At 33.5% G+C, this 72,089-nt stretch overlaps 1 protein-coding gene across 1 annotated transcript; it reads left to right on the top strand.

Moving 5' to 3' along the window:
* The first annotated feature begins 21,685 nt into the window (after positions 1 to 21,685).
* Positions 21,686 to 67,905, top strand: LOC111927280 (uncharacterized). The gene is made up of 3 exons (XM_086876640.1): positions 21,686 to 22,429; positions 27,520 to 27,583; positions 64,544 to 67,905. Exons 1-3 carry the CDS (start codon positions 22,055 to 22,057, stop codon positions 64,579 to 64,581), a joined length of 477 nt encoding a protein of 158 aa, XP_086732766.1. The 5' UTR covers positions 21,686 to 22,054; the 3' UTR covers positions 64,582 to 67,905.
* Positions 67,906 to 72,089: the final 4,184 nt, after the last annotated feature.

Below are 72,089 nucleotides of genomic sequence, written 5' to 3'. Positions count from 1 at the left end.
CTGAGGATAAGATTTCTCAGTTTCAGAAATGTTAACGGGAATAACTTTGTCACTGACAAATGTAAAAAGTTTAAGTTAGTTTTGGAATGCAGTCCCACTTCTTTGTATTTTCATGTTGTTCACCTTATTTATGAGACAAAATTTGTAGTCCAGTGATGCCAAATTTCTGTATGTATGAAATCTAATAGGAAAGCCATTTTAAATTGAAAAAAAAAATTTAAAAGTGAAACGAGATATTTTAAAATGCACTTAAATTCAGTTGCATACCTTTATTTCACATGTTTAGTCACTGAAACATATCATTTTATTTATAAAAATGCAATATGTCTCATGCACAGAATGCTTTTTTATAAATGTCTAAAATGTTGGGCCCTGCTTCTTCTTTTTCTGGAAGATATAAACTTATATAATCAGACGAGCTTTTAAATAAACAAACCTAGACCTAGTCTGTTATTTCCACCTCTACTTGTTTGCCTAAAATAAAATCAGGAATATTAACTAGCTAAAACAACTTAATTTTACTTATTATATGACTACCAACTCCTGGCTGTTTACTCATACTTGTAGTAACCATTACTAAAACATATTTGGCAAATATTGAAGCCATTTTGAAAAAGGAAAAGAAAGACAAATCAGGGATTTACAATCCAGTCTGCTTCACTTCAATCCCTGGGAAACATGGCACAAACCTTTTTCCGAACCGTTTCTGGGCCTGTGAAAAAGAAGAAATTGACTGGGAGGAGTCAGCTTGGATTTACTAAGGGTAAGAACAGCAAATATCGTCTGCCTTGACTACAGCAGAACTTTTGTTACAGTCTCCCACAGCATCCTTGTATCTCACTTTTGACATTACTATCAAGATGACATGAGATGGAAAAGTAGTAGATGGACTACTAAGTGGAACAAAACTGGATCAGAAAATAGTGGTTAATTTTTCATATTCCACGTGAAATTTGTTTCTAAGCACAGTTCCTATATCCTGTAGGGTAGACGAGGTCTATACTGTAACCTATCCTTTCTATCAGGGACCTGGAGGAGGAGATAGAACATGCCCTCATCAAGGTTACAGATGATGTCAGACTGGGCAAGGAATGGGCATGTTGGACATGTTGGGGGGCAGAGGGCATTTCAAAGGCTCCTAAACATGGTACAAAAGTGATCCAACAGAATCCTAATGTAATTCAAAAGGTGAAAATGATACTAGCATGAGGAACAGACTACCTGCTCTCTGCATGAGCATTGTCTAGGGACGGACAGAAGCACTGCCGTGCTTAATCTTAATAGATTAAGAGAATCTATCAGTCCCCTTGTTAGATGATATCTGGAATACTGTGACCAGCTCTGTGCTGCTCAGTTCCAGAAAGATGCTGATAAAAATGAGTGAGTTTAGATGAGGACCACCAAGCTAGTCAGAGGATAGAGAACACAGTCTGTATGAAGAGAGACTGAGGGAACCATATTAGTAGTGTAGAGACAAGAAATACCTGTGAAGAAGACTTAGTAGCTACATTTCAGCACCTTGGGGGAGGCTGCCACAAGAACACATAGCCAGACCTTTTACAGAAGCTGTACAGCATGCAAATAAGATGTGATAATTGATGCACCATGAATTGAAATGGGAGTTTCCAACTGGCTATAAGAGATAAGTAAAAAAAAACAAAAAAAAAAACAAAAGAAAACAACAATCAGATGACATTTTTAAGGGATAATTAAACATTGACCCAGGATATTCAGCTAAGCTGTAGAATCATCTTGCTGGGCGGTTTTGAATGCACAGTTAGCCAAAAGCCTATCTGATCTGAGTTCAATTTAAACTGTGCTTTGAGAATTTGACTAGATGTCAAGGTGCCTCTTCCAACCTGAATAATTGTGTGGAAATATTGCTATTTAATGAACAATAATAAATTGGAAGCTTAGCATATAAAGGAAACATATATTCTATCCCTATAGCTCATTTATGTTTATTATCTGTTTTGAAATGTGAAATGTGAAGTCAATTATATTCCTGTAGGCATCAAAAACTCTTAGCAAAATCTTTAACATTTCTCCACTTATTATATTATCTTCCTCTTTGTCATCTGTAATATCTTCATTGTTGCCACCAAATCTATTTGAAATGCCGCAGCTGGGTTCATTTTTCAAACTATCAAACATTCACATCTGTGAATTCTGCCACTGCTCCTCTTCCATTTTATACTGTTCATGTTTGTTTCAGATACTTTCAGAATCAAATACATCTGTTAACAGAAAGTAAAATGGTCAGATAACTAGAGAAATGAAATTACAATCTATACCTTCTTGTAATACTGAGAAGAAAAATCCCAAATCACAACAAATCACCATATACCTTGTAAGAATATGCCAATCTCAATTTAGAATAAAACGCAAGAGAGAAAGAGCAGAGAGGGCAGGAGAGCTTTGCCCTTACAGAAGAACTACCTAATGGCTTTGTAAATGAGATAACTGAGAGAAAAATTTGGAAGGTCTTTGTGGCCTTATAAAACTACAAATAGCATTTTCCAGATGGCTTTACAACACACTTTAATAAAAATGTATATAAATTACTCTGGCAACTCCTAACTGACATATAAAAGGTCTCTGTACAATAAGCTTCCTCCTCATTACACTTTAATCTGTCCCAGAATTGACTAATAAGTACTGCAGAAACTAAATCCACAAAAAATGTTCTTAAAAAGGTGAATTGTTATGCTTAATGATGACCTTTATAAGTAGTGAAAATAAGTTCATTTATTCAGTTCTCATTAGTCCTTTTAAAATTTATTTCCACTCCTTTAATCCTGTCTTTATCTCCCAAAGGATCAGAATCCTATCCCAACTGTTTCTTGAGGTTCAAGCCAACTATTTTTGAATTAATGGAATACATAACTGTATTTGTTGTACTTTCTGTTACTAAACACCAATAAATTTCTGCCACCAGAACTGCAATGTTTAAGAAATAAATATCAGAATAGAATAAAAAAAAATGCAGCACATAATCAAAGAAAAAAAAGGTGTATTCATATTGATCTGATTTGTTCCCCAGCAATATTTCTACTCTCTGTTGAATGAAGCATTCACACATACGATCAAGGTAAAAGACACTTGAGAGTGAAAAACATAAATCTGATCAGACATACCCCAGAAAAAAATCTTGTAATTTTATTTCCTAAATTAAGAAGAACAAGCAGAAAATAAATAGAAAAATCAAGAAAGAACATCAACATTCCAAACAAAAAAACCCACTCAATTCCAGTGGAATTGCACTCTTTATAATAATTTTGAAAATATTTATTTCTGAAGAAAATAAAAACTTTTATCCATTGCTAGCCATCTATGCCATCAAATGCCATGCCATGCAGTTCAAGAACAACCAAAAGTGTATACCAAACAATAATTTCTCTAACATAATGAAAAATTAAAATAATTCTAAGGGAAAAAAAGAAACAAAACACAAGTACACAAAAAACCAAACCAAATCAACAACAACAAAATAAAAACAACTCCTCACATGTCACAGGACAAAACCAGTATGTTACGCCATATGAATTTAGATCATTAGGCATTTTTTTCATTTTTAGTGCTCAGTATAATTCAGCAACTTTTATTCTGTCTAAGTATCATGAAGATAATACAATTTCCTTCTGAGTAATGTCAAGGTGGCTTTCATAATATAAACCACCCTCTAAAATGTTAGTTCAATCCCTGATATTTGGTGTGCTTACATTCCCAAACAGAATTCTTCAAAATATTACTTTGTGGACTTTCTTTTATGCTTATTTTTAAAATTGTTTAATATCAGCTTTATCATCTGTAAGGAGAAGAAAAACAAGCAAAAAAAAATATAGCCACTTCATGACATGTACACTCTGGCTTTACTCTAAGAACCCTAAATTGCACAAATGTTCTAAAGGGTTTTACTAAACACAGCCTGCACTCTGTGTTAATGTCCTTGTGTTAAAGATCTTGATGATATGCATAACATAAGTAAGCACCACAAAATAAATTAATCTGATGTGAAAATTAAACACAAATATTTACATTGTTGTGTGGATATCTCTATTAAGACACACAAAAACTTGGCCATTCACCTGAGTTTTTCTGTGCTTCCCAGTCAATCCTTGTCTGAATGCATGGCTTACACAAGAACTTTAAACATTGTTAATAATTATCCATGTAAATAACCACTTGAAATTAACAATATTATTTCCAATCTTATTCATACAATGAGAAGTTCTATTTTGAAGGTAGTAACACAGAACTTTTAACTAAGATACATATGCTCACAGAAGCTACAATTGATTAGGTACTCTGAATGCAGAAAAAGTACCACAAAAATAGCATATTTGCTATGCTGATATGTTTTAAGATAGATCGGAATCTTACTACAACAGAGTATTTTAAGGAAAATAAGGAAGACATTTGGGACAGCAAGGGCTGACATTCACAATTTCTTAGTAGTAAATAAGGAACAGTCAAAGGCAATAACTCAGAAATGGTTTTAGAAAAGAGTGAGAAAAAATAGCTCCTAGTAGAGCACAATTCTGAATAAATGCAGTGCAATTCTTATGTGTGTGTATGCATAATGCGCTCACATACATCCATAATACACAACAACCCACAATTTGGTACAGGATATCTGTCTGAATGCTATCTAGTCTAGGATAGGCTTCAACATTGGGTCTGATACCTCTTTTAAGCAAGACAAGGAAGACAGGTATTAAGTTGGAATTGGTTATGAGACCAATCCTGCTGTGAGGGCATCTTACAGAGAGTGAATTTGCTCTTTCATAGAGACATAAATATGAAAGCAAAAAACATAATTATAATACATGCAGAGGAAGAGCTATCAATTTTTTTTAAAGGAAGGCACCATAATAGGAATAAAAAAGAGAAATGGAAGACGAACAAATGGAAGTAGAAGCCAAAGCAAAATAAAAGAGACAGATATGTATGGAGACAGATTTTTTTCCTGTGGAAAATAAACTTGTCTTTTAAAGTTAATTTGCTTCTACTTCAAGCTCTCAGTGAAGTTACTTAGGTCAGATCCCAGTCACTAATCTCTAGGAAAAACTTTATCCTTTTTTATCACAGATGAGACGCTGTGCAACCAAGGCTTTGCCTGTGGTTAACCCTACCTTACCAACACAGCAAAGACTTGTCAGAAAGGCAACGTAGGCGACTACTTGTCAAAGTCTGTAATGGCATTGTTTCCCTGAAATGAGTCACAGTATGGTTCTAAAACAGTTAAAAAAAAAAAAATTCTAAAAGCCTCAATATCTGCTTTCAGATGGTACTTCTAACACATCCTTCTAACCCAATATAATTACTGTAAGTCTTGGTCCTAATTTGTCACTGCCTTTGTTTTGTTTTTCCTCTTCTTCCTGAATGTGCTGTGGCTTTCCCTTGCTTTTTTTCTTGGTGTATTTCAAAGTTTTTTTTGTCACTATGAGTAGGAAAAAATGTGTAGGAAGACAAAAGAGTGCAAATATTTCCACTAAATTCAAATACAGAAGCATCTCACCAAGTAGTCCAGTAGAGGACAAAGTTGGTACAAGGAAGAAGATAATATTGATAAGAGACACAGATTCTAATTTACGATGAACAAGAATAGTTTGAAATTCCTCAAAGCACAAATAAGGTGCAGAATTTATTGTAATATTTCTAATGGGTAAATATTCTATAATACTTTATAAAAACTATTTTAAATAATGTTTTTGCAGGGAATGTACACTTTCGTTCTTCAGTATGCATCTCAGCTTCTAATAGATTTGGGCTTGGAAGGTCATCTTATTTCCTAATTTCTGATCACAGGAGTGCTCATCATTGTTTAATTGCTATTTTTATGCTCCTTCCAAAGCAATGAGCAATGATCTTTGACAGAGTATTCATCTAATGGGACTTGCTATATGATCCATTACAACTACCTCTGCTTCCCTGTCCTTTTTTCCCAAATCCCAAAGCAGGTTTCCTAGATATTGAAAAAAATAAAAATAAAATACAATCATTGAGATATTTAAAGGCAGATATAAGTTATTTATCTTTCCCTTTTTTTCTCACATTGATCACATGAGTGAGCATGAAATAAAAATATTCACTTTACCTTTCTGAACACTTTTGATTTGCAGCTTCTACAATATTTTCATAAATTGCAGTCGATCATTTTTGTTTCAGTCAAAATTTATACTGAACTCAGAACAGAAGAAGATAGCTTTTATATATGGAATATATTATAAGGGATTTATTAGTTTCTAAATATAGTACTTGAAGTGCATAACCTATTTCAGCAAGTTAGCCCTTAGTATTATGCATTGAATTAAATTGAAGGAAAATAGTCAGTTAAATGGTGTTCTGGAGTTCTTCAGGTAGCACTTGCCACAGAAAAAAAACTAAACAGTTATGTTGCATTGTTTAATTTGATGAATACATTCAGTAGTAGATTAATCTATCATGAAGTCAGAACTGTTTCCAAAGACCATGTACTCTGATTTTGTGTTTTCGTGACTTGAATGAGTTTTGCTTTATGACACAACAGTAGTTTTCTACATTTTAAGACATCAACATATAAAATATTCCCATTTCCATGAGTTGCCTTTAGAAATATTACAGTAGCAAATTATTGTTTAACATTTATAAACTTAATCATATCATATCACTTTTTTCACCCCCAGAAAAGTTTTACCAAATTCCCAGACTTTCAATGGTCTGCTGACCCTAGTTCCAATGGTTACAATATATAATACTCTATATTGATCAACATTGTTTGTTTTATTGAGCAATTAGAATAAAATTAATTTTGAAATAAAAATGCTAGTAAAAATCAATCAGATGTCTTAATGTGATTGAAAGTCTGGATGAAGTAAATAATAATTCAATTTTAGTGGAACTGACAAAATCTTATATCTTTCCTAATAATGCAATGTGTTATACACTTATTCATATATGCCCACAGATCCACTGTGCCACATCTAAATTGCTTTTCACTTCTGAAACACAACCAATACAACCAAAACACAACTAATATCTTAGAGTAAGCACTTAAGAAAATGTTGGTTAACAAAAGACACAGCTCTTAGTCAGCAGGTTGTTTGATTTATTTTTTAATTTTTAATTTTCTATAAATTATTTAATTTCTGGTTGCGATTCATATCTGTTGACAGATATTACAAATAAATAAGATGTGCAAGACATTCAACCCCACACCCTGAAAATATATCACACCCAGCACACTTTATCTTCCATAATGTTTACTTTACTTTAGAATTTACAGGCTGCAGCACATATCAGTGAAAATTTAATTTTTTGTTGTTCATTTGTTTAGTTCTTTCTTTTGTTTGTTTTTTTTTTTAAGTAAGCAAAAACCTAAAGCAACCAGACATTAAATCAGAGAGAAAGACTTTTTGTACGTAAGTAGGATGATAAAACCCTGTAAATACCAGTGAAAAACATAAAAGATACCAGTCCAGTGAGTAAAATGATGTGATACATGAGAAAATGCATCAGGAGAATATAAGATTAAGCATATTTCTCTTGAACCATGGAACAGTAAAAAGGAGGAGAGAAATTAAAGGAAAAGATATACACAGAAACCTAACACAAATACTTGGAGCTGTGAAATTAACAGAAGGAGGGGAAATGGCAAGAAGACATATTTAAAAGGAATTGTTTATAACTGATATATAATGGATATGTCTATGTGTATATACATATAGTATATGAAGTATAGACTTCAGCAACAACAGAAGTCTAATTAATAGAATTTATTCGGCAATTCTAGTGTGTTATGAAATTTCAAGTAAGGTGGAATATATATTTTTTAAAAAAAAACAAAATAAAATAAAACCCCTACAGCAATGACACTGAGTATTGTCTTCCAAAGAAAGACACATCTTTGTTTATGATTGTTTTTCCTTAAAATGTGGTTTGTATGCCTGTAGTTCTCAGAGAAGTTCTGAATTTTTTATTCTGAGTATGATTTTTTTTTTTTTCTGTAGGAAGAGTGGAGAAAACAAGACTGAATAATATCACTGATTATTATTTAGGATACATTAACACAAATTCTGTCTTAAAACTTTATCAAAAGAGACTGAAATATCAGCCTATACTTCTAATACATATACCAGGAAGGAACAGCAAAAACGATGTTCTTTTGGAGACATGTCAGTTTACCAAGCTCTTTAAATGTATACTTAGTCATATTTTAGTCAGTCAGAATACTTAAACATCTAATATTGAAATGAATTAAAATTAAACAAGTGCTTAAGTGCATTGGTTAATTGAGGCTATAGGACTAAATTAATTCCCTGGGAATCCCTATTCAGGGAATTTATTTGATAAAATATTACTAATTGCTTTGAACTTATGTAACCTGATGGATTAATGAGGTACATTGTTATCTTCATTAGATAGATGAGAAAATGTCTTTTACCCGAGTAAACACCAACTGCTTGATTGACCAAGATCACATCATGAATTTGTAAAAATAACCTCAAAACGTATGTAATCCCTTTTCCGGATGTTAAACTTTGCATCTACTGCTTATTTGTTCTCATGTGGAGTTATAAACTCTGTCTTGTGAGTTTTGCTCTTTTAAATGAGAACATGACAATCATCACACAGTGATATATGATCAGATACAATGTATTAACCTTGATGTTTATTTTTGTTGAACATGATTTGTATGTACAAAGTTGGTTGGAAAATTTTGTTTGCCCCAGTGTAGAGGCTGGTTTCTTCATACATGTACCCATCTTACATTATCTGCAGGAACAGAGCTTTACTTATTACATACTGTGGCTACCTCAGCCAGTGGACAGACATCCACCCAGCCTTCCGCTCACACCCCTGTCCCATGGGATGAGGAGAAAAATGGAAGGCAAAAAGGCTCATGGATAGAGGTAATGGCAATTTAATAAGGAAAGAAAAGTCTGCATGTATAAACCAAGCAAAAAGAAAAATTCATTCATTACTTCCTATTAGCAGAGCAGATGCTTCTGACTTCAGGAAAGCAGGGCCTCAGTAAGGATAGCAATTGCTTGGAATGGCAAACACCATAACTACAACCATTCCACTCTTCTAGAAGACAACTCCACAACCTCTCTGGGCAATCTGCTTTAGTCCTCTTTCAATTTCAAAGCAAAAAAATCTTTTCCCCATTTAGATGGAATTTTCTGTGTTTTGTGTCCATTTCGTCTTTCCCTGGTACTGGGTATCACTGGCCCCCATTTTCTTTACACTTGCCCTTATGATACTTGCATGCAGTGATAAGATCCCTTCTCATTCTTCTCATCTAATCAGGGCCACCTCCCTCAGCTAATTCTCATAAGAGAGAAGCTCCAGTCCTTTGATCATCTTTGCAGTCCTTGGACCCACTCTGATAGTTGCCTTTTTTGAACTGGGGGTCACAGAAGCTGACACAGCGCTTCTCATACAGCCACACCAGGGCTGAGCAGAGGCTCTGGCAATGACCTGCTGGCATTGCTCTGCCCAACGCACCCCAGGATATAATCGGCTTCTTTAGGTTACAAACCTACTTTTTAAATTTTTAATTTTTATCAAATGCACTTTTGTTAAGAAACAGAGAGAGGGGAAAAAAGTATTTTAGGATTATAGAAGTTACCTTGACAACTAAAAACAGAGGGTCAATGTTTCTTCAAAAAATTTGCACTGTCTTGAGCATATATAGTTAGCAATAGTAATGAGTCTTTTCACTTCTCAGTAGACTACTCTAATCATTTTTTCTCCACTGTCAAATCATAGTCTAATAAATGTCTTCTGTAAAATATATTAATCATAGATGGCATTAACATATTTTTTTAGAATTTTTTTTAGAATTTTTTACAAGTAAGCTATTTAAAAACTATCTCAGTCTATTGAAAATAAAGCTATTGTGTGAAATATATATATATATAGACAAAACTTATGTAGGGGTTTGGTTTTTTTGTTCATTGGATTTTATATGTTTTTTACTATTTTAACGCTAGAAGCTGGGGCAGACTAGAGGCAGAGAGAAACAAAGAAAGAGCTTAATGATCCAGAAAATGTGTATGAGTGAAGCTTTGAGATTTTGAATCAAATAGGGTAGGGTATAAGTGATGTGCATAGACTCCTGAATTATTTGAAATAAAAAAATCCAACAAAATCAAACCACCTCTATGACTGAACCCCATCCCTCCCTCCCCAAAAAAAATTTGAAATCATGTTTCCTTTTTTTTAGCCAATAAAGCATCATCATTTTCAATACAAAACATCAAAACTGATTTTTAATTAACTGCAATAAACCTCATAGCTGAAGCAGTTAACCTCTTGAGTGTCACAGATCATTCTTTCTCATGCTGGTCACCTGGCTGAGTTGACGAGATCAGAGGTGACAGACCTGTTTATTTTGATATTTGTGAATACTCAGTGATTATGATCTACCTTACTGTTTGACATTAATGAATGGTTAATATCATTCTGTTTGCTCAGAGTTTAATGCATGCATCAGTTGTGTACACAACTCTGCAACTTCTGTGCTTTAGATCAGGAAGGCCAAATAAAACAGGTTTGAATTGAATATGAGAAACTTTCTCTCCACATGGAGCTCTATATACCATACCAGCAAGGGAATGGTAGTTGAGATATGAAGCAAACATGATAAAAATATTTCAGTAGTGTAATTAGGCAAAATTTGTTGTATGAAATAAAAAACACGAATTCTTCTACCTAATGAAAACAGGGATCTAAAAAGTGATATACTGAAAACGTGTAGTATAAGACTAATATTGCTAATCAGCATTGAGATCACAGAATCATAGAATATGCTGAGTTGGACAGCACACATCAGGATCATGGATGCACAATTCCTGGCCCTAAACAGGACACCACAAGAGTCACATCATGTGCCTTGTGAGAACATTGTCCAAACACTTCTTGAACTCTGTCAGGCCTGGTGCTGTGGCTACTTCCCTGGGGAGCCTGTGCCAGTGTCCAACCACCACCTGGCTGAAAAAGCTTTTTCCTGATGTCAAACTTACATATCCTCTAACTCAGTTTCATGTCATTTCCTTGAGCCCTGTCACAGGAAAAGAGAGCAAAGATATGAGTACTTGTTCCTCCACTTCACCTCATGATGGTGTTGAAGACCACAATGAAATTTCCCTCCAGTCTCTTCTTTTCTAGGCTGAACAGTCCAAGTGTTAGTAAGTCCAAGTGATAGTAAGAAATGGCAATAAAAGATAAAGAATTAATAGGGTTTAATGCAACACACAAGCTAAGCTAAGAAAGACAAAACACAATTCTAGATGAAGCCATGTTAAAAAGAATTAAAGCAATGCTCAATGATGGACAGTTGAAGTATTGTAAGTAGTGACTACAAAATGGATTAACTCATGATGTTTTAACTGAAACAGTGATCACAGTGAATGATATCACAGGTGATGATATGATATACAGTAATGTTACCAGTATCTTAAAATCACAAAATATCATTAAGCTTCTAAGCTGAGTCAAAGGGTCTGAAAATAGCAGCAAATCTGCCCCTTTTTTAAAGCAGAAAAAGAAGCAAAATAAAAACCCCCAAAATCCCATAAAAAAGTCCCATATTAAGAACAGAATGCAATGAGAGACACAGGGAGACATTTTAAATGTTTGATGCTGATTTACCAGCTCTATAAATGTGGCTCATGAAAAGGGATTTGAAATTAATCAACATTATTTTCTCCTACTTATAATGTTTACATCAAATTAAGAATTATAGGTTTTGAATATCCCATTTTAATTAAAAACTCAGTGTGATCTTTACAATTAACAATATAATCAGTCTGTTTGGACACAGCAAATACATTTCAGCTATGAGCATCTTCATAAGAATAATTTATTTTATATAGAGTGTCATAATTTGGCAAATTTACAAAATCCCTTTGAGGCAACAGAACAATATAGAGGAGTCATTTCTTTCTGAGGAGAAAAAACAAGAACAGATTAAGACCATAATAAAAGTTTCTGTTGAGAGTATGGCCACCAATATCCTAAGCACTGAGATCAGATAAAGATTACCTTTTAAGGAATGGCAGGGGCTTCCTTTTTCAGTCTTCTCAAATTTTCTTACCTCAGAGCAACTTATCTGCAACTTAAATCTCTGCTAAATTTCATTCTTTTGCCTTTCCAACTTTTTATACTTAAGGATTATATGAGAAAAAGTAAAATCCTGTATCGATGTGAGCTCAAGATGAAAGAACTCTAGGAAATTTCAGTGGAAGAAACAAAAATAAATTTGTTTACTTTTTCTCTACAAGGCAAGGGCTACTGCTAATAAAAGGTATGTTTCATTTAGAAGATGCTCTGGCACTGTTGCTACAATAATCATCACTGGCAATTGTTACAAAAACTTAAAATTATTTGGTGTCTATTGTGTTTAGACATCCAGCTGTTTCATATTGGTTGGTGTTCATTTAGAGAAGGTTTTCTCTTAGGATGAAACACACTCATAACAATAAGAATTTTGCTATACTATGAAGAGTGCAGATGCTTTAAAGAATGGTGTTGTAATAAAATTAACTACAATTCTTTGAGTAAAACCAGGAGTAAATTTTTAATTTTGGGCTTATTCAGACAAAAATATCCATTAAATGTTTTTCTGTACAAAGATGTAAAACAGAAAGTTTTGCTGCAAGAAGAAAATCAGAATGCTGTCTAAAAATTATGGGGTTTTCCTATCTGGTAGGTATCATAGTGGATGGGAATCATGCTGTTTCCTCAGTATACAAATATATTGAAAAGAATTTCAACACCTTTAGAAAGGAACATATAGGCTAATTCATGATAAGGTTTTCTGTTAGAACCTGATGGACAGGTGCAAGATAAATCATTTTAAAATAATTCTTTATGATCCATCCTGGGAAGCAGCCAGTATTCAATCAGAAAAAAATCAGTAGCCCTTGTAAAAATTAATAGTATTCATTTTTTGTTCCTTGTAAACACCTGTCCAATCACAATTCTTCTACTGACCAAATTTGAGTTTGAAAGTTGAACACATTTTCTTATTTTATTAATTCTCTTATTCTATTAATTCTCTAATTTGCAACATGAAGCCTTGAAATGTGATCATTTTTGAGATGGAAATATTTAAGTTAATGAGTTTAGGACAGTTTGCAGAGACTAATGTAAGTTTTTCTGCTATAAAAGAATTTCATATAATGGTTTTAAATTAAAACTTAATTTAAATGAACTTAATGTTATGAAGACAGAAATTATTGAAGGTGAAATTTATTAATGATTCCAATGAAATAGTGGTAGTTACATTGATGGATATTTTAAAATTCTTATGAAAACAAATTAGATGTTTGACAAATAATGTTGAAAAGATTTTCCAACATAATTTTTTCTATAGCATCTGGTTTTTAGTTTCCCAGGACAGAGACTAAGGTTATAATTAAGAGATAATACTAGTAACAATAGTACAAAAGATCCCCTTTTTTTCTAGTCATAAAAAGTGTTAGTGCTGTTTAATGATTTTGCTTTGGCAACTCATTGAGTTTAAATAATTTAAGTATGATTGCCTAGCAAGAAAAAGAAAGCCACAACATTGAAATATTATGAAATACTAATGTAATATCATTATAATCTGAAAATCAACGATTACTGATTTTTCAAAAATCATATAATGTTTTACAGATACTTTCTCAAAGACATCAATAGTAACAAACATTAAAGTAGCCTTAAGGAACTTATGTCATATATATTAATTAATACTCTTCTGTTTGCACTGAAAATAATTATGAATGTTAAAACTGAATGAATAGTTCAATGTAATGAATTTTTTATATCTACTGGACTCTGGTATTACTTGTAAAGTTTACATTAGACTTTATGATACTGTTGGGAAAGGTACAAAATCTCACATGATGATAGAGTGGTATGTAATAGACAAAAACTGGATTTTAATCATCTGCAATATACAGAGCAAAGAGTACAAAATAATTGCTAAAATCTTTTGAAAATGTAAGGAGAAAGTTAAATTTGTCTTCTTATTAAAAATGGCCAAAATATTTAAAGTCAGACAGCAATAGCTATAAGTTAATTGGAGAATCCAGGCCAAATATGATCTTACTATTGAAACCAGTTTGTCATATTGTAGGGAAAAAAAATAAAATAGCAATTTATGAACAATGAGAGAAGAGAACATGGGCTATTCATGGACAAAAAAAATATAACTGAATTAATAATTAATTCAAAGTTCTTTTCTTAGTCTTGATATTCCTAAACTCAGAAATATTCTGAACTTTGCAGTTTATTTTGTGGTAAATTTGAATAAGTGTAAATAACTCATTGGCTTATCTCATTTATTTAGGAGAAGCAGTTTTTACTGTTATTTTGATTTGTAAATATATATTTTAAACAACTTCATAAAACTTGCAGGTCCTCAGGATTTTGGGAAGTTAAAAATATTGTTCAATTTTCTTAATTAGTTTGAAACGGAAAATACACCATCCCACCCTCACTCCCCAAAAGACAACTAACCAAATTAAAACCCCGGAAAAACAACAAAAAAAAATCCCCACAAACAATCAAGTTGAAAGAATACCCTCAGGGAATTCCATTATCATGGTCGCTGTGTTGCATATGTGCCAATTTGGAGCTCTCAGTGCGGCAATGTGTCTAGAATAAAGTATGCTAAGATCTCCTGACTCAGATTGTCATATTCAACTCAAAAAAAATTCTTATAGGTCTTAACCCTGGAAATGAATAAGGACTGACTTCTCTATAAGAAGCTATGTGTGATTGAATACAACTGGACTGCATTTTTATATACAAACAGAATGACAGCTTTATAGAAGTGAAGGTAAATAGGATAAGAGATAAAATGTAAACAGAATGTCTATGCCAGACAGGTATTAATTAAACTACATTTCCACTGTAGTGTTTACACAGCCAGGAGAATGTAGGGTCTATATCTTCCTCATTAGTGGCAGTACAAAAAGCTTTCAGTGAACTTCATCTCAATTTAATGGAATATGAAATATCTTAAGTATCTCTAAGCTAACCACCTGGTTATTCAAGACAAAAAGAATCTCTTTGGATAGGATTTCTTTGACCAACATCTGCAACACAGTCATCAGCATCATGGTTCAAATTGCTGCTCAGTGTAGTTTATAACAATAGTCTCCTAGTCTCTTTATTTAATGTCTCTTTACAATGTCTTTCTTTTCATCTTAAAATACATGTCAGCTGGAGAAGGGTCCAGAGAACAAGTCTTATGAGAAGCAGTTGAGTCAACTTTGTTTGTTTATTCTGGAGAGCACAAGGCTCAGGGGAGACCTTATGGTTCTCTACCACCACCTGAAAGGAGGCTGGAGGTGGGTGTCAATCTCCTCTCTCAGGTAGCTCTCCCAGGTTTTAAGATGAGGGGAAATTGACTCAGCTTGTATCAGGGGAGGTTCAGATTGCACGTCAGGAAAAAATTCTTTGCAGATGATTGTCAAGCATTGGAACAGACTGTCCAGGGATGTGGTCAAGTCACTATCCCTGGAGGAATTAAAAGTCAAGAGGATGTTAGGATGCACTAGGGGCATTCATTAGAAGTGGACTTCATAGCATTAGATTTGAATGTAATGATTTTAAAAGCCTTTTCCAACCTAAATGATTGTATGATTCTATGATATGAAATAGTCAACAGAAACATGCAATAGTTATTTCTCCTCTGACTGTGAAAGTAGTTGCAGGCAATTACTACGTGTAGATAGTTTTGTCTGACATTCCTAAAGTTAAGCAGAATGAATTATACTCTCCAGGGCAGTACTTCATCTCTTTCAAAATAGTTGCCTGGGAAAGGTGAAATGACTCCCTGAAGATACCTCTTTCTCTCCAGGTCCTTGGAATAAGGTAATGAGCTGACATATATTTATTTTGAGAGATGGCTTCTACTCATTGAGTGTCGATGTCTGCACAATTGCACAGTTTGATATGTTCGCCTTGTGGCTGCACATGAGGCTATTGCTACAGCTTCACAGTACTTAAAAGCCATCACAAAGGGTGATAGTCTGAAAGTAAGTCTAAATAGTAAGAAGATTAAGGTAAAGAAAGAAAAAGTAAATCTTTGAATAATTCAAGAAGGAAAAAGTGAGAATGCTTTACCTATCTATTGACTGATCAGAATTACAGTGATCTAAAACTGAAAGATGACATCTCTAAGGAGCAGAAAGTGTTTGTGGAAGCAGATTATTTGAAAAATTCATTCACAAGAATCTGGAGATACAAGTATATCTAAAGAGTACTTTGTTTCATGATCATAAAATAATAGCTACAGTTTTCCGAGGTATTGGTCAATGGAAATTCAGAAATCAATCTGAATATCATTGCACATGTCAGCAGAGACAACTTTATGAATTTTCTCTAAAGTACTTCTCTGGAAGGATTTGCTTAACAAAAATTACAGCCTCATCTCAGAAAGCACTAGGAAAGCTAAACCCAAAGTGTTGAAACATGTTAGTTTTTTGATATGCCAACAAACCAGGAGGAGTATGTGGCTCGTTCAAGCTGCTTCAGCCATAGTATTGGCAGAATTTTGGATTAGGCATTTGGGATAGCTAAGACCTAAACTATTTACAAGGTACAAGATATACTGACAAAGGAAAATAAATTATGTTGAGAGAATTTTGACTTGAATATGGCTATGTTATCACAGAACTTAAAATCGTTCTTAAAAAAATAATACTCTGGCAGCACTGTCAGTGTGGAAAGTGGTCAGAAAATAGGGTAAGTTTCACCTGTTTTGGATACATATGTGTCCATTTGAACTTACACTCAGAGGCAGTAAAAAGAAATGGACATTCTCCAAGCATGAGTCATCTGACCTATTTTAAATGTTTGTTTTAGGATGCGATGAATCAGCTTCTAAATGCACATTAATAATTAATACTTGTTCAGATTAATCTTTCATACAGTGTCTTTGAAAAGAAGACTACAGGGACAATCCCTTAAGAGTCCCTGAGTAAGATACTTCTAAATATTAATAATAATTCTAGTGTAGCACGTGTCTCAAGAAATCAGTTGACATAACTATAATTGTCCTAAAGAATGAAAAGGCCTACATGAGCTCCTGAAAAGGGACAGCTTTCCCAATATGGGGCATTTGTTGGCAAGAAAGAAAAGGAAACTTCCCTAAAGTATAGGAAACAGAACTGAGAAATGTTGTATCTAAAGAAATATTTCAGGGAAACACAAGGGATATTTTCATCAGATTGAAGTGGTGAAAGTATTATGCCCTGAACACATAACAAAACCAAATGCAAAATAATGTTTTTTCCATGATATTCTAAGGCAAGACAGCTCTGCTGTTGAGACAACTTGCTCTGTGGATTCCTGTGGTTTGGTATTTTTTGCTTAACAGTCTACCTTTAAAGAAATCAGTAATTTCATAAAAAAATATGCACAAATAAATACTTTAATTACTACAGTTCAGATAAAATTGAATTTGATAACAAATATAAATCAGAAACTGAGAAGTCTCCACAATAAAATAGCGAGTGGTAAAGCAATCCTAGTGCTTATATTTATCTATTCATTAAAGAAAACCATATAAACATGGCATTAATAATGCATAAGAAGTAGAAATGTACTCATGACTCTCCTTGCAGTTAGAAAAAGTCAGTGGTAGGTTCTTATTAGGTGATGATGATGAAATATCTCCCACTCCCACAATAACTCTGGAGGTTGTTAAGCAGCAACTACTAAAACTAGGTAGTTTAAAATTTGTCTGGCATTCAATAATTTTAAAAGAGCTGGCTGAAGAGCTCCCTAGACAATTGACATTGATTTTTCAATAAGTCCTGGAAAACTAGAGAAGCTCCAGAGGACTGGAAGAAATCTAATGGGTCAATACTTCAAAAAGACAAGCAGGACGAACTACATAATTAATTGTCCATAAACTAGCTTTGATCCCAGGAATATCCTGGAACATTTCATGATGAATCCAAAAATGAAGGATTCAAAAAAAAAGGTAACACAGAAAATGTAAATCAATACTGATTCATTGAAAACAGATGTTTCCAAATTTCTACACTATTTTACCAGATTACATGACTGATATGTCACAGATATGAGTCAATTCTCAGCTGTATGTAAATATTCTATTTCATATAAAAAAGACATTTTAGAAACAAAATACTGGAAGGGATTTCCTGTATTCCTGAAATCATTCATCAACACATTCCTTTATGTATGATCTCCAGAAAGAAAGTTCTGTCTCAGAAGTACCTAACATTTTTTCCCCTTTTTCCTAGAAGTCAACCTACAATAGCACTAAATTATTTAATTTCTTCACAGAAAGATCTGGTTTTATGATTATATGTAACTTTATGAAAAATTCATGTAAGTGTTGTCCTGTGTTTTTAAAAAGGTTTTGACTTGGGATTTTTTCTTTTATTTTGAATTAGTTTTTGATAGGACGTACAAAAACCTTTATTTTTCCAAAGGTGTACCTCATTTAACAACTTCTTCAGTCACTTTTCCTACAGTGGGCTTCCATTTTCACAAATAGCTTTAAATGACATCTTTACAAACACTTTTCATTTATAATTCATACTATACTTGGGGGACTAGATCAACTAAAAGTGGTCGGATGAATAATAGGTACAGCACAGTAGGCATAGAAAAGCTAGAAAATAACCCTTTATTTTAACTCACACATAAAGTTTTTAATGTCAAATTATTGCTCAACCTTTCAAGGTCATCCAAATCTTTCCATTTGCTATTTTAATCTTCAGCATTAATAGCATCTATCATCACCATATAATTAGAATATATCTTTGAGCTAGTTGCTAATATCAGTCACCTCAAAATGATCAAAGACAAATTCTTAAAGAACTCTATAAAAAAATTCTGTCAAGTCTCACAGTCCTCTTTTAAAAGAATTTGTTTGTCTCTCATTTACATGATTTATGGTTCTTTGGCCCATCTTCTTTATCGTCATTAATAATTTTCCATGTGGTGCTAAACTAAATGTTTTACTAAAATCTGGGTAGATTACATATATCACAGTTGTCTTGAATAGAGAAAACTATCTGATTATCCTAGCAGAAACAATCATTGAAAAACCATTTAAATTTATTACTAATGTTCATATGTCTTTAATTGCTCTTTTCTTTAAAATTGACATTGAATGATATCTATCTATTGGATAAGTCTAGTAAAGAATTCTTACTCTTCTTCTCATAAGTACAATATATGCTAATATTCTGTGAACTGATATTTTTAATTAAAAAGCTTTGTCACTCACTTGATGTCATCAAGTAAAAGTTCATTTGATATTCTAAGAAAGAAATGTGGTTCATTAAACCGATAGGTTTCAGTTCTGATTCCACTAAGAGGTTTCTTGAACTTTGTGTGTGGGCTGACGTTTTTACTTTGTTTGGTACAAATTTCTTCTCATTACCTGCTTTACTTGTCCTCCATTTTTACTGCAGCAAAATTATAACTTCATTCTGGGTCATATCCTAGCTAATATGTGTATCCATAGGTCTGCCTTTGATTGTGGTTATTTGTTTGTACAGCTTTCGTGTTGCTGTTGTTTGGAGGAAGTTTTTGGTTTTATTTTAGAGTTTTTCTTTAAGAAGTTTTGATACTTTGTTTATATTTTTGCTTTGTGAAATATAACCTATGTTTTCTGATAATCACTAAGACAAGTTTCTTTGACTATCAGCAATTTTTCCACTGTTTGTGGAATTTCTCACTACTCTCAACTTACTGTTATTTTGTACTGTGAGATTTACAGACCTTTTCTATAAGCTACTTCAGTACAAGTACTTATATGCTCTATTAGGAAGCAACATGAAAATTTTGACTTCTGAGAGTGATATAAATTTTAAACCTGCTATGCTTTCAAGTTATGAATAAATTGCTTCAGTAAATGGTTTTGTTAGCTTTTCAGAGTATCCCTCTTTGAGAGAAACAACAGACAATAAATATTATTTTGGTTTTAATTTAACTTTCCAGAAAGGAAAGTTAGATGTATAAGGGCTTTCTGAAACATAAAGGTATGGTAAAGTTCCCATAACAACATTACTTGCAGAAGTATTATCTCTGTAACTACTTATAAGGAACTTCAGAAAACTCCACAGAGTCTGTGCTTCACGTAACACTAAGGAATTTCATGACATGAAATGTGATATGTCAATTCATTGTTAAGAAAGAGTTACTTTCTCTTTACATACTCATCAGTATGTATATGTATTCTCATAATATACTTATCAGTTATGTTGTCATTATTACCAATTTCTCTTTTCAAATCAATTTCTTTGCTAAATAAATTAATAGAAAATCAAAATCCATATTGTACTCTTAATGAAGAATTATCTTCAGACAATTCTGTTTTCAGAAACTTCCACTGAACAAATTCATTTTTTAATCCTAAAGCATGTTAACCATGACCTGGGGGAAGAATACTTTTACCTGAATTACTGGAATTCTTCACCAACTAAATTATACCAAGGAGTCTGTCTTTTTTGAAAATTCAAATATATCATAAAAAGAAAGGCATATTTGAAATATGGGGCCTTCATTCCTTACTTACTACTTTGCCATGAAAAACTTGTTGATCATGATGATTAATTTCCTAGGGATAAGACCCTGCTTTAGTGTTGTGGTCAAAAAGGCTAAACAAAGCTTAAATGACAAAAAAAGAAACCACAACCTGACAGAAACATGGACTTTGTATTAACTCTGTAGATGATGTTGGTAACACTGCTTAACTTCCAGCAATTGACCTTTAGTTGCATTCTACTTTTCATATTACTGTAACACAGTATCCATTTTCAGTGTTCAGTGAAAGAAAAAGAACTGCTGAAACACCTAAAGTATTAGAAGGGGTTCAACATAGAATCATAAAAAATTTTGTGAAGAACAATCGATCCATTTAATTGGTCAAGATAAGATTAGGAAACTATTTCAAAGCTATATAAAATTTTTATGTACTGAGTAGAATTGTTAGATTTTCAGGTGGCAATGAAAATGTTTATGAATACAGGATAGATAATGTAGGCTGTAGTTATAAAACATTAGTGGTTTAGGTTTGCTTATTTGAGTTTCCCGACCAATGCACCAAATAATGTGGTGGGTTTAGTGAAGGCTAAAATTGCACCTACTCATTTCTTGCTGTGAGTTATGGATTAGGAGGAGGGCAAAACAGGCTCAAAACTTAAAAGGTTGAAGAAAACTTTATTAACAGAGCTAAAAGAATAAAAGGAATCAAAATAAAACTTTCAGAACACCTTTCCTCCCCCTACTTGACTTCTTTTCTTCCACAGCTGACAACACAGAGATAAAACCTGGGATTTTAAATCAGTTACCAACTCTACAATAGTCATTCATGAGTTGTTGTAGTGGGAGGAATTTTCTCTTGTCATGCCATGGAGACTTCTCCACAAGAAACAGTTCTTTTGTGGCCTTTCATTTCCACGAATAGCAGCTGTGCGGGAAAAAGTTCTGCATCGTGAAATTCTTCTCATTCTCACAGCCCTTCTAGAGGTGTGTCCATGGATCAGCTGGTGTCCTCCTAGAGGTGTGTCCATGTCAGCTTATGGGGTATTATTTTAAGGATGGGCTGTTCAAAGGCAAAAGTTCTCTTCATCTATCTCTGTGATCATCTTTAGGAACAGAGGTCTTTTTCTTCTCTCCCTGGAGGCAAAAGGTGCCCATCACTCTTGTCTCTCTCTCTCTCTGTTCAAGCTTCTCATGGGATCACAGCTCCTTCAGCATCTACTTTGCTTCATTATGGATGCCTCTGCTCACATTTACAGTTTGAACACTACATCCCCCCTTACTTCCTCATGAATTAAAGGGAATATTTCAGTATATCATAGTCCATCTCCATGGCCTTACCAAAAGAACTTTCAGCCTCGATACTAAGGCATCTCCTCATTCTCCTTCCATCTGAGCCTTGACTCCTTCTTTACTGACCTTGGTGTTTTTATGTTGTTCTTCTATGTGTCATCACTCTGTCCTTTTCTCTCCCTTGAGAGAGGATCCAGGTCTGCAGGTCTCATCTGTTCAGTGAAAGAGTTAATATCTCCCAGGCCTGCAGATGGCCATGGGCAGTGGCCACAGCAGTCACGGTGATGGATTTCAGGCCATGCTGGGCCCCTCCCTCTCCTGGCAGCTGCTGGGAGGGTGGGGGGGCACCGTGGAGGGGTCCAGGCCTGGCCTGGAGCTGCTCCCAGGGCCCAGTGGGTCCCAGCTCAGCATAGGCTGGCGGGGGCAGGGCTTGGTGTTAGCAAGACGTTCACAGCCATGGCCCAGCTCAGCTTCATCCAGGGCCCCGCGGCCTCCCGTCCCCAGCCTGGCCACCACTGGGGTCCAGCTCGGCCCTGCCAGGCCATGCAGGCTGCGGTGGAGTGGGACCAGCCCCAACAAAGCTGAGTTACTTTTCCAGTCCAGAAGCAAGAGAGAGATCTCCCAGGTTTGCTCATGTTTAAAATGTGGATTTCACAGAGGTGGCCCCACCTTCCAAATGGTTTAATAAGTTGTCAATTCTCAGCTAACCAGCAAATGGATTTTTCCAGGCACAGAGGAAGCTCTTAGCAGCTTCTCTCAGGCAAATAATTTCCGTGGGTGGTTTCTTTCTTCCTTACTAAATATCAATTAATCCAAAACCAGCACAAAAACATACTAAGTATTCCATGTGTAACTGATATACGTATACTTTGACACTGCAGTACATGTATAATTTATAACATTTCATTAGGTAAGTTTGGAGCTTGACACCTGAAAATTAATTCTAATGTAATTTAATTTAATATGGTAACTGATTATTGGAATAATTTTTGAAGCCTAATAGAATTTTCCTGTCTCTAATGAATTAAAAAAAAAAAAAAAATATAAAGCTAGGATATTTTGAGGTTGTGTTTAGGAGCGACATTCTAAAATCCTTTTCCAGAGCTACATTTTCCTCAGTGGACAACTTTGATTGATAAGGATTGAGATGGGCAAAATAGTCTTTCAGAACAGAAATATGCCAAGCACAGCTGATTGTTTACTTTTTCATAAGTAAACAATCATGAAAAGCTATTCAGGGCTTCTACCATTCATTAAAACTTGTAGAGGAACTTCTGAGGATGAAACTAAAATCAATCTTTCATGGATTTTTTTGCAATATTACTGGGAGGTGGCAGCCCTCTGATCTTTTATTATTGATGGTATTTGAATCTGATTGTCAACTGGTATTTGCAACATATCAATGGTTCTTTTTATTCATGAGTCTACAGGAGATGGCATTTTTGGTTGTCTTGTTTGGTTGGATCAGGTTTTTTGTTATGGGGTGGGTGTAGGTTTGTTAAAAGTACTGCCAAGAGAGATTAACTCCGGAATAATATTCTGTTTTGCTTGTAAAACACCAATCCATTGATAGATGTTATATCTGCCACAGCATTCTCAATTTAGGTTTCAGTCTCCCTCTGGATAGAAAACAATTATGATCCACTCTGGTTGAGAGCACAAGCAGACAAGGTAAAATTTTGTATATGCAGTAAACTTCATTCTTAAGAAATCACTTATCTCTGCTAAAGGCTACCACTGTGCTGTCCTTTATTTTTCTTTTAATGTACAGATGAAGAAATTTCCTGTGTAGCCATTTATTTTCATTTTCTTACAGAGATAGACAGGGTCCAATTCACTAACATCCTGAGGGCCCTTATCCTTTATAATTAGAATTCAGCTCTACTAGAAGAAATCCTAAATGGGAATAGAAAAAAAAGCAATGCATTGTTGAAATGTACAATCAGACAGGTATACAAGTCAGGTGAAATGGATCAGATTAATTTTTATATTCTGGTTTTTACTGCATCCTTTTCTCTAATAATGTACAGGTATTCCTCACAAACCATTGATTTCCAAACAGATTTGTGATGTATTTCATATGCTCAGAGAAAATTGTGTTGTTATTTCACTTGGTGTCAGGTTATATTCTACAAAGATGTCACTGTCTCAACAATTGATGAGAAAATTTCATTGTGGAAGATGGGAAAAAAATTACTTTGAGTTTTTTTTGACAATAAATATCACTATTGTTATCACTACTGTTATTGTTTTAGGGGGAAATTTTATTATTCTTTTCATACTGAGCTCTAGGACAATTAAGCAGGCAATGTTCTGTTTTTAGGAAAAGTAAGTAAAGTGATTTGACAGTCAACTTCCAGTATATGAGATCTACTTTCTACATATTGGGCAGATCAAAACAATCCTAGTATGGTCAATCTCACAAGCACAGAGTCTCTTCTATATTGATCTAAGTACAGAAACAAAGAAATTGATTAATTACATTTGTAACAGGTCTATGACCTTGAGTTCCAAAGAAACAACTGCAACCAAAAGATTAAATAAAATATTGTCTTGAAAAGCTATGGAGGCCAGTGAAGCAGATGAACACAGCATTTTTACCCTACTGATAGGAAAAATTAAGATTCAGTCAATGTTTTGAACCACTATTTCCATGTTTGTGGGGACAGAACTTGGTTTACAATCTGTGTCAGTCAAAGAAGTCAGTAGAGACTAAGTGAAATTTGGAGCATCATTAAGCAGATAGAAAGGATTCAGTTCCATAATCACAGGTACCCAATCCCAATTGAAATACCTTGATTTCCTTGTATGCATACACACAGGAGTGGCAGATATGGCAGAGGATATTGGAAGATCTCATATGACAGTGATCTTTTGAGTCCAGTGTAGCAAGTGGGTTGTAGATAACTGAATTGAGCTGAGTATCTGTGCAGGAGCACACATAACACTTAATTTTACATATCTTCTAGACTGATCTAGAACAGATGTCTACTACCAGTCACATCAGTTGTAAAACAGCAGCATATAAAGCAGCAGATAAAGAACCATAATAGTTCCCTAAGCAACCAAATTGAAAAAAATAGGGGAAAAAAATGGTACCTGCAATGTGAATTTTATACGAAAAGTAGTAAATGGAGTCTTTTAGGAATATTAAAAGCCCAAATAAACCGCTGAGATTTTGCCAGTCTTTAGAATTAAAGAACTTGGACTCTCAGATATAGCAATTCTTTGTTGATAGTAGTTTGACTTCTTGTGGTTACCTTTTTAAATCAAATACATAATTTAGTTTTCCATAGAAAAAAATATGAAAAACAACAGGATTAATCTTGATAGGTTTAGTTAACTGGTTAAAAAAAACTGTGGGACTGGGTTGTGAGATGCAACGAAATAATTTAAAATTAAGCTAATTTGCTGAACACACAACCACAGGAGCAAAAGTATTACAGAAGTAATTTATCTGATTTGTTGTAAAAAACAAAATATTTTGAAAATTTCTCCATTAAGGAAACAAAAATATAAATTATAATAAAAAAGAAGATTAATTTGGCTTTCCAAACAGTTCGTAGAATTGTAACAATTTCCAAATTAGAAGATATTGGAAAAGGCACATTGTATATTTTGAAAGTAGTGAATTATTTTACAACAAGTATTAGACTGCGTTTTCATTTTGGGTACTTCATTATACTTTATAGTACTATTTCTAAATTTTAGTAGAAATGAGGTTTGTTATATTTGGTCCCTATAGTAACAGAAAAACCATTCCACTTTTTTAAAGAACAGCCTAGAACAATGATTTCAGATATTTCTATTACTTAGATATTTCTATTTATCTATTATTTTTCTTATTAATGGAAATAGTTTTCTATAATTCTAATAATATAATAATATTACTTATATAATTATTATACCTTAAAATTTTTATTAACATTGATAACATAATAATTTAATATTTGTATATAATAGAAATACACTATATGATATATAACACCATATCTATATATAATAATAAATAATTATATTCTTTTATCCAGTTATTTATTTTTAAATTATATTATTAATATATACTTCTACTATATAATTATTTTATATTATTAGATTTAAATTAATTATATATAACCATAGAAATAATAACAAAAATAATACTTAACGCAGTAATAAAGATCAGCCTTCCATAAAGTCAGATGAATTAATAGGAACAAATGCTCAAGTCTAAAATGAAGTATATTGTAGGCATGTTTTGTGACTATAATATACATTACATTAGTAGTGCTTCCTCTAATATTCTTTTTCTTCTTAAATATATTAAGAGTGATTCACTTAAACAAGAAGTTTTCTCTGTGAAGTGTGCCAAGTTTTTAAACTTGGGGCAGAAATAAGAGTTTATAATGACAAATTTTAATATAAATGTTAAAATATGGGAATGTTTACATGTTTAGAATATGCATATATCTAAAATAAAGGGGAAATTTTTTTGAATAAAGCATGAAACAACCTCATCTAAATTTTGGAATTGCATAAAATGTTCAAGGTAATGTTTTTAATCTACCTCTAATATTAGTCCTATAACAAACTAATAATGCATAGGCTGAGAAAGTTGAGTTAATATAGATTTTTAATTTATAAGTATCTTGATATTTGAAAATATTTTCCCTGTCTTAGTTGATCGTCATGGATTTGAGATCTTTTAATATTTAGAGAATTTTGTTCACAAAACACTCCGTGCTAATATCTGTTTTGGATGATTTACCAGGAGCTCTTTTTATGATATGGAAGTGGGATTGTGTAACATAAAAATTCAGGATATGATGACAATGAGCATTTTTGAAATGTTTTGAGGATACATCAAAGAAAGTTAGTAGTGCAACTATGTCCTTTAATTTTCAAAAAGCAATCAATCAAACAAACAAACTTTTAAAGACCTTTAAACATTTTGTTAAGAAATGCTGAATACGTACACAAGATTGCTTTATTATCTTACATAAGGTCTGGTCATATCCCTTTACTTGAAGGTTAGTCTGTAAAAACATATAATTAGAAAACTTTAAGATGCTGAATAGGATTTAATGCCTCAAAACTCACAGATGCAAACACAGCCCCAGACATAATGTCAGTAATGATATTAATCCTTTAATTTATACAACTTAATTCTAACTCATGAAAAAAAATCAAAACAAACCAAACAAAAAATATAAAAAATAAACAACAAAAAAAACCAAAAAAACAAACAAAAAAAGCCACCACCACCAACAAAAACACCCAAATCATTTTTTCTTATGTTGTAAAATTAAAAAAAAAATCAAAAGGCTGGCTTTGATTCAAAGCATTTGGAGGGTAAGGAGTACTGTCTAGGCAAAGGCGGGGCAATAAGTGGGGAACCGTGATCATCTGACTCAATCAATGCTGCTCTGTTTAGTAAATCCCTGTGTAAGGTTAGGTTTATACTATGAAAACAACTGTCTGCAACCTGCAGGCACTAAATCTTTCCTATCTCCAGCTAATTTTATAGTCAGAAGATTTACATATGCACACATATTATGGAAATGATTTTGTAGGATTTGCAGTGAGATATGTTAAAGTCTTCTCTTTCAAAGGAATTCTTTATGGAGCAAGGATAGCAACATGTGTCTGTCAATAATTAGCTCGTGTTAGGGACTATTTTTAATCACCTGTCAAAATATAAGGACTTCATTTTCTGACTTGTATCAATTTTCACAGGGTGCCATGAGTCAATATTGCAGGATGGAGCAGGAAACACAGGGAGAGAATTATTCACAAGGAGGTGAGAATAAAGGACAAAAAGAGGGAAAAAGGAAGATTCTACATGCATATCTCTTAGGAACAATGGGCCAATTCCATAGAATTCTTTTACTCCAAACTGATAATTGGCAACAATAGCAAAATTTTTCAGGTGCACATGAAATTTTTCTGCACATAATTAAAAATAATACAGTTTCAATTACTTCCATATTGAGTTTGTGGGATGAAGCATCAGAGGCATGAAACACAAACAGTTAAGGCCAATAGTCATCCCAGTACAATATTGCCACTTAAAATAGTTACCTAGCAACTTTTCAGTTACTTGTTCCAAACAGCATAAAGCCAAGATGAGGAGAATAACTTGAAAATCAGCTGAAACTTGCCTGAAAGTAAAATCTACTCAACTCATATGTCTTGACCTGTGAAAAAATTACTGCAAAAAAGTTCTCATACTCTCATACTCCTTCACTGCTTGTACTTCTCATACTCCTCTGCTTTCTAAGAAAACACATTTTCAAATAAATTGATCCAGACTTGTCAGCCACAATTATGAGTTTCATAGTATTATTCTGATGTGTTTAATTTTCAGGCTATTTAAAATTATACATGATCCCCAGGCCTTAGAGGTATCATGGCTGGATCCATTTTCTACATGGAGCATAACCTACGGCAAAATGGTACTTTGACTGGATCTGAGAAATACTCATATATAAGCACTATTCTAGTCATAGAGATAAAAATTTCTATATATTGTAGTATATTAAAACAACTCATTTTGACTAGAAATTAGGCTTGAAATCATATGTAGGGCAGAGTAGCAAAGAGATTGCTGTAGCTTTAAAAAGTTAAATACCGAAGTGTAATAACTAAGGTATTAAAGCCAGATCAAGTTATATCTGGAATTTGAAACAAGGAACAACCAAAAGTAAGTAAAAGTGACTTATAAATTACAATAGTGGGTAACCCACAAGGTCAGGGGAAAAAAAAGAGGAAAGCAGTAGGGACACTGTAATTTTTTTAAGGTATTTCATTTAAGTCTAATTATACATGGTGCATTCATAGAATAAAATACTTTTTTGTTTTTATAAATAAGAGCAAAGCACTGTTTTTTTGCCTAAATAAATTAATTGCTGATGATACTAAAGAAAGCTTTATAAAATATAGTAAAGGATTGTGTGTCAGGAGTGTTCTGGCATATAGTTTTTAAGGGGCTGTTTTCAAGAAGAGCATGCATCAATTCAACAAAAAATCTGTCTAAGTCTTTTCAATGTAGACAGTAAGAGAGTAATTTCCTCTGCCCAGTTTCTTTACGAGTTTAATCTCATTAAGAAAAAGTAGACAAACATTTTATAAAATTATGTCATCTCTGGTTTCCAAAAAGATGAATAACTTTCCTTTTGATCATCAAGAAATTGAGACAAATGCTCCATATTTTTCCAGTAATGGAGACAGAAAAAAGATACAGCATCAGTCTTGCTAATATGAATAGGAGAATGACTGTAAGTGTGCAGCAAGGGATTTTTGTTAAATTTAAGAATTCAGGTGGAAGTGGTCATATTTTGCAAAACTGCCCTATTTCAGAGTAGATTAGTAGAATATAAGTTGAATGTGACTTCACACATATGTTATTAATGCAAAGGTTTTAGGCGTGATTACTGGTTAAGTTTGGCGAGCTCAAAGTATTATGACTTGTTCCTGTTTATGGTTAATCTTATATAATATCCCAGCTAAGTCCTTCACTTAAATCTGTGCTAGGTATTAGGACCAGATGATTTGCTTTTAACTTCCTAAGAATCTACCCAGTCATTTTAATGTCAAGGTCACTGTTTATAACTCCTACTAGAATAGACTCCTTAGAATCAAGGATAATCCTTTATTTGATGTTTATTTACTTAGTTCCTCTTTTATCTGGAGCTTCTACATGGAAGGTTTTACAGTAAATAAGTTTTTACTTTTTGACAAGATAGACATACGTAATAACTGGGTTTATTAATGTATCTTGCTTTACTAAGCTCATTCATAAAATGCCAAAACAGATATTATTATTTTGCAATCATAATTAAGAGTGAGGAACTGAAAGCACCTGCATTGTCTGATGATATTTTTTAAAATTCTCATATATTTTTCTTCAACTTCTTTTCACTTTAGAATACCCATGCCTTGTAATATTACTGCAACTCTATAATATTACATAGTCCAAGTTGTAAATAAAGACAAGAAAAGGATCAGGAATATTGTATCTTTAAATATTTTTTCCCACAGTTCTTCCTAAAACAATTCTGCTTCTATATCATCTCTTAATTTGGATTGCATATCTAGTGACAAGCTGCCAACATGGCTATGTCTAAAATTTCTACAAGAGACAGTTTTCTCAGACTACCCACTTTTCATATAAAGTCAATGCAAAGATATGTCTTTGGATGCTTCTCTCATGTTCTTTAAGAACATGCCCTGCACAAAGTTAAAGTATTTATGTAGACTCCAGTGGAAAATTTTCAAAGAGACCTCTCTGTCTTTGGAAAGGGCAAGATGGTGAAGAAGGGGCACCGGTTTATGATGCAATCTAAGAGGTATATACAATCTGGGAGACAAAGCCAGATGATTCAGATGCTTTTCAGCCCCCATAATGTTTCTCACTATGCTACTTGCAATCTATTTAAGTATCAGAGAATATAAAAACAAGGCAGGCATTTATCTCATTAAGATCAAATTTTTCCATAATAAATTTGCATAGACATTTTTATTTAAAACAAAAAAAAAATCAGAAACTGAATAATATGAAATATTTTTTTTATTATTATCATTATGATATGGAATTTGAGAGAGCAAAATGTTGGGTCCTGCACTTGGTTCCCAAAAATCCATGTAGTGCTACAGACTTGGGAAGAGTGATTGGAAAGCTCCCCAGTAGCAAAAGGACCTGTGGGTGCTTGTTGACAGCAGCTGGACATGATCCCATGTGTGCCCAGGTAATTGAGGAGGCCCATGGCACCCTGGCCTGTATCAGCAATAGTGTGGCCAGCAGGACCAGGGCAGTGGTTGCCCCCTGCCCTTGGCACTGGTGAAACCACAGTTTGAATGCTGTGTCCAGTTTTGGCCCCTCACTGCAAGAAGGACATTGAGGTCCTGGAGCAAGTCCAGAGAAGAGCAATGAAGCTGGGGTAGGGTCTGGAGCACAAGTGTTAAGAGGAGCAGCTGAAGGAACTGGGCTTGTTTAGCCTGAAGAAAAGGAGGCTCAGGTGGAATTTTATTATAGTCTACAGCTACCTGAAAGGAGGTTATTGAGACACAATAATCTCTTCTGCCAGGTAATAAGAAACAGGATGAGAACAAATGGCCTCAATTTGTTCCCAGGGAAGGTTTAGATTGGATATTAAAAAAATTTCTTCACAGAAAGGGTTGTCAAGCATTGGAACAGGCTGCCTAGGGAAGTAGTGGAGTCACTGTCCCTTGAGGTATTTAGAAGACACTGAAGAAGTTGTAACACTTGGGAACACAGTTTACTGGTGGACTTGGCAGTGCTGGATTATCAATAGGACATGATGATTTTAGGCATCTTTACTTATCAAAATATCTCTATGGAAACACAGAAATATGATTCTATTAAGTCTCTTTCATAACCAAAATGTTCTCTTCATTATTTTAAATGTTTCTGGTGTAGTTATACTTCTGGCTTTGTGCTACAGCTGTTACCTACACTGTTACCTACGTGACTATAAATAAAAATGTGGAAAAGTTCAATCATGTGGGACAACATATCTTCCTGTACTAACTGAAAGGCTAGGTCTCTAATGCCTTCATAATAGCTATTAATATCTCACTAAACTGGTGTAGTAAAATGTGATCCTGTCTACACCCTAAATTCTCACAGGTTGCTTCTACTTCTGCCAAAAGATGCCTGACACTGTTTTGGTTAGTGACCTGACCAAAAATAGATCATAGTTTCCTGGACTGTTTTCTTCCCAGTTTTCTTCTCTATGGACACTGTGGGATGGTTTCTATTTTCCTCTCACTTTCATTACAGAATTGACTTAGAAATACTTGGGTTCTTCAGCTTTAAACCTCTCCAGTGAAACCTCCAAGTTAAAATTGTGGCTATCCATTGTATATTTGCTGTGTAATTTTTAAACTCAAGAACTGCCTTTGTAACTTCAGCTTTCTTACTTCAACATAAATTGCAATGTAAAACAGTGGGTAGGGAGGTTTTTTCCTCAACTTAATCAAATTACCAATGAAATTAATGAACTGCAAATTCTTCACTATTTTTATTAGATGAGGTTTCTTTATTTACAGTTTTGACTTTTTTACCTTAGGAAAAAAACTTGTTAAAATTTTAACTTGATTTAGATTTATTTTTCTTCCTTTTACGTAAAAACAAATGAAGCATTGTGAAAAAATCAAGGATACAATAAAGTTGCTTAATGCAGTATTTACAATAAAAAGATATCAAAACAAATATGAGAAAACACAATTTGTTAATTGAAATAAAACTGTTGAAATGCTAAGTAGTAATGAGCGTAAAGCACTGAAATTCTCTAATCTTTCTTTTCATATTTGCTGATTTAAAAGGATAATATCACTGGGCTTCATCTTGTACTTTAAATATTAGAAGAACATCTGCAGAGCAAAAACTCATTTGTTTTTACCCCCTGCTCAGGGAAAAACTTCCCATCAGTTGATTCATTGCCTTTACTGAGCACTAGCTGTTAGAAAATGTACTTTAGAATTTAGACATAGGGCTTTCTTGTGCCTACTGACTTCCCTGATAACTTTTCACAGAAAGAGATAGTTGTGGGACACATGGAATCAGAATGAATTTTGAAAACAAGGATAGATTGTTAGTGACTTATGATTTCAGCTTTAAGCGGTCTTTTCACTATTTCATAAAATCTACATAAATCAAAGGACTTTAAATCTCCTATAATCCTTCACTGGGTAATCATTTTATAAAGTGGGGAGTCACTTATTTACATTTTTCTTGCCTTTTCTGCATAACAATAGACTCAGACATGCAAGATGGCTTTTTTCCCCGTGCTCCTGTATATATTTGTAGTTGATATTCTAAAGCAAAAAAGTAAGTAGCTGAGCCTAAAGAAAGATATTTATATTATGTATACCAAACTAAAATAATGGTGCTTGAAGACATGTAAGGAGAGTTGATAATTTTTTGTTTGTTTTCAAGAGTGATCAACATTGTTTTCACATGAGTGTATAGCAAAATATAGTGTCCAGGTTGGCATCCTTGACAGTTCTTGGCTGGCTGACATGCACAATAGAAACTGAACTACTTTGTCCTATAGTGTCTGAACAGTCTTTTTCGTCAAGGCAGTCAAAGCTGGCTATTTGATAAGGAGGTGAGATTTTTACAGAAGCCTGATTGGTGTGGAACTATGGGATAGAGTATGACATAATACACAGGAATTTTCTCCCATCTCCCTCACTTCAGATTCCAATAGAATTACATCACACATGAGTTCTGAAAAGTCCTGTTCAAGGATAAATTCAGTGTTTTCAATTAAGTTTTATGTTGTAGGAAGGACTTATGTCAGTCACTGGACAAAAAAAAAAACTGTCTATAGATGAAAACCAAAGCTGAGAGTTTTGTAAAGTCAGAAAAATGACTTTACAAAAATCTTTTGACTTCTATAGAACTGCTGAGTCAACATAAAGCAAATTTCTGCTTTCCTTCAAATGAATGTCTCAAATCACTGAATGTAAGAATCAGGAGCAATGAGGCTTTACATGAATTCAGAATACTCAGGACTTGAAACAGTACTGAACAATTTGCTGTCTGTCTATAGACTAAAACTAGAATGCATAGTATAACTAAGTAAATTAGAAGGATGAATGTAATTTTCAAATAATTGTTTTCAAATGAGACATTGACAGGAAAAACACTATATATTACTACTACAGCTAAGAATAATTCAGCATTTCACAATAATGTAATTTCCCTGATTCTGCAGTTTTAGAAGAAGAACCACTCCTCTGAAATCCTCTATCAATACATACTCATGCAAAATATTGATCCTTCTAGCTGACAGCACCCTGCAGGCTAGAAGCAATTTCACTGAGTGCATAGCTAAGGAAAGAGAGAGCTTTTGAAAATATTTACAACTTACACTAAAGAGTACTCAGAGGTCTGTAAGACATTAATTCAACACCCTTGTATATAAATATTATCAATGCATAGTTTAAAATATGCAATTTTTTTTGCCTTACAGCATTATTTGGTCTATGAAATTGAACTGCATTAGGTATCAGTGAGGGCCGTGTAAGTTCTTCCTTATGCAATTTTCCTTAAAATCTCAAAATGTCTTAATCTTTCGCCTTCAAAACCACTACCATTTAATTTGGACAACTTGTTCTTATTCACTTCTTACAAAGCAGTGTTGAGATTCTCTGATCATTTAATAACAAACTGATCTCTGCCTTTTTTTAACTCTTTAGAATGAGTTGCTCTGCTGCACACTGCATATATGCTGAAACATAGAATATACCACTTATTTTTCCATTTCTGAAAACGAATGGTACTAATTTTACATCATATCTAAAATTTTCTTATAATCAAATGGGTTAAAACTGTTTTCACAACTTCCATTGAACCATTAAATTAAATTCAGATGTTATTTCATTAATTGATTCAGTGTTGTTTCTGATGTCTAATTAAATTTAGCAGAGGTCTCCTTATACAAATAATAATTGCCAGTTTATGTCAGATCTAATAGAATTAGGTTTGCAAGTACTGTAGACTAAATCCTGTTATGATCCTGTGATTAGAAGTATGCAGTATGAGCTCAGTAGTGGTGTAAACTGTGTCCTGCGGTGCCTCATCAGCCTGATTGATGGAGGGGACTGTGCCGCTCTGCTCGGCACTTGTGTGGCCTCACTTGGGTACTGTGTGCAGTTTTGGGGGCCACAGTAAAAGGATACAAAGCATTAGAGAGTGTCCAAAGGAGGGCTATGAAGATGGTGAAGGGCCTTGAGGGGAAGCTGTTATGAGGAGCAGGTGAAGTCCCCTGGCCTGGGTTCAGTCTGGAGAAGGCTGAAGGGAGACCTCATTGCTGTCTACAGCTTCCTCATGAGGGGCAGAGGAGGGGAAGGCATTTGTCTCCTCTCTCAGTGACTAGTGACTGGACCCCAGTGAATGCCCTGAAGTTGTGTTAGCGGAGGTTTAGGTTAGATATTCAAAAAAGTTTTGTCCCCCAGAGGGTGTTTGGGCACTGGCACAGGCTCCCCAGGGAAGTGGTCACACCACCAGCCTGAGTTCAAGAAATGTCTGGACGGTGGTCTCAGGTACAGGGTGTGACTCTTGGGGGGGTCTTGTGCAGGGTCAGGCAATGGACTTGGAAATCCTTGTGGGCTCCTTCCAACTCAGCATATTCTATGATTCTGTAAATTAATAAATTTGTGCGCTCTGTGAGGTCAAGTTCTCTCATTTGCTTACAATTAAGTGTATAAACCTGAGAAACACATTAAATCAAGACTTGTTTCTATTTTCAATTTGTTAAGCTAATCTTTGGGATTTTTTTAAATGATGTTTTAATTAAGCTTATAAGAAGTGATGAAGGAGCAGTATCATCTGTGCTGATGTAATGGATTAGTTGTCATTTTCATGATCCCTAATCTGTCTTCCTGACAATTTTACTATAGACATTATTGTCTGTGGAAACAGGCATATTACATTCAGTCTGAGCCTTAAATGTCCCAAACATTTGATTATTAAATCTTGGCTAATTATACTTAATATTAGCATTATACTTAGTCTATTCTGATAGAATTCCACTGTTTTCATATTTATTAAAATTGAAATTGTAATCTTGTTAACCTTTATCTTCTTTTTTTTTCTCTCTTTAGCCTGCATGATATAAAAATATCTCCAGAATATTTCACAAAATGGGCAAAAACGGGAAGGGAAAATTTTTCATTTATAACTCCATCTGCCTGTCTATGCATGTTTTTATGGAGTACTATAAATTGTGCATGTACTTTTGTCAGACATGTATTTTCTAGATATTTGTACATATTTACATGGCTAATCATACATACAAGGACAAATCATACACATCTGTGCATGCAGTATGACATATAACCCCTCTACTTAGACAATTTCTGGTTTCTTGATAGGAATGAAATTAGAATACCTGTAGGTGACTTCCTGAAGAGAAATTAATCTCAATGCAAATATATGAAATAAGCAATTTTATTTACTTTTTTTTCTAGAAATACTGTTCTTTCCTAAAGAGCTCAGAGATTTGAAATAAGGTTCTGAAGAGGGTTACTCAGACTGGAGAAATGGAGGTTGAGGGGAGACTGTTGGCCTCTACAACTACCTGAAAGAAGGTTGTGGCAAGGGGGGGGTTGGTCTCTGCTCCCAGCTGAGCAGTGACTGAACAAGGGGAAGTTTTAAATGTCCATAACTGCAGGGCACTAGATACTGTATGACACTAATTATCCTCACAAATTTGTGTAAAAATATTTCTGTCTGTACAGTGGTACATAAATTATTTTTTCTCCTCTAATAATTGTTTCCTTTGGCTTTTTTTAAGAAACCCCTTTTATTAAAATGTTCAGTTGACAGAGCTCAACATACTCTATCACAGAGTAAAATAGCAGCTTGAAGAACATAAGATGCATTTCAAAAATTGTTCTTTGCAAACCTGGATTGTATGCTTGTGGCTGTCTTTCTCTACAGGTTTGTTAGTTGAAGACATTTTTCCAATTATTTTAAACCCAGATTTTACACTGTTTTGTACATACCCTACAGCACTGACTGCATACTCCTGTTCTGCTTGTAAAAATTACTTTCTCTCCTAAAATCCATAGAAATTTTCACAATATCAAATCACTTTTACAGGCAATCTGGCCTGGCCAGGAGACCCTTTGATTCAAGTGGTTAATGCACAGTCTTTCTATATTTGTTACTTTATTGCCAGATTTTTATTATTATCTTTTACTAATAACTGAAAAACACTGTACAAGTATAGTGTGCATCAATATCTAGCTCTATAAGCTTGTATCAGAAGTCATCTAAGTAAGTTTTTAATATATAAGGAAAATCACACATAGTCTGTCTACATTTTGGACTTTGCATAGAAAAAATATTTCTCTGTCTTTGCAATCTATATTGTTGATGGAATGATTCAACAAAAATTTACTACTATGAATCTGTTTTCACAGAAAATCAATTTTCTTCTGCATCCAATATTTTTATGTTTATTAAATCTGGATCAGAACTCACTTGAAGGCAGTTTTTAAGTGAATCAACCTGTTACAACAAAAACATTTCATGGTGTATGAAATATTTTGTAAAAATCAGCATTGCAATAAAAAGGCATATATTTGATTACAAATGCTTTTCTGTATGATTGAACACAAACCAGTGTGAAAGCAAATCAGAATGAGTTCTCATAGACATAAAAAAAAAGTTAGATATTTCATAGCATGTAATATACTTCACAAGATAATGCAGGATATCAGAAATAGAAATCAGCTGCATTTATTCAAGTCAAAATTTCATGAGATGATTTTCTGAAGAGGTAAAAAACTAAAAGAATAGGGGGAAAATGAGGAGAGGATATCACAAAATTAAGCCACAGAATTGACTTAAGTTGGAAAAGACCTTTGAGATCATCGAGCCTGTGAGCTAACGTTACCTTACCAGCTATTGAAAAGGCAAAACACCTTTCAGCTCTTGAAACAAAAGCAGGGACATAAATTGACTTTCTAGTCACACTTTATTTGATGCAACCCAGGATAGGGTTGGTTTTTGGGCTGGCAAATCACATTGCTAGGTCATGTCAAGCTGCACATTCACCAACATGCCTTGGTCCTCCCCACAGCTGCTCTCAATCCATTTTCTGCCTTGAGCTTGGCATTGACCAGACCCAGGTGCAGGACCTTCCACTTGGTCTTGGTGAAATTCATGCATTTTGCGTGGTCATAACTCTCAGTGATGTCAAGGTTTCCAGGCGTGGTATCCAGAGAGGAAATAATCAATTGTTGATAATGATGCCTTGTGAAACGTTGATAATGACATCTGTCTTCTGCTTCTGCTCTTGAAGGGACAGCTCTCAAGTAGGCTATTGACTTTAATTCCCAGACTTCCGTGTGTGTAGCTAGAAATGACTGTAGGATATCAAAATTATCAGCAGGAGAGACCCTTCTAACTGCTTAAAGTATTTTTGACTGTCATGATGAAATAATAACTGAGTTAAACAACTGAAAAGGTAAGCATGATTTCTAGTGGAAAACATATTCTGTATTGCTATATATAGGTCTAAACAATATAAGGAGGGGTCACATAACATTTTATATGCAAAAGATTATTGTCTAAAATAGCTATACAGTACTTATTTGTGATTTTCTGTGCTGAAAGAAGATCACAACAAGTGAAATAGAAATAAGAAAGCTACAGAAATAGTTTTGAAAACATTTCCTTCTTACACAGTAAGTTGAACAAACAGTAAATGAGGTCACAAGGGCCATATAATTGAAAATCAGGCTACTGCTGTAAGATAAACAAGGTTAAAGTTGGAAAGCATGTAGGATACCATTATTATAATGTCATTAAGTTTGAAATGCTGATGGAGTTCTGTAGAGAGGTCAGCAAACACAAAGATATTGCACTGTAAGAAATGCTGACTTGAAGGAAATGTGAAACAAGTTGAATAGAAGTGGCCAAAATTCAATAATTCATGAAAAATCAAGAGTGGAAAAGGGAGAATCTATTCTTGGTAGGTCACATTAGGAAAAAAAAAAAAAAACAAGATGAAGAAAAAGCCAAGTAAGCATAAATAAATGCATAAAGTTAAAAGAGCAGCAAAAACAATGTGGTCAACCCAAAAGTTTAAGTCCCTGTGTGACTGAGAACTGCATAAGAGAGAAAGAAATCTGAGAGCATTTAAAGGAGTTCTAGAAGCTTTAATGATACTGAAAAACATTGGACAGAGCAGGAAGAAATTGCAGTATAAACTTCAAAACATATATAGCAAAACTCTCAATTATTCTTTATAATGCATAAGAAGAAATAGTTTCTTTCAAATCACTATATATATATATATAGTAATGTTGCTGAAGTCAATACACTTACTCTAGATTTACTCCAAGTAGTAGAAGAATAAAGCTAGTCCTGTCCATTATGTACAATTGATTACCATTTTAATTAGGGCCAGAGGGGTATGAGAAATCACTTTCTATGAAGTTTTTGCTGATCAACTATCCTCTATAATTGTCATTGCTGATTTTTCTGCCTAATGGGAAGAGAAGAAAAAAAAAATAAATTGAGACTGTGTTTCAAACATAAATATTAAACAAACTTAAGTGACAAGTGTATGGCTAACAGCCCCTCACCCTTTAATGTCACTAATGTACCATGACTAAGCATCTGATATGAGACTTGTGGGGATTTTGAGATAAGGTTGTGCAAGAGATAAAAAACTTTAATTTTTCAAGACTTTCACAGGCCCTTGTGCCAAGTGAAAGGATAAAAATGGCGGTTGGTTCCTTAAATTAACTTTTCATCCTACACTTGTAATTTTGCTGCTCCCTTGCATCAGAGGGATGATAGATGAATGTATCTATTCAGCCTGATTGACCCCAAGCCTTCCACTGAAAATTTATATCAATATCCACTAGAAAGTTCCTATATAAGCTAAATATATGATGACTATTTCCTATTTCATCATCCAAGGAATTAAAAAAGAGCAAATTTGAAGGAAATGCTGCAAAAATTTTGTTTTAGGACCAGCATTTGAATATAATTTTTTCTTTCCATTACAAAGAAACTCGATGAAACAACAAAACCAGTTATTGCACCAACAGCTAAGAAAATCTGCTGCTGGTTATAGACAGTATTGGTTGGAGTTTGCATCCATATTTCCAGTAGCAGAGCAAAAAGGTTATGGGTCGTGTCTTTTATCAGTAGGGATGATCCCTGCTGTGCTGTCAAGTATGTAGGTAGCATTAATCTTTATTTAGATGAAGTCACTCTTACTTGTAGCTCCAGATAGCATCAGCTTGCCTGTTGAATTTGGTTGTAATAAAATGTTAGGGCCACTCAAGAGACTACAGATATCACTTCGCAGACAGAGTGGCCCTTTCAAGAGAGAAGTATCAATATTTCTATTGATATAAAGCAGAGATTTAACAACGTTCAGAAAATAAGAAATGCACCAGTGATCTAATGAGATTTGGTGGCAAGGTACATTGGATCACCTACTGCATGAAGGACAGCCAGGCAAAACTGTCAGGGAGAGCCTTCTGCTAAACCATGAGGTTCAGAAAGGACCTCCTTGTGTTCTTATCTCCTTCTCAGAGAGGGGTTTAGGTGCAGCTGGAACCAGCCTTAGCCCAGACTTAGTCAATTGTTTATATCTAAAGGATTTTATGTGCAGAACCAACTTTATAAAACTTACTTAAGATTCAAAAGTTTAGGATGCTATTATTCTCTTACTGATAATCTCTTGCAGCAAGTAACCTCTCAACATCAAGAGCAACTTTAAAGAGGTGTGCCATGTAAGAAAGCTCAATGAGCCCCCAGCAATCCACTATTTATAGAGTAAATTAACTGAATTATAACAGTATTTGCATATTAACTACAGAAATCTATTTCCTCCAAACTTTAGCAGCACCACAATTTGGCGGGCACATTGCTCAAAACAGCCTTTGACTGTTGTGCCTGCGCCCAAATCCACTTTGAGTCTGGTGCAGCCATCATAACCAGATGTGTCCATTATGACTGCCACTGGTGGTCATCACTTGAGCAGGGTTGCAGGAAATAAAGGTCAGATTGGTGTGGGGGAGGCAGGGGAGTGGACAAGGACAATGGACACCATCACAAATTGTTGGGTCTTTATAAGGACTAAATTAGAAAAGAGACAATCAACATTTGGTCAGATCAGGTCAACTGTCCCAGCTATGCCCCCTCACAGCTTTTTACCTACCCTCAACCTACTTCCAGGTAGTGTGGAAGAATGAGAAATAGAAAAGACTTTGATGTTATTCAAGCAATGCTCAACAATGAATAAAACATTGGCTTGCTATCAATGCTATTTTGGTCATATATCTAAAGCACAGCATCCTGTGGACTGCTATAAAAAAATGTTAACCCCATTCCAGACAGACCCTGAACAAGATTTTGCCCTTTTCTATGCTGATCAGGGACTCAGTCAGTGTAATGGTTTCCCCTATATCACAAGCAGGATTCAGTATGTTGTGTCTTTTTCTGAGATTTAGTACATAAGGCATATTCCTTTTTTTAACAAAGAATACAGTCAATTCCAGACTGAGGCTTTCATGTATTGATCTCTGAGGTTCCTCTTTATTCTCAAGAGGAAAAACTCGAAGCCAAACAATCTGCACAAAATCTGTCATTTACCATGGGAAGGTGTGAACATATTTTTTTTTATTTTTCTTCCCTTTAATCTGATTCATGTCTTTATGAAACTCCACATAAAATGACTCCACTTTGCATTGCATGTTTAATAGTCAACATTTGTTCAAAATACTTAAAGAAATAAGGTTAATGTGAAAAATAAGAGATTATTATATTATATCAAGGCTGAATTTGGTGACTTAGCAATATTAACTTAGCATTACAAACTCATTTATTATTAAAATATTTATGACAGGAAAATGTAAATTTCTATTTCTCTACAATCAGAAAAATTTTCAGACTTCTTCCTTCGTCAACTTTTTTTTAGAAATATTTTCATTCTGAAACAAAAAACTATCAACTCTAACTTTTTGATAAATCAAAAACTAATGAACTGGGCTCACGTAGAGATCCATGCTAAACTGCTGAGGTCAGAATATGTTTCTTTCTGTCTGGGTTGCACTGTTGCATGTTCAAGTTGTTTTTCAGATTATCAGTCTGACAACCTGTTCTTCATGTTCAGACAAGACATAATCTTATGCTCCTACAAATGGGTTTACAAGAAAACACATTTGGAATGTTTTCAGTACTGTGACCTAACCTATCAGTCTGGCATAACTTCTGTTTTGTCTGTAAAACAAAAACAGTGGCAAATAATGGAATGGCCAGGTTACAAAGAAACAGAAATCTTTGGACTGTCATTTCATTATACTCTGGAGAATTCCTGATCCCACTCTGTATCTGTCAGATGACAAGTTACAAAATTCTGGACAACACCACCTGTTCACTGATTTCCTAATATATATAACAAATTCCATAATATAGTTCAAAAACACCAGAGCTCAGAGTTCAATATACTCAGAGATCACACTTATAAATATGGACTACTGAAGGTACTAATGTCCTAGGGGGACTTTATACAGTGATTAGTGTATAGTGATTTTGTGTCAGTTGAGGAAATATAATGAATATCTTCATCTGGTATCACCAATCCATAGTGCTGCAAGTACGACATCTGGAAATCCCATGAATTGCTATTTAACATCAGGCTGAGTTAAAATAATTATTAATAAAAATATCATTTCTAGTCTTAAACTTCTTTGATAGATTTGTTTTCTTTATTTCTTTGTCTTTACTTATTTGTTGATTTCCTTTCTTGACATTACTTATTATACTTAGTCTATTTTCTCCTTGTGCCATCTGTTTGTTATTGTTGCTGTTTCTTTAAAACGTACTTTATCACCCTGGAAACTCAAGCATTATAAATTCTTGGCCAGCTATAATACAATTTTCAACATATTTTGTGCCAATTGCTCTCAACTTACATAAAGAACACCAATTAACAGAGAAGTCTATGCTGCTTGTCTTTTTCTCCTAAGGGTAGCCATACAATGACCCTTAGCAAGAAAATTATGATTATGAGCATATGGTGAAAAAATTTAATGTCTTACTTATTTCAAAGTCTTTCTTATTACAGCTATTAGTAGATCCTGCTGGATGATCAAGCAATAAATCATCTGACCATGTAGAATTCATGGTCCTGTAATTGATCTTTTATGTGTTTTCAGATAAAACTGCATAATACTTTCTAACTAAAGGTAAATGAGTAGATAAATTACTAATGTCCTTGAGGGAACACAGCTGGAGAAAATTGCATTCAGGCAATATAACTTACTTTCACATCTTTCCAGTTTTTTTTTGTATTGCTTAAGGGTAAGGGGAAAGGAAAAAGAAATACTCTTTGAGGAATGAGAATTATAATGAATTGCTATGGGTTAGACTACATTCTATTTCCATGCATTGGAAAACAACCACCTATTATTTTGTAATAATATTTTCATATTTTATAAAGGTGTCAATACAGTGCATGAAACAATTATATCTTGAAGGACAATAAGATCCAAATCTGGTTTTTTGTTTATTTCATTGATTTGGCTACATGAATATTTCTAGCAAAAAAATTGAAGTCCCCCTGGACGTCAATGTCCAGCACAATAAACCAATAGCAGTTTCTGACTTCTCTGCATATTTAGATCTTATATATGCAGAGAGTTATATGAATACTAAATATTGAAAAAAAAAAAAAATTGGTTTGGCACAATACCATGGAGGATGATTCTTTTTATTCTACCTCAAACAATCAATATATTTGCAACCTGAGACCTGGAAGAATAATTCTTCAAAATATTATTGGTGGACATGCTGGTGTACTCTGGGAAGTCTTTACCTACTCAAGCTGTGAATGAACTGCAGAAATAAAGTTATGGGACAGGCTGAAGGGAGTTCCTGCTCTAGTATATGTACATAAATGAGCATAGACTGAGAAACAGACAGAACAAGTAACAATCAAAGCCTGACAATTTCAGAGCTTTTGAGGGAATCTGGGTAGGAAAGACAAGTAGGGAAATTTATCTTATGTGAAAGAGCAGTTCAAACAAAGTAAGCTGCCATGTAGGGTATGTGAGAGGCAGGTGAGACAGTATCAGACAAGATGCCAGCAAAGGAACTCAGGAACACAGCTGTAAAAGTCATGATTGTGAGGTGCAGCTCCTGGATACTGTTAAACATCAAACTTGATATGTCTGAATCTGGGTGTAATGACAGGAAGATATACACATTTACCTCTATCTACCAAACAAATAAAACATGCTATCAAGCCAAGCAAGCACTGAAATAGATGGTTTTCTGGTTTCTTATTACTCACTTAGTAGTTCCCTGATCATGCTCCAGTTTCATGAGGGCTGGGTGCAGCTTACTACAAGTAGAGACAATCCTAACCTCAACAGCACCAGCTGGTACTAGAGGACAAGAGAGAACCTACCTGAACCTACTCACTTTCTTGCTTCTTTTTTCTGCTTTATTTCTAGCAAAAGAAAATTGTTCTCAGTTGAAGTCCTTACTGAAGTTAAGCAGAACCTTCTTCTGTGGTATTCTGTGGTGTTCTATATACATGTATTTTCCATTTCCATCCTCTGAGGCCATACATTTTATTTATTACATGCCTTCCCTTCCACAAACAGCTCAGGTTTAATGTTGTCCAACTCTGATTCTGAAAAAAATGCTTTACCTGAGAGAAAAGCAGCAATAGATCCAAAATTCACTCTTGTTTTTCCCAATGGTTTCCAGTTCTCCAACAATTAAATCTTTATGATTTCTCCCCCAGGAGATGGAAAATTTCTGAGAATTTGCAGAAAAATTAAAATAATATGAGGAATATGGGATCATAGAGATGAGATATGATGTAATGAAGTATACATAGTGCCTCTTAACTAAGCTTTTGTTGCTGTAGCCACCAGTTCCTATTAAAATTGTCTGACAGAAAAAGTAATCTATTTAAAATGCAACTTTTTTAAGCATTTTTGAAACAGATATTGCATCTGGTGTAAATCAAGGTACTATTTCTCGTTTAAACTGAGGTTCCAGATATACATTTGTAAAGTTGACTCCTCTAGATAAGTCACTCCATTTGAAAACATAGGGTAGGCTGTGATTTTACTTAAGCAAAAAATGTATGCAAGAAGCATATGTCATTAGCAGGCTTGAACTCTTCAGAATACAGGAAAACAGAAAGGAAAATGGGAAGACTATTTAAATGCTTACAGATGTTTAACTGAGGTTATTAGTTATCAGATGGTCTCATGGTCTACCTACTTTTATTTTTAATTTCCACAAGGTTATCCTTGCTAATATTGTATACCAGTGAATGTGACATGATTTAATTTTCAAAAGAGTTAAAATGGACTCAATAATCTTAAAGGTCTTTTCCAAGCAAAAGAATTCTGTGATTGAGTGCCCTCAAATTATAGATATATATCAAAATCATAGTAGTATGCTAAATTAAAAATATTATAAGTTTTTCCTATACAACATAGATTTCAAAATACAGTTTAGTCACAGCTTTTTTATTTGAAATTATTTGTTTTTAACACTGTCAGTTTGCTCAAGAAAGCCAAGGGAGGTATCTTTTTATTTCTTTATATTTAATCCTCACATATTGTTTGCTTTCACCTATCTAAGGCCATAAATTCACCTAATGTATTGCTTATTCATTAAATATCTGCCACAAGTTCACTTTGGAATCAAATAACCATTAGAGATTTTCTCAAAATATGCTGAATCATTAAATTTATTGTCAAGCACTTCAAATTATGCTAAAATTTTTGCAGTTTTATTAAAATTAATTTTAGTGCATGGTTCTATTGTTTGGTTTGTGGTTTGATTTTTGGTTTTTTGTGAGGTTTTTTTTCCCACAAAACCTGCTAATTTACATTTGTGAGGAAATCTGTAAATTCAGCTTAGGCAGGTATTTGCATACAAATCTGTTTCAGAATCAGATAAATACTATGTACTGAATATCTGATTTTTGGCACTTACACAGTATTCTGTCAATTTTAAAAGGCTTTGGTAAGTTTTATAAATTTGAGGACAACATTTATGCATTTCCCTCCAAAAAACCAAAACCAACCAACCAACAAACCAAACTAAACCAAACTAAAACCAAGAAACCACAATTTGTTTTTTTTCCTCATTTATTTAGCAGAATGTTTTCAAAAATCTGGAAGATCTGAGGATAAGATGAAGGGAGTGGTTTCCAGAAAGAAGGTTGAGAAGTATTGGTAATTTATGCTATGTCTAAATAGCAGTCATCAAGGGAAATACATATTGTTCACTTCAGATGTGAGAAATATAATGTCCACTGACTCAAAGCTTTATATAAACTTATTGTCTGCTGAAATAGCTACTTATGGATTTAGCTCTCTTCTTGGTATTGCCCATGTGTCTGAATTACTCCAACAACGCATATGGCATCTGAAGACCTCTTGAAAAATTCATGGAGTGATTATATGCTACTTGCTTGTTAGAGAGAACAATGACTTATGACACAGATACCATTATTTGCAATCATTTGCCTCCTCATTCTAATGTGAATTCAGTGCTACCCCTTATATAGAAACTCATTAAAAGCTCTGGATGTTTCTTGTCATTTCAAAACAGCTGTAATCAGCTAAAAGTCACAGAAATCATCAACATCTTTCAACTATTTTTCTGTATTTCTGCTTCTTGTTCCAAGCCATGATTCAATTGCAGCTAAATCACTTGTCAATGTTGGAATTTTGGCAAAGAAATATCACTTAAGGGCTTTCAGGCTTCATCATGCTCTGTCATTAAAAAAAATATAGAATTCAGACATTAGATCATATTGTCACCTCACATTAACAGCATAATTTCAAAATAGCTAAGAAATAAATAGTTACTATATATAGCCATAACAAACAAACAACCACCAACAACATAAAAAGTACTGAAATCACTATCTATATGTAGGTCCCAAAAGGGAGAGAAAAATATAGCAATAAAGAAATAAACCCAAAGTATGTATTGTTTTCTTTAATTTTTCAGCTTTCAAGTTTCTAGATCACAACATTTGGTTGTGTTTTGGCTTTTTTTTGGTAAATCTCTATGATTTATTTATAGACCCTATATATGGTTAATTATCTTAATGACATTTTTCTTTGTCACTGTCAAATATTATTAATATTCTTCATTGTCCTCTTATTAAATGGTAGATTTTCTTATCTTTCAGACTCTAGATTTCCAAAACCAAGACTTTAAGTCAGCTTTGACTTTTATTTTGCAAGGTCACAAATAGCAAGTCAATCGGGACATTAATTTGTGGCATACTCTTTTCAGAGCCACCAATACATATGCAAAGTTCACTGTAATGAGAAGGAAAAAGAATTAGATTATGTGTTGTTACTCTTGTGAAGTGGCATTATATTTAGTTAAATAAAAACTATTCAGTCCTTAGAGGCCATTCCTGGAAAGTGGCAGGGAAAACCTTTCCATAAGAGGTTACCTAGTCAGCTCTTTTGTATCCACATGAGGGATGCCCTTCTTACACTTTCCCCTTGCTGGAAAGACATTATGTATTAAAAGTTGTTATTGCAAGAAGCAAGTCTTTCATTTTAGCCACCCTTTATCTTCTTCCAGCTGTTCATTTCATCTCTTGGAGTAAAGTGGAGTCTGTCACAGAGTGTCTTATATGTCTCTGTATACTTGATCTCACTCTGTCTTCCTGATTCACCCAAGATGTGACAGCAAGAACATAAAATATTAGGTTAGAAGTGGTCAATAAATGCCTGAGGAAGGGGAGCACCTTTTAGTTGTGTCACAGGAGTGTAAATAAAAATATGTGATGTTACATTCCTTAAATAAGCATAATACTAAAAATAAATGATAATGTTAAAAGATACAAACCACCACAAACTTTAGTCAAAAATCTTATGAAGAACTGAGCAGTTTAATGTATTTCTACATCTATATGAAAACTCTAGTATTAAAAACTAAGGAGTTTAGTAAGACATATATCATTAAACACAATGGAAGAGAACTCTAGAAATGCATTGCACAAATCTAAGGGTGCTCCCACTTGGCTCCTTTTTTTTTTTTTTTTTATTAAACTAGCCACTCATGATGGGAACACGAATGTGTAGACATACATAAGAAAAAACATCTTATTCAGATGTTGCTGTGAGGTCTCAGGTGTGTGCCTCTGATTCTTCAAGTTCCTGTGGTCTATCAATACATTATATCTCAAAACAATCTTATGCAGACTCAGATTCTGAGTTACTGTTCAGTAAAAGAGGAGAATAGCTAAGGAAAACATTATCACAAGCTGATATTTGGTCATATATGTTGGAGTCTGAGACACAGAGTGTTTGCCCTTGTCTCTGGTGCCTAGCCCTGAGATCCAGGAGAACACTGAATTTTATATAACATGAAATTTATAGGCATGTTTTCATGGTGATACATGAAAACAATTGTTAAAGTTAGATACAAAAGCTAAAAGTGTGAGTGTGTAGATTAGAAAGTTTTCTTAAGCCACTGGGTGAAAAAGTTAGTTTGGAGTTTAAACTGGTTTAGAGAGCAGAAGACAAGATGGAGGATTTAGGGTGTTGTCTCTTTTCCTTCTTTCTTCTTCATTTTCTTCTTCTAGAGGTTTTTGGATAGTAGTGGGTGACTGGATAGAAGATGTCCCAGTGCAGGACACAAGTGTTGGGTCATTGGTCATTAAGAAACATAATATACGTGTCTAATGTTAATTGGATAAGCAAAAAGATAAAAAGGCTGCACAGTTGGGGGCCATTTTGTCCCTTCAGAGCCAAAGTGAGGCAAAGGTAATAATGATTTGAACTTGTGCCAAAGGGTCTGGGGAGGACCTGCCAAGTTTTGTGATAACATCCTAATAAACATGAGAAACAAGATCCTAACAAGCTTTGGAGTTTTCTTCCTGACTCGGAGAACTGCGATAAGCGGAACTCCCCGTGAGGGAATATTCCAAAGGAGCTCGGCCCAGAGGAGACTGAGAAATCCACGTGTGAGAAGAAGTACAGAAACAGAATCAAGAAAAGACAGAAAGAAAAAGTTATGAAGACAAATGGTGTTTTATTTGGGAAATAAAACAGACAATAAGCAGACACAGGAAATAAGCAGACACAGCTTCTTATTAGTGGTTTCTGGAAATAACTTATTTTAAAATCTCTTTCATTGCAATGACAAAATAGAACAGAACTGGTTAATCAGAATAGCTAATGAATCCAATGACCTATACATCCTTATAATCTGTTTGAAATAGTGTCATGTAACAAAGGACTTACAAAAACCTAGTAAAATAATTTTGAATATTAGAGACAACAATACATGATGAACACTTGATAGTTACAATGTCAACTCAGAACAAATGTACATTGAAAAAGGCAGTAAACAAACCATATGGGCTACCTACTTGTATCACAAAGCATCATGATAATTGGTTTCAGGCGTGAAGTTCTTCCAGCATTAAAACTACAGAGCTAAAAAACCGTAGAAACTTTCAGAGAATCAAAGAATTGCTGAGAATGAGAATGGAAAGGATCTCTGAAGGCTGTGTTGTCCCGCTTCCCTTTTGAAGCAGAACCAGCTAAAGTAGTTTGTCCAGGGCTATTGCCAGTTATGTTTTGAGTACTCCAAGAGCAGAAACCTCACAGACCCTCTGGGCAGCTGTTTCAAACATTCTCACAGTAAAAAGAAAAAAAAAATAAAGAAAAAGAAAAAAGAATTCTTGTCTTTAAGTGGAATTTTCTATATTTTGGGTTGAGCTCATTGGACAATATAAGAAAGTTATTAAGCTATTAGGGAGTGTTCAAAAGAGGGCTATGAAGATAGTGAAGTGCCTTGAGGGGAAGTCATATGAGGAGCAGATGAGGTCACTTGGTCTTTTCTGTCTTGAGAGGAGGAGGCTGAGGTGAGACCTCATTGAAGTCTACAAATTCTTTGTGGGAGGAAGAGGAGGGGCAGGTGCTGATCTCTTCTCTCTGGTGAGCAACAACATGACCTGAGGGAAAGGCCTGAAGTTGTGTGGGGTTGGGTGAGGTTGGATATTGGAAAAGCATTCTTCACCCAGAGAGGGTCTGGGCATGGGTGGATACAGGGAAGTGGCAGCAAGTGCCTCTGAGTTGAAGGAGTGTTTGAACAATGCTCTCAGGCACAGGGTGTGACTCTTGGGGATGGTGCTATGTGGGTCTGGGAGCTGGACTCAAGGGTCCTTGTGAGTCCCTGCCAACTCAACATATGCCGTGATTCTGTGCTTCTGAGGTGCTGAGTAGTTCATGAAAGTAAATCGCTTTCTTTCCAAAAGTAAAATAAACTTCACTTCTTGATTGCTCCTTTAGTAATTGTAATATTGTCTTGGTAATTTTTATGTAATTATTCTGAACGAATTCTAGTAAAAGACGTGTGTCAGTCTAACTTCAAGCTTAATCTAATCAGTACTTTTCATTATAAGACAGATTTTTATTGATCATAACTTTGGAAATATTTGGCATTAGAGAAAAATTAATCTATCATGAATGTATATTTAAATAATTTCTTGAAAATAGAAATAAAAATTATTTTCTATTTTCTAGAACAGAGGGGAAAAATATAGAATCTTCTGGCAAAAAATTTTTTGGACATTGTCTCTATGTAAAGTACTAGTTTTGGGCTGTTTCTAATTTAACTTTTGTGCAGTGTCCTTTCAATAAAATCCCCTTTGCTGTCCTTCTGGAAATGTACACAAATTAATAAAGAATTGAATCTTTGGAAATTTGTAATGAATATATCACTTCAAGAGAGATTTCCTAGATGTCAGAAATTATTATCTCTGAGTCTTATCCCACTGAATTTTTCAAGGCTTTTATTTCAGAACAAAGTGTGAAAATATCTTACTCAAAGAACCACTAAACTGAATTCTTCTGGGAGTAATAAAAATAATTGCATAAATATGTATCTAGTGAATATACACATACTGGACATTAATTTAATGATTTTTAAGACATTTATGCATGACCTTAAAATCTCCTCTGTAGTATAAATTTTCAATGTGTATGTCTAGAACAACTCAATATAAACCTGTACCTGTCTGATAGCCAGCATTCTCAATCACTTTATTTGGTCTCAAAATACAGTCAAGCTATTTTTTTTCAACTTACCTAACAGACTTTAAGACTTTTATGTTTTGATCCCTTCAGATGACTCAAACTGCTGATGATTGCAATTTATGTTCTGTTCAGCTATAGAGGACTATGGTGCTGAACTTCACTAAATTCACTACAGTTTTCACATCTGGTTGCATACACTTTATTTAATCCAGCTGAATTCTTACTTCAGAATTTCACTTAAAGTGAGAAACAAAAACATTGTAATTTGAGCCTCCATTTCTGATTTATTTAAATTCTGCAAGACAATGATTCTGGATTAGATTAAAATTCATTTTATAAAAAAGGTGTATGTAAATAGGAAAACACTACAACATCTGGTGAACTTCATAACAGCTGCTCTAATTTAGAAGATGCTGAAAAGAAATATATATTTAGGTATGCACTAGTCTTTGATTTTTTGTTGTTAGCTTAAAAGTATTTGTTCTGTATACAAGCACTATAGTGCAATTGTGATCTTTAACTGAGAGGGAAAAGAGGGAGGAAAGAAAGGAAGGTGAATGAGGGACAAAAGGAAGGAATGAGGGATGGGGGGGAAAGGGAAAGGAAAGAGGAAAAAAGGGAAGAAGAACAAGAAATACTATAGCCTCACTATCAAAGATTTTATGACACTTTTGTTATTTGCACTAACACTGCATCTGATAAACAATTTAAAAAATAACACCTTTGTGATCTTTCATCTTCACACACTAAACAAAATTCTTTCATTAAGAATCAAGGAGTGCATGTTGCCTCAGACAAAGCACACATGGAACATGTGCTTTGTAGGCATCATGTGTTGCAAAATAGCTGTTAAAAACTTTGGGGAAAAACTTACATGAAGGTCTCATATTGGTAGGTATTTCTAAGATTATAAAATAAAAATCTAAAATTAGAGGGACAGAAAAAAATGAGTAAACCTGTTACTAAATACCTGACAAACTCACTTCTGCTAAAGTTGAAGCTGAAGTCTTCCTTAAATATCACAAGAAGAGATATATTTGGGCTGTTTTGTTTGAGGCTTTGGGTTGGTTTGTTTTGGTTTTTTTTTGTGGGGGAGAGTTTAAATAGTTAAAATTAAAAGGTCGAAATATTTTAGTTATTTTTATTTCAATTTTTTAATGGAAATTTTCTCAGTAGGCCATAGTCTTAAATCCAAACAGAATTGCAAAGTATGAGAGATTGAGATTTATTTAATCCTTTTGCTTAGCTTAAGTTTGTGTTTACACAGGTCTATGAATCAATGGTGAACCTTTTTTTATAGCACTGGGGCTTTGGGTTTGAAGTGTCTTAGGATAAGGATTCTTTTTGCTTGTGTATTTTGTTCTAAACCAGAGCAAACGATAGGTCAGAAATAACCACTAATAGACAATGGAAAACATCTTTTTAGAAGAGAACTTTAAATAAATTTATGTCAGAAATAAAAAAAAAAGTAATCAGTTTTTCATTAATCCACTTTTCTAGCATGTGTTTAGAGCACTCAGCACAGAAAGTAGAGATAAATTACTTAAGGGCTTTTGATTAAGCAGTTTTGATAAGGACATTAGAAAGCTGCAAATCCCCTAAGCTCATCTTATTTGCTTGCATAGCTGAGCAACTGCGGCGAATGTGGTTTTGTAAATATATGTCTGAACTACACCAGGGATCCTTTACTTAAGTTCCAGATATTTAATCTTTCTGAATTTTCATTTCAACCCTGGAGCTCTTCAAATCTAATGATAAAAATCTGTATTATCTTATTGTTTTCATTTTCCAACTTTATATATATATGTATACGTACATATTAAATAAGGTATTCTTTGGCTAATTTTTCTTAGTCAAAAGAAGATACACATACCTATTTATTTTCAGCTTTTGAATGGAATTTAACAGGAGGCAAAATAATTCTTATATCTTCAAGGGCAATTCTACATCTTCTTGAAATCAACAATCTTTTTCCTTACAAGAATAACATTGTCTGATTAGACCAATTGAGATCCAAAGGTCCTCTAGCTATTATATTACTTTAGTATGGGATTACCCCTAAATTCTATACTGTAGTTAGGTGACACAACATTGGGTGTGTGAGAAAGACTGAAAATCTCCTAAAAAGTATTTTTTTTAAATGTAGCCCAAAGGGTTTGCATTTTAAGAGCAGAAAAAGAAACATTAGAAAAAAAAAAACAAAAACACTGAGCTGCAGGGACAACTAACATTTTTATCTTTTGTTTTCATTGTTCACCCTAGCCCATCGATTGTGTTTACTCAAAGGTTAAAAAAGTTTGTGATTTCAGGCTGCCTATAACCTCATGCAGGCAACATTAATCAGATACACAAGCTTGACAAAACCCTGAGATTTTTATAGTTACAAGACCATCCCAAAAGTTCGTTCTGTGATCTCTCAATATGTTACATAGCATGTAACCTGAAGGGGTATGGATTTTCTTAGCAGGAAAATTACTCATCTGTTCTTTAAAAGTAGGTGGCTTTCAGAGGTACTATGTTTTGCCCTTAGTGCTAAATAAATATCTTAACATTTTTTTCTTTTCTCTTCATAGTCTAATTTCTGCTAAGGATAACCTCTGTGACAAAAATTATTTTATTAAATCAAAGAAAAGGCATTTGCATCTGCAGAATTGTTGATTAAAAGCTAGTGAGTAAAAGTCAAATATAATGTCTCTAAGTAATTGACTAATTTAGAAATCTATAAATACTAAAACTGTCAGTTAAATGAATGGAAAGAATAGAAAACATCACTGCTATGTCTACATTCAGAGGTTTGGTCAATTATTCTCCTTTCTTAAAATTCTTGAATTTTTTGAGCTCAGATAAATCTGCCCCAGTGTTTGAAGCAGTCTTTCTTGGGTGAATAAAGTTCATACGTCAACCCTGAAACCAACCCTTCTGGGAGAAGTTGATGGTAAACTTTCTCAACATTATTTTCTGTAGTTATGTTTTACCTTTTTCAAAGATCCTCATGAATTCCACAACAGGTTCATAAACTAAGAGATTTTAAGCTAGAAGGAATTCTCAGTCTTCTGTCTGACCTCTATATGACATTCCTTGGCATTTCAAGTCACTTGGCCTTGCTATGGAAGTTATTGACTAAGAAATTAAATAGTTGGTTTTATACAGATCATCATAATATCTCTTTATTTTTCTTTGGTCTTAGAAGACTTCTAAGAGTCAAGGAACATTGCTATTGTTAGAAGTCAGTATTGTTATCATAAGCATTATGTTTCTTACATATCTTGTGGGGCAAATGGGTCAGTTATGGTGTATAATAGTAGGATCACTAGCAGAATATGACAAAAAGACCCTGTCTGGCCTAAGATGAAAATAGTCATAAGTCTTCTTTTTACATTTTGATAATTTTATGGAAAATAACAATGTGCATGATTTTCATAATGTTTCTACAACCACAGGTAAGGATCTTTTTCAGGATATCCCCGTGAAGGAAACCCAATTTTCTTTGCTATCATAGGACCAGAACACTAGCAGGTGTTCAGTGGTGCTGCTCTGGGACTAAGGAAAGGTTAATGAGCTGTTTGCTATTTTAATATTAATGAAGGCTGTGTTGTAAGTCATATCAACTCCAGCTGAAGTTGCACTTAGTGATTTGTTATAGCTGGACACTAATTTTGCTGGTGCCATGACTTTTTTTTGTCAGTACCAAGTTTCTCTCTTTAGTTTGTTTCACACTTTTTATTTTCTTATATAGCTGAAATATGTATTGAAACTGCTCCTTAAAACTTGATTCAAGGAATATAAGCTATGGGAGGTCAAGTACACATCAATTTTATTTCAAAAGCATTGCATATAGGTTGCTTATTGTATAGAGAAGAAATTCTTTTCTCTGTGTCTTCTGATGGTTTCAATATTCCAATAAAACTTATCCTAATCTCCAGAAAAAAAAAGTTGTTATTTTTCCTTCTTTTCAATAAGAGTGTTGTATTCAGCTCAAGAGTAATAAACACCTTTTTTTTATTGGCATATTAATAGAAAGGCAAGAAATGTATACAAAATGAAAAGCTCTGTGCTGAAATCTACAATACACTTCTCATGGTATCTGGTATTTAGGATATCAGTAAATCATTATGTTAGAAATACACACAGGTATTTACTTGAGAAATGGCTCATAATATTGCAGAATTTAAATTATATTATATATTAAGGTCCAACCATAGGAAATACACTACTTTTTATATATTTATGAACTGTTGAAAATGCCATCTATGTCATCTTAGGAGTATTTATCAGGGCTACAGTGCCATGAAGACGCAACTCCTCACTTACAGACACTGTAGTCTTGCTACTGATCAGGACTACAACTAAGAAAAGACCCAAATTTAAAGCAAAATTAATGGTTTAGAATTTGGTAATTTTTAAGTATTTTTGAAATCTTTTCCCTGTCTTTCTCCTGTGCCATCTATACAGTTTACACAAAGTATCACCACACTGCACCAATTAAAGTATTCTTTAACCTTTTTTCTCCTCTGAAACAATAGTTAAAAACTACTCTTATACCACATTCTAATTGTCTTGTCCACTAAATACTTTTCTCTACTACAACAAGTAAGCATTTTCTTACAAAATATATTTGTTGTAATACCTCTTCCTCTCAGAATCTGTTTGATAAATCATTTTTCTCTTTAGAATATCAGCACATTTTATTATATCTCCACAATTTTTTGGTGAAAGATACAGAAAACAGAGGTTAAAATATTCAGGAACAAGCACATCTTGTGTCTAACAAACTAAATTTTATTTAACACAACATGCTTATACAGGAAAATATTAGCCAGCCAAATTATTTTTTACATGCTTCAACCATTTTTTTGTACTCCATTCTGTTTTGAGAGTTATATTTTCATGTTTGCTTGCTTGGACATGTGTTTTCAAAATCCAGGGTTATTTCAGTGCAACTAAATATTTCATTGCAAATTCTTTGAGCCTCAACTTAGAAATACAATTTTTTACTTAAAATTCAACTGTTCTTTTGCAATATAAATCCTATAAATTAACAGAAAAATAAAAGAACCACAGAAGATTCTGAAATATTCAAACACTTAAGAACCAGAAATATAGAAAGCTTATGACTACAATTGAAAATATAGATAAACAAATGAACATTATATCTAAAATCAACATGAAATATTTAAATGTACTACTAGGAAATCTCTTTCCCTAAAACATTTCTAACAAATGTGGAAACAGTAGATCTTAGGAAGAAGAGATAAGAAAGATTTTTTAACTTTGGGATTGATTTCTAAACTAACAAAACCTGATCTTTAGAACAAAATAAGTTTTCCCTTATCATTCTGTTTGCATTGTATGCCTGAGAGGATTCAGAAGAGAAATAGACATTTAAGTTAAGATTCAGACTTTCACACAATCTATTATTTTATCTATCAAAAAAGGATATCAGAAATGTCATCCACTACATAAGAACCGCTGTTTGGTTAATATGAGGTTTCTAACAGTTGTATTAATATTAGAGTATCAAGTTATGTTTTCATATTTTTTCAATAGAAAATACTCCATTTTCCTTGGGTGAGAGGAAAAGGTGGCAAATATTAAGTATAACTTAGATTATGATTTCAGGAAATACAAAATGTCTTTTTCTTGTTTTGTTTAACATTATAAAAAAAAAATCCAAGCCTATTTTTGCATATTTTGACTACGTTAGCAATAAAAAGAGTATATTTGTTTTTAGAACTGAAGTATCAGAAATATCTGTATTACAATTTTTTAAATTAAAATCAAAATAGTAACTTTATTGAACAGAGCTGGTCATGCATGAAAGGACAGTTTGGAATGAAAGTAAGAAGTGTTATAAACCAAATTGCTTTTCACATTAATACTACTATTAATGGCTTTTTAGAAATGTAATTTAATTATACAATCTTTTCAACTGCATGTGTTCAAATTTTTTCAACAAAATTAGACATGTTCTTTGAAATAATGTAAACTAAATGAAAAAAAAACAAAACCAGAAATTTGTTTTGATCTTCACTGCCTCAAATAGTAGGCCTTTTGGACACAAGTAATAATTCAAGTAATGCTGACATTTCAGGCAGATCTATTCGACATCAAAGGTTGTCCCTAGACAGCCTACTTAAATAATTCAAATTAATTATTAGTGAAGGAACACGTGCGATGTTATTACCAAATTTTGTTTTAGTTTCACAATTTTACTGCCAGGAAGAATTTTAAATCTCTGCAAGCACGTGCAACATGCTTAATTTTACTCATTAACTGTCCATTAAAAAGTATATCAATTTTGGTCCTTTTTATAAAGTTATCTTTTATAAAAGAGAAAATAATTAAAAATAAAGATTCATTCCTATTTGTTGATGTTCCTTCTGTGTATTTCATATTATGTATTTTCCTATTTATTCTTCCTGATATGAGTATGACTTGCTTGTTGTATTACAGCTAGACTGCAGATTTGTTTATTCTACCACAGTTGCTTTTATATAGCTAGCACATCATACTTTACATGCATGGATAACAATATCTATGATCTATGCTTACTGATTTTTTCTAAAAATTAATTCCCAAAAGTCTTATCAAAGATTCTCTATTAAGAAGCAAGTTATGCTACAATGGCATGACATAAAAGTTTTGATTTAATTACCCTGCTTCTAAAAAGACTTAATTTAATTTAATGATACTAAATATTTTAGGAGATTAATATTAGCTATAGATTCTACATTTCTGAATTTAAATGTGCATCATAGAAAGATGGAAGCTAATGTTTGAATGTAATTTGATGACCTATCTGAATAAAAAATGTAATATTTAGTCAAGATAGTGATACAGTTCTCTATGGCAATTAAATGCTTCAGAATTTTTAAATTATTTTTTTCTTGCCACACATATTGCCTAAGAACTCATGCACATTACTGGTGAAGAATTGACATATACAGTATCTAAAAGAAGCATTTGAAACCTAGGCATAAAACTGGCATGCAGAGGTCAAGACATAAATTTGTTTAGACTGATAACAGCATGAGCCTTAAGAGGAAGCCATCTACAGTGTCTTACCTCCGTGTTTCCATCATTCTTAGGTCTGCAGAAATGCTGTCTTCAATAATCCATCAATACCAACTCTATTGAGCTTATCCACAGGGCAAATTTAGAGAGAATACAGTTTTTTTTATTCTTCTTTATATTACCTATTCTTAGTCACTTAAATTATTAGTCCAATAGGAGTCCACAGGAGGTCTGCAGGAGAAAATAATTTAAAGGAGTGGGTTTTAATTTTTAGGCATAATATTCTCAAAACATAGGATCTTATGATTCAGAAATATTTTATGTCACCATTTACTGAAGCAAAAATAATGAATATCATTCAGAAACAGGTAGGACCATGACCAAAATGCTGTCCATAAGATCTTGCATGTTATGCACTATTATGCTTACAAAACCCAGAAAAGCCTATGCCTTGTGAGGAAGTAAAGATGTGGAACTTTTAATAGTAGCCTCAGCTGCATAGTACTTTCAAAATATCATCTTAATTATATGTCTAAGTATCAACTTTGACACAGAGTTTTCAAATTTTAAAAAAAACAAAAAAAGCAAATACAAGAAAACCTGGACCTGATTTATAAATTTTAATAGTATATAATCTTAAAAAGTAATAAGTCTTCCTACTGGAAAGACTTATCTCAAGTTCAGAAGCTTTTTGAAGATGTACAACCAGACCTTTCTCCATTTAAAGGCTATTAATGTGTCGGTTGTGAAATCTATTCACTATTGAAAATGTCAGTGCATCATTTCACTACTCAGAAGTAAAAGCTCTTTGTAAGGCTTTCCTATTATACTGAGGATAATATACTTATATTCATTCCAAATAACAGGGGAAGTGGGCATTAAATTGTATTATCCAGTTCAAAGTAATTGTTACAGAGGAAATAAAAAGCCACAGGAACATAGGAATTGCAATAATGGATCAGACCAGTAGTTTATCTAGCCAAATATCTTAACTTTGACAGAGACTGAGATAGAAAAAGATGCTTTTTAGCAGATGATTATTGAACAATGCTGCACACAGGAGAAATTTAATACTTTTTTTGTTCAAGTCTGGCATATACTTAAAGTTATTTATTATCATAAAATAAAAGAAATACCAAACCTCTTTCCCTGTCTTTATCAAAAGAAATGTAAGGGGATTTCTAATAGCTTTTATATATATAGCCCTCATTACTATTTCATATGGATATTATTCTAGTATGCAGAGATTACTGCCTGGATTATGATCACATTTCATGATACACTTCTCCATATTTTATGGTCTAATTTTTAATTTCCACCTTCTTTTGCAATACTTTACAATCTACCACTGCTAAGCAGATTTTAGGTGTATTGTCAGGTGCTTCATGGTGTTACTTAAATAGAAAAATATTATTCTTCCTTGGCATTTTCTAAGGTTTCAATACTAAACAGGAATGTGATTTGAGTCAGTGTTTTCTGCAAGAAATACTAAATTCTCCTTCTCACTGAATATAGGACACAATGACATTAATATATGTACATTATATAGAGAAACATCCAAGCTAAATTATCGATCTGGGAAAGTGTTCTTGTGGGAGGAAATGAAATGGCTTCTATGTAGGTATCTGAAAAGGCTGTTACATGGAACAACCAGTGTATTTGAAGCACAGCTGGGTACCCAGAAACTGGAGGCTCCTTGAGATAATAAGTGTGAAAGCATGGATGTGTAATGGTAATTTATCACCTAAAATGGTGAAAAGTAGTCTGGCAAAAGTTGAAAATATCCTCAGAAAGCAAGAACTGCTATCTGTCACTAGCTATTCTAACTGCAAGAACAGGAAAGTAATCTGGAAAAAGAAAAAACTGGAAAAATAAAAAACCAGAAAAAAAATCTGTCATCATCTATTGTTAAAAAATATAAATTATCACTATCAATTGTCTTCTGTCCTATAACCCCTTATGTCTCTAAAATATAATTATTTTTTTTTTTTTAATCCAAAATGTAACTGTTAGCTGAGGGCTCCCCATTCTCCTTATGCTTTCTAATTCCTGTTATGTTCTTGGCACAGTGATGAAATCCTGTCCAGCACAGAGCAGAATAAGAAGGATTAACATGGTTTAAAACACCTACAAGAATGTGTACAAAGTACATTGCAGACAATTTCCATTCACTTGAAGTTTGATGCAGAACAGATTTTATGCAGGAATTTGAACACCCCTGATCTATCTTAGTTTTGTAGTCATGCCAATGTTCAGAAAATTAAATTATGTGAGATTCTGCCTCAGTGACAGAGAAAAAGAGAAAAACACAATCTGAAATTGGTCTTTGTGACTTTAATTCTATTTCACAAGACTTCTTAATGTGCTTATGCTGACACATAGACAGTTCTTCAGAAAATGCTTTTCTTTCATATGTCCATAAATAAAATTTCCTGTCAGCTGAACTTTAAGATGCAGATAAAGTCAGATGAAGTTTTAATTTTTTTTTTTTGAGAAAAGACTATTAAGTTTGAGGCTTGGTACATGATAAAATGGCATACTTCTGTCTTCTGTACAGATTCATATACATGTATATTAAATGAATAATGTATATACTTAGAAAAAGGGAAAAAATATATAATGTCTGAAAAATAACATTTTGGTAATTTATAAATTAATGCTATATTTTAGCATTTTATAATTTATAATAAATTTTAAAAAATATTTCAGCTTTCCAGATTGATCAGTGCTCTCAAAAATACATTCTGAATAAACGCTTGATTGTTTTACATTTTGCTTTTTCTAGCTTTTTTTTTTCTTTCTAGCAATCAATATCTCACAGATACTTTCCATACCCACTTTTTATATTTTAAAGTGTTAATTATGTTAATTTGGGTCATAGAAGTAGAGAAGAATTTAATGCTTTGAAATAACAAGATGAGCTGGACCATGGAAGGGAAGAGATTGCAGTGATACTTCTTCCAGACTAGTGAATACAGTGTGTTAGGCCACTGAAGGTCTTAGCATTAGAATAATCATCATAAATCTCCTAGAAGAAAGCCAGCTTTTCAATGCATTCCTAGAACTTAAGTCACTTAGAATGGGATCTAGAGCAGTTTTGTCCTCAGATCACAAGGAGTTAACACCCATTTCTCAGCTTTTACAAGCGTTTGCCTTTATTGGGACACTCAAGATTTTTTTATTAATCCTTACTTTGGGCAAAATTACAGAGTAGAGACTACATGTTTGAATAGAAAATCTAGATGTTTCTTGGCTTTTCCTCCTCTAGCTCATTCAGTAATGCTTTTGACTGGAATGTAGCAAACATTTCACAAAATGACAGAGATCAGGGGCATAATTGTGACAACAATCAAAAAAATCACATAAGGGTTTTTTATTCAAAATTAGACTATCTGAAACACAGGGTGAAAATGCATGATTGCTATCTATGATCATTTACATGAAAAACTGCAAAAATAAAGACAGTTTGTAGTGTGTTTGAGTTTCTTTTAGAAATAAAATGTAGCAAGCAGACGAACTGTAACAATAATTACCCTTGAATGATCACTAGCTCTCCAGAAAATAAGGTTGTGAATGCAAGACTAAATGTGCATCAGTTTCAATAAAAAACACGTGGTCAAAATATACTGCACCAAATATCTTTATCTATGCAAAGGATAATCTTAGCAAAAGTTACGTGGAAGCAGATTCCAGAAGACTAAACAATAACAAGAAAACTGGGGCACTGGATTTCTAACCAAATTTCATTTATTTTTTTAAATGCAGTAGGGTGAAGAAGAGAGGGAACAAAAAACAAATTCAAAGATAAGCCACAAAGTTTAACACCTGTAAAAGAAAATGCACATGGCCACTAAATGAGGGAAAGTGAAGGCAAAATCCAAGAGCTATTTATTTTTCACCCTGTTTATTAAAGGTTCTGCCCAAAATTTTAAGATGGAAGTAGCATCTTAGAGTGTTCCTCAAACCAAAACATTTCTTTCAGTTTTCCTTCACAACTCTTTTCACAAGTTTTGTCACTGAAGTGACAGTGTTAAAATAAATACCTGGAATTCAAGGATAAATAAAATTTTACATTTTGCATCACCGACAACAGAATCTTGGGTCATAGGTAAAGTAACTATCCTTATGAATTCTCTGTAAAAAAATATTGATCAATATAAATATTAATAAAGTTCTTTGCAATATTGCTAATATTTTTCTCCTACTTGATGAAGACATTTCCTCTGAAAAATTTTTATTTTTCAGGGGAACCTTACTGGCCACCTTACTCAGTATTAATTTTTCCAGTATTATGATTTTTGGTTACACCTTTTCAGTATTTGGTCAACTGTGAATGGCATATTTCAATAAATGTTGCTGCTGCAAGCTCTCAACATTAAAAACATGATGATAAAACTGTGAAGCAACATCTATAATTCCATTTATATTCATTGCAGTTTTTATGCCACTGTCTGTTTCATATCTCTTTGTTTCTTTATAGATTATTAAAATATTTTTAATTTTTTTTTTCTAATTTGTTGTATATTCTACAATAGTCCAGAAAGGTCTAGCTAGTCTTCAGCAGGCTTATCTTTCTTCTTCCAGAAATGATTGATGAAGTATATAACAAACGAAAAAGTTAAAATAAACTTTAAAAAGCATCCAGGAAAAAAAATGTAATTACACATGCCATTCTAATCACACTCATGTGATTAAAGGGAGGTACTGGTGTCAAAACCCTTTCCTTTTGAATGTAAAGTTCAATATATGGGGAAAAAAAGAGGAGGTAATTGGAAAAATTAAATATGAAAATAAGGAATGCAACAATGATAGCTGGAAAACAAAAGTATCGGGGTGTAAGAATGGTCTCACATAAGGAGTATGGAAGAAGGGATTTTTCTTAGAAAAGAAACACAAAAAAGTGCATTATACACTTATATGAAATAATAAATACTGTAGAAAAAAAGTAACTAAATTTTACTCTCCCTGTGAGAATCTCCTTTACTAATGCCATATAAAGAAATGAATACTAAATTAAGTTAAATTAAATTAAATTATTCCCAAACAGATGCAAGGAGCTACTTTTATCCCATAAAGAATGGCTTTAGCTCAGAACTTATTTTTTACAGGATTTTTCTGAGGCTGTACATTCGGTAAGCGAGAAAAAAGATATCACTTTATACATGGATGCCTGTGATAGATAGAATGACAAGAGTTAATGCTAAAATCAATTTTTGGAACACAGTTCAGACTTAATTCTTTCAGTCTTAAACTAATCCCTAAATATAAAGTTCAAGAGGTGTCTACATGCTGAAACAGCCCCTGCATAACCACCTAGTGTTGGTTTTGCACCTTGACCTTGAAATGTGGATACGAGCTCTTGTCAGTCACCAGTCCAGATATTTCCCCTGCTTTGGGGATTACTCTTAAGTGGTACCTGCTGTTTCATCTACAGATTTTCATGAGCTATGTGTTCTGTTTTGTTATCAGGCCACAAGGGAGCATCAGGATTCAATGTGTGCTGTGCTCCTTCCCTTGGCCCAGCCCTTGCTCCTACATGGAGCAAAGGGAGGGGAGAGCGTTCCTGACTTAAAGGCAAGATAAATGTGTTCATCTAGAGAAAAAAAAATATAGTGAATTTTAGCTGGGAAAATAAAATCAAAAAAGACATATATAAAAATATACTAAGGATCTAATAGAACAGTAAAGTCTGAGAAAGAATATCTTCAGAGACTATGGAGCAATATTTTTTAGAATCCTGTAAAGGTCTGAAAAGAGTTTGTTGCCCACAAGCAACTCATTGAAAGTTGTTGAACTGACCAGCCCTCGAGGAAAAGACCCACCCTATAAAAGTTTTGTGCTTGTTGTGTCTAGGCTGCTCACTTTTACACAAGAAAGTTACACACAGATCAAATTGAGTACCCGAAGGATTGGGGATGTTAACATAGCTTTGTTTGTGCTTTTTATAGTTGCTTTGCTTTATTCTCCTAAGCTCTTCACTTTCCATGGCAGCCATTAAAAAAGGAGGAAAAAAAGGAAAAGAAAATACTAAAATTGGAGCATCAACTACACTTCTATGGTTTTACTTTTAAAATGGAATTTTTTACTTACATGAACTAGTGCCCTTGATCACAAGATGATACCCTGCTTACAGTTGATTACTTAATAATTATAATTTGCTGTTCTCTCTTTTCTTACCCTTACAACAGAGTTGGGGTGTTTCATGATTTAAAAAGTCACAATAATTGCAATTTTCCATCTTAGTCTCTTGCTTCTACCATCAACAAAAGTTAAGGTTACATTTTTCATAGTCTGACTAGTGGGATAAGGAAAATAACTAGTCCTGAGGGCCATGTAAATCAGCTAGAAGAATTGCTGTGAAATAAATGCTATCACACTCTTTATATAATTAAATTGGAAAGTTCAAGCTTTTCCACACTCCTAGCTTCAATGCTACTAAACTTCATTGGTTTCAGCTTCATCTCAGTCACAAGACCAACCCTTAAGCAGTATTTAATAATTCCCAAACACTCAGCATCAAAGAAAAGTTACAGATGTAATTCTAAATAGCCTTGACACCCTTGTTTGCTGTCTGAATAGCTGAAACAAACAGGCAGGCTGCCAAATATTTCTCCAGAGTAGTTATTTCCCTTTCAGCTATATAATTTTAATTTACATGGAAATCATTGATACTTTAAAGTGGTGCTTGTCCATCAAGTTTGTTTATTTCCTAGCTCCCTAATGTGTTTTAATATAAATCCAAGTCATTGATTGGTTGAACAAATATAATTGACTCAAACAAATGTTTATCAGATTGTCTCAATTCCTTCTGAACTGATTGAAGTCCATCACATGAAGACAGACCCATGCCAGGCATAAATATGTTCCATTGAGCAATACTCCACTGATTTCACATTATACTCTTCTGAATAACATAGACTGAGTTGTGTGCAATTACATTTCACAAATGCTTTTTTATTCATTTGGATATGCCTAGGACTGTAAGATACCAGTGTTTAAAAACAGACAGAACCTATTAAAATTGCATTGGTGAGACTATTGTGTCAAACAGCCAACAGATTTAAAGTGCAAGAATTTTACTGTATTTTATTGCCCTTGTCTTTTGTGCTTTTCTTGTTTTCTTCTCTTCATTTAGGTACTAGATACAGGATCAAACTGATGAAATACCCCTGAATGAGTCATTCAACACAACCTTTGTTGTCAACAGGGAGAAATAATCACCTTGGAGCACAGTTCATGTCACCCTAAAGTGGAGACTCGTGGTATATAATATTAATTGCTCTTTTAAGGTCTTTTTCTTTCTCCATATACAGTATGTAAAAAACCTATGATGACAAGCACAGATGTCTGCATTATAAGCATCTAAAAGTAGCATATTCACTTTCTATCTCGAATACCTTCAGAAAGATGATGAGCTTTTGCAACTCCAGCTGAATATGTAGAAGCCAAGGATATCAAAACTTTCTGATCAGTGGGATTAGACACCGTCGTAAAAACATATTGAGACAGATTTTTAAATTTTCCTTTTACCTTTATCTCAGTATAAAGAAAACAAAAGAATCTGGGGTCTGCAAATGACAACAATGATTCAGTAATATTTTTATTGGTACTGCTAGTGGTGCTGAAAAATCAGAATGGTAGTAACTGGGGAAAAAAAATAGCAGAAAAAAGTGCACTCTGTTGCCATGAACAAGGTCTTTACATGAAGCCCTGTTGATTATCTTTTTTCTGCAAAGCTACAGGTGTGTTTATATACACAAATGAAGATTACAAACTCTTACAACTTATTAAAATGCATGGTGCAGTTCCAGATATGTAAAATATGTAAAATTAGAAGTTTCATATCTTAAACAAGATGATTTTTTTTTTTTTTTGTCCTAGTTTTTATTTTAGGTTACAGAAGGACAATCTTTCTAAACTCCTAACTACCAGGGGCAAGAATTTAATAGGTGACACCATTTCTTGTTTTCTGGCACCAATATTTCTAGAGATTTTTTTACAATTTTCACAAAATCTAAACTTCTTTCATTATTTTTATTAATAAATTACAGTCAGAATGATATATCAAAATATCAGAAAGCATCTTTGAAAAGCTGCAAGATTTTAACCATAGATCTCAGAGAATAAGACTAATATTTATTAACTCTGCCTTGTTTCTTTCAGATGTTGCTAGTCTGATTTCATTGGCAGTAATAGTTAAGAGAATAAACACTGGATGTGTTTCTAAAAGGAGAAATAAAACATGAACATATTTTAGCTATTTACTCCACATTTTTAACGGAAAAATTATTTATGAAATCTTTTCTAGCACTGCATTGTGATATGAAGTCTTAGTCTACAATCCATATTTTTTGTTGAAGCTGCAAAGAGTACACAGCTCAGACTACTATTGTTGATACTTTATATTCAAATGCTGGAGAGAAAGATAAACTGTTCTAAGAAACCCATATCTAAAATTCTGCAAGTGCCATAGTCTATCTTCTTTAATATTTAAATGGAGATATAACATAAAATATTAATGACATTCACAGACAGGAACACCTGCTTAGATGTTTGTTTTCCCTTGGTCGTAGTAACCTAATCTCATCCTGCTGTGCAGGAAGGGTTCATTTTACTGAAAGGCTTCCTTACGTGTTCAGAGGTAGCAAGTGGAACTGTGAATGTTGGATTATCAGACTGTATATTTCAGAACATTACTGTCTTTAGTGGCATCCGAAAATTTGAAATGGTTGATGTTAAAATATTTAATGTTCTCTAAGAATATACTATTTGACATTGTAGGAATTAACTCAGTCTAGCCTAAATCTGTATTATAGTAATCAGCCTCATTCAAAAATTTTCATAGGCTTTCTGATATGGCTATGCAGAGTTTAGTACTCCCAGGGGTGGACTAATTACGCAGTAACCCATAATTAAAGACATTTACTTCCACTCCCTGATCATATAAATGCTTTTATATGAGTTTAGGAAGGCTATAGTAAGGAATACAGACATAAACACTATGAATTTAAAGCTTACCTGAGCATTTTTTCTCCCCTAACCTCTGAAGTTACTGTATGTATACATAAATGCAAAATAGTTTGAGATTAGATATTACAGCATAGACAGGTCCTCTACCATCAAAGTCTTTAGCTACCTTAAATAATGCACTTCCCTTTGTGTAGACAACACCTGAAAAATAACAGAAAGGTATTATGCATTTGTCTCTATGGTATCCATCATCAGATAGTAACGAAGTGCTTTGCAATTAATTTATACCACTGATAACAGAAATCACAAGAATAAAAGCAAATTAATCATATTCTTTAAATAAAATGCTAATTATAACTCCAGTCAGAGAGTGAGAAAACATTAATGTACACATGATTCAGTAAAAATATATTTTAGAGCCAAAATTTTCCTGTCTGCAGAATTAAACCTTCAACTGTAGTATGTCTCCCAGTGTTCAGCAGACCAATGTCAAGACTTACTTGCTATAGATTGACTACACTGACTTTAAATACGAAGTTTCAAAGACAAATTTCTAATTCCTTATCCAATCAAAACCATATAAAAGCTTATTCCCACAGGTCTCTTGTTTTAAAGTGTACCATTGTGATGAGCTCTGAAGGGGGTAGGTGAAGAAATTCTACATGCTCTTATAATTCGATGATATAACCAGATTTGAAAAATTAATGTTGTGGAAATGGAGCTCCATTATTATTTCTTTTAATAAAGCTAAAGTTTGTTAATAGTTTTCTGATAACCTAGAGAAGTAGGGAACTTATCTCATTTACTTTCAAGATTCAATTTGAAATTAATTCCACAGAACATCCCAAGGGTGTTTAATTTTTTTTAACAGAAAAGGAGTTCCATCCATTCTCACTGCACCAGTTCTTCAAACTGCATTGCATAATTAAAAATCTGTGAAATACATATCCACAAAAAGTTACAGATACCTGACTCTGAAGTGTATAAACAACACAAAAAAATCTGAAACAACTGTTTCACTGCCCTCAATAATCCAAAGACATTTAGTTAATATTTTATACATGCCCGTTTATGATGGCATAGATGTCAATATACAATCAGTTAGCAAGATAAAATTAAAGCAAACAAACAAACAAAGAATTTTTTTTCTTAAAAAATTATGCCCCCTCCAACATTTTATCAGTGTTACCTTTCATATCCCTGCTCATAAAACTGAAGCATGCAGAAGTGTGGAGCAACCAGGAGGAAAGATCTAATGGTTCTTAGATATATAGCATTTCTCTGTCTCCTAGCCAAGTCTCTATTAAAAAATGTTAAAAAAAGTTTAAAAACCCAAAAAACTTCACATTAGCTTCTTCTAAAAGCCATACTGACATTTACAGAATTTTCCTTCTGTATCTATGTAGATGATACTAAAAATACCATAATGGCTTATTATAATAACGCTCATATATATGTTAAGTAAAAATATTGAAATAAATGCTGCATGCAAAAATCTCAAAGGAATAAATTCTACATGCCTAAAAACATGTCTCTACTGTACTCCTTTAGGTTTAATTTTTTATTCTTGATTCCTTATTTTACAACAGAGATTCGCTGATATATCTCATAGTCACTGGAAAACATTTTCTTCTTCCCTTGACCCTGTAAGTACAACCCTCTCTTGTGCCATACAACAAAGTGGTAGACCCAGTCAACCATTGCTTTGATGAAAATTAAGATGTGTTGAGATATTCAGCTCTTTTGTAGTGTCCCAGATATCTAGAATATGTGAATGTTCAGTACACTACCAGGCAGATAAATAAAAACAAAAAACCAGACATTATTTACATATGTCCATTTAAACAAACTGGAAAACTAACTGTTATTTCTGACATCTAAAATAAACATATATTTCCAATAAAATTAAAAATAATCCTAACTTCCACTGAGGATACATCTGAAAGCTCTCTTTCTCTCACACAGCTATCTCTTTTTCCATAAGAAAAAAATCAGCATTTAAAACTATTTGGTGACCTTTTTTTAGCACAATATGATGGTTATTATGGGCAAACTACACTTTGTAAAATAGCTGGACTGTCTAGAACACTCGATTTTATTTTCAAATCCAAGATATTCATGTCATCTTCTTAATTAATGTAATTTTCTTTATTAGAATAAAGGTTGTTTTCCTGCTGTGGATGGTACCATAGCTACTCAGGAAGCATTTTTTGTATTTACGTATCTAGAGAACAACTCTTTGTTGCAGAAATTTGGAAAATTCTTCTTCCCCTATGTCTGTTCCCATAAGGAATGCCTTGAACTAGGCTTTGCATGCTATATAAATATTTTCCATTCATGTTTGCTTCAAACCTATGAAAACTAAATCCATAGAACTGCAGAAACATTTGGATTGGAAAGGACCTTACAGGTCGTTTAATTACAACCTCATTGACACGGCTAGGTACACTTTCCACTACACCAGATTGCTCGAAGACCCATCCAACCTGGACACCTCCAGGAACGGGCCACCCACAACTCCTCTGGGAAACCTGCTTCTGTGCCTCACCAGCCTCACAGTAAAGGATTTTTTATTATGTCAAATCCAAATCTACTTTCTTTCTCTTTGAAGCCATTCCCCCTCCAGCATGTCAACTGCACCACACAGCTTGGGTTTTCAAAAGGTAGATTTTTATTTGTAATAATTAATTGTTTATATTTTATGATTAACTCTGTTTTGAAAGTTGGAGTTATCAACCAGCTGGAGTGATAAGAGCTGATTATTTAGCCACAAACTCCTCTTCTTTTGTATATCAGAAATGTGATCTTTATAGAAGGACTATTAATCCTAATTTTCATAGAAGGTACATTGCCTTGAAAGCCTCAGGTTTACAAAAATTTATTCAATGCAATAATAACCAAACTAAATAATTGTTACAAAATGCTTTTCATGGATACTTAGAATTTAATTTACCTTACAATCAAAAGCAGGTGGGACAACCTCTACATTTTCTACCATTCAGAATATTTCACCACAGATCATTTCAAATCAAAGCATGTTTCAATACTTCAGTTATATTGAAGTGTGAAATTGGTCAGAATTATTTAATTGAATAAGATGCCACAGAATTCTGAGGTCTGTAAAGTTGTCTGAATACTAAAACAAAATGTAAATGGACAAACTTTAGTTTTGATATGAGTGGTTCAATACAACATTAAAAAAATAATCTTTCCTCAGAGCAATCCTTACTATCAGAGCAAGCACTATTCTGTTAATCGACAGCATCCTCAAATCAATTTTTCAGTTACATAGTTTAATGTATCTGAAAGGAAATTCCTTCAAAGCCATCACTGTTTCTATTAGGCATCCATCCAAGAATTATTTTTGTCATTCAGCAATAAACCCAGTAATATATTCTAGAGTGTTTAGTCATGGATTTTTCTGTGTATAACAAATCAGATTTCTTTTTCTGCCTAACTCTGTAAGGTGATACTTGGCATTAGAGAGTGATTGTCTTCTTTCTGTTGATTTAGAATGATAATTAAAGAAACACATGCAGAACACACCAACTTATTCTGCAAGCAGATACACATCTATGTTGTTAACACAGAAATAATCAGCGTAGATCCTGAATTGGGCATGCGTTTAAGCAAAATTTCCCTGGGAAATAGAAGCCTTTGAAATAATATTTCTTGACATGTGACTGTACCTTATCAGTACACTTTTTGTAGACACATGACCTTATAATACACTATATATTTTTTTTACCAAAATATATTCATAGATCTTTACTGAGTAAGACCAAGCTGCTAGGAAGTAGAAGTTAGGCAAGGCATTGCAATTTTTACTTTCTTCATTTTTAAAAAAGGTATTAGACTATCTGGGTCTAAGCCCTGTGCCCATGCATTTTATCACAAATCATTTATCTTTTATTATTTAAACTTACTAACCTAGAATATTTAGGCAAATTCAGATATTTTTTAAAGGAAACAACATTATAAATTTCATATAAGTTTCAGTGCCATCCATCTACTAACTCCTTTTTATGCCTCTTTGGATCAAAGCAAAAGTCATTCAGATGACATTCTGAATACGACAACAGAAAATGTTTTCTGTGATACTCATTTCACTTTCTACATAACCATCTATATCCATTTCAGAATCCAAGCATCAATCTGACAAATGCAGAGATTCACTAGAAAAGAGAAAGCTGCAGATATCTGTGGTCACAGCACATCAACTAATTAAACTATCCTGTATATTTTAGATCAGCAGTGCATTTTAAATAAGTAATTACATTTAAGATGTGTAGTTCTATGAGATTATTATGGGAAGCACTGCTGATTAAATGTCATTGCACAGCTGAAGAACCAAATTATGCCATTAGACACTCCATCCTGCTTAAAAAAAAAAAATATACTGTCTGTATAGCATGACAACAACCTTCAACAAGATATCCAAAAAGGGCTTCCTAAAACTCACAGCACATACAGGAGCTGTGTTACTTATTCTAGGCATTCCAAGTCTTTATTTCACCATCTGGTATACCGTGCCTGAGTTTAATAAGAAATTTTGCAGCTTGTTAAGTCCTATAATCCTGAGAAGATGCTTATATAAAGATTAACCTTTAAAATAAGCAATATGGAAAAAAAAGTGGCAGAAATTGGATGAAGGAAGGGAGAAGAAAGTGACTACACTTTTTGCCTATCAATGTCTTAGCACAAAGTTTCCATGAACAGAAAGGAAGATCTTAACTGGAAAGAATTCAAGAAAAATTAGGTGATTTTACTGTAAATTGATATAACTGATAGATACTGTGCTTTATCCTACCTTTAGCCATCTGGGTAAGAGAACTCTAAGACAATGACTTTATGCATTACAAATATATATATATATATATATATTTTAATGAAGATTGCATTAGTGTCTAAAACCTCAGCCCAGGAAATCTATGAACTGTGAAATACAGGATGGTCAGCAAGAGCACCGGACTGGCAGTCAGTATCAATACTTGTTAGCTTATTCCATTTGTCTATGGGATTTCTTTATTTAGTTCTCCTCCAAATAAACCTTTAAAGAAGGTAACTAGCCCTATGAGGACAGTTGTTACATAGTCAGGGCCATTTTACCTCAGTTCCAGAGAACAGTTTCTGGCCCCTTTATTTATATTTTTAACTAATTGTACAGAACCACTCTAGTTCTTGCTAACGTATCTGAGAGACTGAAGCAGAAAAGAAAAGCTGAAAAGCATAACCTTACATTGAAGTGACTTATCTTTCGAATTTTTTTTCTATTAAATCAAATAATATTTATTTCTAGTTTAATGGAATAATAAAATAATCTCTTTTCTTTACATATCTCTTCTAACGATTAAGAGCCTGTATGCCATAAGTAACACTGTTTCTTCATGTTCTGGGAGATTATGAAGCAACACTACTGAAATGCCACTTGTGTAAGTTTAGGACTATTCAGGGGTCAAAGAAAGATTCTTCGACTAAGCAGATGTGGTCTGGTATATCAGGATCGTGGAAAGCAGTATCCCACAGCAGATTTAAACCAGGATTTCCTGGCAATCTCTGCCTCCTAAATCTCTCCCTCAAGGCAATTTAGATTTAATGGATGTCCCCATGTAAAAACAACTGCAAATTTGTTCTGTTCAATTTATCACACAAGTAAAAGACACTTGATTTTCTCCTGTCCTTCCTCCCCCAGAAATTTGAATTTTTAATGG

Source organism: Cyanistes caeruleus, chromosome 2 (genome assembly GCF_971803275.1).
Source record: "Cyanistes caeruleus chromosome 2, bCyaCae1.hap1.1, whole genome shotgun sequence".
NCBI lineage: Eukaryota > Metazoa > Chordata > Aves > Passeriformes > Paridae > Cyanistes > Cyanistes caeruleus.
This window is presented reverse-complemented; position numbering and strand designations above follow the sequence as displayed.

Excerpts from the sequence above, each read along its gene's own strand:
- LOC111927280 (XM_086876640.1), top strand. The coding sequence starts at position 22,055 with ATGGCCATGGGCAGTGGCCACAGCAGTCACGGTGATGGATTTCAGGCC. Across the intron at positions 22,430-27,519 it reads GCAAGAGAGAGATCTCCCAG|GGTGCCATGAGTCAATATTG; the intron begins GTTTGCTCATGT and ends CAATTTTCACAG. Across the intron at positions 27,584-64,543 it reads AGAGAATTATTCACAAGGAG|GTACTAGATACAGGATCAAA; the intron begins GTGAGAATAAAG and ends CTCTTCATTTAG.